General features: G+C 39.4%; 1 protein-coding gene and 1 long non-coding RNA gene across 3 annotated transcripts; one reads left to right on the forward strand and one right to left on the reverse strand.

The window, feature by feature from the left end:
* Positions 1–11,275: 11,275 nt before the first annotated feature.
* Positions 11,276–16,432, reverse strand: LOC132594503 (diphosphoinositol polyphosphate phosphohydrolase 3-beta). 2 transcript variants are annotated; one of them, XM_060292276.2, is made up of 2 exons: positions 15,566–16,432; positions 11,276–11,417 (listed from the first exon to the last, which is right to left on the reverse strand). In XM_060292276.2, coding segments are annotated over exons 1-2 (495 nt in total). In that variant the 5' UTR covers positions 16,060–16,432; the 3' UTR covers positions 11,276–11,416. The 2 variants fall into 2 exon arrangements, with proteins under 2 accessions (XP_060148259.1, XP_060148260.1); XM_060292277.1 differs by lacking the exon at positions 11,276–11,417 and having other exon boundaries at positions 15,565–16,432.
* Positions 16,433–16,580: 148 nt separating this feature from the next.
* On the forward strand, positions 16,581–50,621 carry LOC132594504 (uncharacterized). Its single transcript, XR_009560678.1, has 3 exons — positions 16,581–16,795; positions 17,484–17,573; positions 49,106–50,621. It is a non-coding gene; the product is annotated as an uncharacterized lncRNA (long non-coding RNA).
* Positions 50,622–72,089: the final 21,468 nt, after the last annotated feature.

Raw genomic sequence — 72,089 nt, forward strand, 5'->3', positions numbered from 1 at the left:
TGATCCTGAGGATAATATAGTAAAACACCAGTGATACTCCTGTAACATACAAAGATATTAATACAAACCCAACTTAAGCTCAGGGTCCTTAAACTTTAAAAAGCAAATATTGCCTAACCTTGATAATACAATTTTGAGGCTCTCTGATAAAAGAAAGTTATAAATAGATAGTATATGCAGAGAGAGAAGAAGAAGAAATGAAAAGTGGATATAGAAGGAAGAAAAAACAACTGAAACAAAGGTCCAGAATCTGACCCAGTTGGAAATTCAACATTTACTAAGTGAATTCATACAAGAAAAAGATAAAGGGGCACTGACTGGCTTTTGTGCTTCTACAACATAAGTACTGAATTAACTTTAACAACTGCTGAAATGCAAAATTGGCAAAACTTCATGGCCCACACTGCAAATTTTGTACTCACTGGCTTCTATAACCTTGTGAGCCAATTCCTTTAATAAATCTCCTACCATATATATATGGTACACACAGATTTTGGTAAAGAGTGGTTCTAGAAGAACAAAATCTTAAGCATGAATCTTCTGAATTAGTTCTGGGGTTTTGGAATTGGCTCTCTAATCTGATTAGACTTAAAAGCCCTAATGACTCTATTTCCAGGAGTAAAGAGAGAACTGATAATCCCTGGCATTATCTGGCAAAAGCCTGAGGAAACTATAATGGCCTCCCTGGAGGCAACTGTCATACAAGACAATGCTGATTCTCCTCAAGACTCACTCCCACTAATGCTCTTTGCTTCTAGACCTATAACTAGACACAAGTCCCAGCAGGCCCCTAAAGGTCTGGTACAAAGTGTGACCCATGAGGAGGTGTGCTACACTCCAAAAGAACTACTTGAGTTTTCTAAGTTATACAGACAGAAATCTGGGGAACATGTGTACGAATAGATACTAAAAATATCCATGGAATATGCAATAACGGTGGAAGGAACATATAGTTGTGTTAGGCTAAATTTATTGATATGGGTCCACTAAGCAGAGATTCTGCTTTTAATGTTGCATCTCAGGGAGTTAGAAAGGGCTCTAGTTCGGTTTGTTGGCTGAAACATGGACCAAAAGTGGCCCACAGTGAGTGAACTGGAAATGCTGGACCTGCTTTGGTTTAATGTAGAGGAAGGGATTCAAATGTTTAGGGAGATTGGAATGTTAGAATCATTTATGACCTACTCACCTACACTGGGGAGGGTCCTGAAGCCATACCTTTTACCAATACTGTGAGAAATAAGTTTGTGAGGACAGCCCCAGTATCCCTGAAGAACTTTGTGAATGCACTTTCTTTTTAGGCCACACATCACAGTAGGAACTGCGGTCACTGCATTGGAAAACCTAAATGCAATGGAAGTAATTGGATCCATGGGTGTCAGGGGCCAAGTGGTGCCACTCATCCACCAAAGGCAAAGTGGGTATGGTTGCTGTAATGGACAACAGAGTCAAAACAGTAATCAGAATAGTCTGACTCATGCAGACCTATGGCATTGGCTAGTTGTTCATTGTGTTCCTACCAGTGAAATAGATAGGAAGTCTACCAAATTCTTACTTGATTTGTATAAGCAGAAAAGTTCTAGGCCAAGTGAACAAAAGTCTGGTCTGAATCATAAAAACAGAGTTGTGGTCCTTCAATCAATTCCCAGTTTACAGGCCTAGAAACCCCTGAATGAAGGGGAGACTGGAACTCCTTGAGGAAGGACCCTCGTACACTACCAAAAATTTATACTGTTAATCTTTTTCTCAGCCTTCCCCAAAGAGACCTATAGTCTTTTAACTGGGTAACTGTACATTGGAGAAAATAAAGTAATCGGACCTTTCAGGAACTACTGGACACCGGCCCTGAACTGACACTGTTTCCGGGAGACTTGAAATGCCACTGTGGCCCACCAGTCAGAGTAGGAGCTTATGGAGGTCAGATGATCAATGGAATTTTAGTGCAGGTGTGTCTCACAGTGGGTTCAGTGGGCCCCCAAACCCATACTGTGGTTACTTCCCCAGTTCCAAAATGAATAATTAGAATAGATACACAGTTGATCCTTGAACAATGCAGGGGTTAGAGGTGCCAACTCACCGCACAGTTGAAAATCCATGTATAACTTTGGACTCCCCCAGAACTTAACTACTAATAGCCTACTGTTGACCAAAAGCCTTACCAATAAAATAAACAGTCGATTAACACAATTTTGTATGTTATGTGTATTATATACTGTATTCTTACAATAAAGTAGGCTAGAGAAAAGAAAATGTTGTTAAGAAAATCATAAGGAAGAGAAAATACGTTTACGGTACTGCACTGTATTTGTCAATACTTAAGTTTATGTCGTCTGTTTACAAGATGAATCATCTGTCTGTCAGTACCTACGTTAATATTGTCTTATATGATAAAAAACACTGTAACACTGTAGATGTTATATGTATTACTAACACTAGACATCAAAAATGAAACATAATGTGAAAAAGGAATTCATATTTATTTACAGGTATAATGATTCATGCATTGATAATGAAGAAGCAGCAATATGATTGCTTTATGGTAGCCTAGCCTATACACTAATGAATGGTTATAAAATTTTGATGGCATTCAGTATTTCAGTTATGTTCATAGTACAGTATTGGAAACATAGTCATATTAAAAAAAAAAAACAACAACCCCGGACTTTCCTGGTGGTGCAGAGGTTGGGAATCCACCTGCCAATGCTGGGGACACGGGTTCGAGCCCTGGTCCGGAAAGATCCCACATGCCACAGAGCAACTAAGCCCGTGCACCACAACTACTGAGCCTGCACTTTAGAGCCCGCGATCCACAGCTACTGAAGCCCACGGACCTAGAGCCCATGCTCCGCAACAAGAGAAGCCATCGCAATGAGAGGCCCGCACACCGCATCGAAGAGTAGCCCCCCGTTTGCCGCAACTAGAGAAAGACCCTGCGCAGCAACGAAGACCCAATGCAGCCAAAAATAAAAATAAAATAAAATATAAATAAATTTAAAAAAACCACTTGTGATAATAGGCTGATTCACAGTTTCTCCAATCACGAGAGGGAGAGGAATATCATACAATAATGAAATTCTTTGAAAGCAAAGTTATAAAACAGCAAGAAAACTAACACTTTATTCATTTTATATTAAATAGCACTCACCTTATGCATACGTAAGGATAAGCTATCCACTTCAATACTTCAAGCCTTGCACACAATGTTCTACATGTATATTTTCGTATATTTAATTTAAAAATCCATGTGTAAGTGGACCTTACAGTTCAAACCTGTGTTGTTCAAGAATCAACTGTACTCAGCAGTTGGCAGAATCCCCACATTGGTTCCCTGACCGGTGGTGTGAGGGCTAATATGGTGAGAACAGCCAAGTGGAAGCCACTAGAACTGCCTCTACCTTGGAATATAGTAAACTAAATGCGGTACTGCATTCCTGAGGGATTGCAGAGATTAGTGCCACCATCAGTGACTTGAAGGATGCAGGGGTGGTGGTTCCCATCACAACCCTATTCGCCTTGCCTATTTGGCCTGTGCAGAAGATGTATGGATCTTGGAGAATGACAGTCAATTGTCATAAGCTTAACCAGGTGGTGACTCCAATAGTAGCTATTGTACCAGATGTGGTTTCATTGTTTGAGCAAATTAACACATTCCTTGGTACCTGGTACACAGCTATTGATCTGGCAAATGCCTTTTTCTCCATGCCTGTCAATAAGTTTCACCAGAAGCAGTTTGCTTTCAGCTGGAAAGGCCAGCAATACACCTTCACTGTCCTACCTTCACAGGTACACCTTCACAGGCCTATATCAGCTCTTCAGCTGTATGTCATAATTTACTCAGCTATGACCTTGTTTGCCTTTCTCTTCCACAAGATATCACATTGATCCATTATGTTGATGACATTGTACTGATTAGGTCTAGTGAGCAAGAAGTAGCAACTACTCTAGGCTTATTAATAAGACATTTACGTGCCATGAAGTAGGAAATAAATCTGACAAAAATTAAAGGTCATTTTACATCAGTGAAATTTCTAGGGGTCCAGTGGGGTGGGGCATGTTGAGATATCCCTTCTAAGGTGATATCTAAGGTGCCCTCCTACAACCAAAAAGAGGCACAATGCCTCTTGGGCCTCTTGGGCCTCTTGGGATTTTGGAGGTAACATATTCCTCATTTGGGTGTATTACTCTGGGCCATTTTCTGAATGACACATAAAAGGTACTAGTTTTGAGTGGGGCCCAGAACCAAGAGAAGGCTCTGCAACAGGTCCAGGCTGCTCTGCCATTTAAGCCATATCATCCAGCAGATTCAATAGTGCTTGAAGTGTCAGTGACAGATCGGGATGCTGTTTGGAGCTTTGGGCAGGCTCATGTAGGTGAATTACAGCACAGGCTCTTAGGATTTTGGAGTAAAGCCCTGCCATCATCCACAGATAACTACTCTCTTTTTGAGAAACAGTTGTTGGCTTGCTGTCAGGCCTTAAGAGAGACTGAATGCTTCACTATGGCCACGAAGTCACCTTCACGGTGGAAATGACCCACCAAGCCAAGTTGGGCATACACAGCAACACTCCATCATCAAATGGAATTAGTACATATAATACGTGATCGGGCCCGGGCAGGCCCTGAAGGCACAAATGTCCACAGTCCCCAGTCCTCCTACACTGCCTTCTCTCCCCGAGACTGCACCTATGGCCTCATGGGGAGTTCCCTACGATCAGTTGACAGAGGAAGAAAAGTCTCGGCCCTGGTTTATAGATGGTTCTGCACAACATGCAGACACCACCCTAAAGAGGACAGTTACAACACTACAACCCCTCTCTGGGACATTCCTGAAGGACAGTGGTGAAGGAGATTCCTCCCAGTGGGCAGAACTTTGGGCAGTACTCCTGGTTGTTCACTTTGCTTGGAAGAAGAAATGGCCACACATGTGATTACATATCGATTCATGGGCTGTGGCCAATGGTTTGGCTGCATGGTCAGGCACTTAGAAAGAACATGATTGGAAAATTGGTGACAAGGAAATTTGGGGAAGAGGTATGTGGATAGACCTCTCTGAATGGGCAAAAACCATGAAGATATTTGTATCCCATGTGAATGCTCCCTAAAGCGTGACCTTAACAGAGGAGGATTTTAATAATCAAGTGGATAGGATGACCCATTCTGTGGACACCAGTCAGCCTGTTTCCCCAGCCACCCGTCTCATAGCCCAATGGGCTCATGAACAAAGTGGCCATGGTGGCAGCAATGGGGGTTGTGCACAGGCTCCGCAACATGAACTTCCATTCATTAAAGCTGACCTGGCTACGGCCACCACCGAATAACCCATCTGCCAGCAGCAGAGACCAACACTGAGCCCCCTCTACGGCACCATTCCCCGGGGTGATCAGCCTGGTGGCAGGTTGGTTACATTGGACCACTCCCATCACGGAAGGGGAAGCATTTTGTCCTTACTGGAATAGACACTTACTCTGGATGAGGGTTTGCCTTCCCTGCACTTAGTGCTTCTGCTAAAACCACTATCCATGGACTTACAGAATGCCTTTCCACCATCATGGTATTCTATATAGCATTGCTTCTGATCAAGGAACTCACTCCATTGCAAATGAAGTGCAGCAGTGGGCCCACACTCATGGAATTCACTGGTTTACCATGGTCTCCACCATCTTAAAGCAGCTGGCTGCTTTGGAATGACCAGCTTTGGAATATGGAATGGCCCTTAGAGGACTCAGTTACATTGAGTAATACCTTGCAGGTGATAATACCTTGTAGGGCTGGGCAAGCTTCTCCAGGAGGCTGCATGTGCTCTCAGTCAACATCTAACATATGGTGCTGTTTTTCCCATAGCCAGGATTCATGGATCCAGGAATCAAGGGGTGGAAATGGTACCTCTAGTGACCCATTAGCAAAATTTTTGCTTCCTGTTCTCATATTATGCTCTGCTGGCCTAGAGGTCTTAGTTCCTCCAGCAGACACAACAATGATTCCATTGAACTAGAAGTTAAGCCTGCAACCTGTCCATTTTGGGCTCCTTACGCCTCTGAATCAGTAGGCAATGAAGAGAGTTACTGCGCTGGCCGGGGTAATTGATCTTGACTACCAAGGGGAAATTGGGCTGCTATTCTATAACAGAGGTAAGGAAGAGCATGTCTGCAATACAGGAGATGCCCTAGAGTATCTCTTGGTATTATATGTCCCAAGATTCAAGTAAATAGAAAGCTACAACAACCCAATCCAGGCAGGATTAGTAATGACCCAGACCCTTCGAGAATGAAGGTTTGGGTCACCCCTCCAGGTAAAGAACGATAACCACTTGTGGTGCTTGTTGAAGGCAAAGGGATTATGGAACAGAGGAAGAAGGTATTTATGAACACCAGCTGTTACCACATGACCTGTTACAAAAATGAGGACTGTAACTGTCCTGAGTATTTCCTCCTTTTTTGTTATATGTCTGTGTATGTATAATACCTTTCTTTCCTTCCCTCTGTTAACCCCTTATCATGTAACATAAGATGTATTCACTTTATATCATAGTATTTAAGTATTGTTATTAACTTTGCATCATAGTATTTTAGTTACGGGATAATCAAGAAGAGTAAACTTGACTCAAGGACTTTACCTTCTCTTCTGGGGAAGGACTTAGTGCATTTTTGGTGTACGCAGGATCCTTGTATCATGTTAGGTGGAAAGATGACCTTGTTACTGTCTTCATTTGGAGAGTAAGCATGACTTTAGGAGTTGTGTACAAGTGCCGAGTTGACCGGGCTGGGGGTAGATTTGTGATGGTTAATTTTATGTGTCAACTTGGAGGGTGTTTTGGATGAGATTAACACTTAACTCAGTGAACTCTGTGTAAATAGGTTGCCCTCCATGAGGTACGTGGGCCTCATCTACTCAGTTGAAGCCTGAATAGAACAAGAACAACCTCCCCCAAGCAAGAGGGAATTCTCCAGCAGGCGACCTTCAGACTTCATAATGTACCATCAGCTCTTCTGGGTCTCCAGATTGCCAGCCTTTGGACAGAAACTGTACCACTGGCTCTCCTTCATTTCTCAGCTGCTAGCCCACACTGCAGATTTTGGACTCACTAGTCTCCAGAAATGTGTGTGGCTGTGCATTGCAATGCTCACTTCATCCCCACCCTGTAACTGCAATAAAAATCCAAGTCAGTCTCCTTTCCTGTTCTCTCAAGACATTTTCAAACCAGCTTTGGAAGCCTGTCCTGCTCTCTCCATAAAACCTTTTTTTGTGAGTAATAAATCTTTGAATATCCTCGTGGTGTGTTAGTAGTATCATCAGTCTTGACATCTGAACCAAATTTTGGATGGAGGTCCATTGTGTCTTTATAGAGTGCCCACGACTGGTGGCCTCTGTTTACAGAAAGACTTCCTAGCTGGACATGTGAAGGGAAAGTGGAGTTGTAGGGGAATGGCTCCTCCATGGTGGCCTGACACCCTTGCATGTCTCCACATAGGCTTGAACTGCAGTTAATCTGAGGCTTGGTTAAACGCCTCATGACCTCCCAGAACATGAGGAGATGGAATGCTGTAAGGAGCCGCTACAAGGCCATCTCCCACACACCTCCTTATCTCCTCTAGGAGTCTGTCATGAGGCAGTTTCTCATCACATACCAGTTTCTGATGAGGTATGGGGCACTCTGTCCTGTGCCCCTTAGAACAGACCTGGAGAACATAAAATCACTCAGCTGCAGTCTAGATGTGGCTGTTCAGTAATGGAGTATCCCAAAACTTGCATTACCATCACACAGCCCCCTTTGTTTCTTTGTTGTCTTTTAGGGAATGTGGGGCAAGCACCTGGGGAGCTGGCACCTTTGGCTCATTTTTCTTTGCACTGTATATTTAAGTAATAAACTGTCTATATCTAAAAGTAGCTCATTGTATCTTTACCAGTCCAATCAGTCAGGTCTTGGCCTTGGCTTGTCTTGTATGTGTGAATTTGTTACCATATAATCCTGATTGTTAGTTATATCTTTTACCCATAAAATAAAATAATTAGCATACTTGTATTCATTCAACAGTTCTTAAACTTAATAAATACTGAGGGCTTACTATTTCTTTCAATCATTTGTATTTGGGAAGCCTTCAGTAAATTATCAAATGCAGCTGTGGGGCCAGTTCACCACCTGAGCGAATATCCCATAGTACTTTATGAAGCTAAGACGTTACAAATAATTGGTACTGGAAGATTCTGAAAAATGGAACCATCCTTTATAGACAAAATATTCTTCCCAATAAAGAGAAATTGGAGTACAAACCACAGTCGTCTTATGGTGTCTCATTTTTCACATTTCCAGTAAACAAATACCTGGTAAAATAACAGCAATATATTTTTGACATGTAGGACGTATGACAATCATTTATATAATAAAAATGTTATGGGCACCTGTGGGGCACCATGTTCCAGGCTCTGTGCCAGACTCTGGGGACACAGAGACAACCTAGTCTGGGTCACAGAGCCAGGGGACCTCAGAATTTAGAAGGTAGAGACATGCTAGCTAATAAGTATAATTTTGATAAGAACTATCAAATAACAAAGCAATGGGGTACCTGGGAACATCAGAGTATACCTCACCCCAGGAGATCAAAAATGGTTTTTCAGAAGCAGTGCTGTTTACAAAGGCAGGGGCTATGATTGCCCCCATTTTTCAGATGAGGAAACTGAAGATTAGGCAGGTAAAGTAACTTGGCAGAGGCCACACAGCTAGCAGATAGTCAGGCCAACTTTGAACCATGGCCTGTTGGACTCTAAAACCACTATTTGTTGTAATTACAACCATCACCTACCATTCTATTCCCCTAGCTCTGTTTGCCTCCAAATTAAAAAAAATCTGCTAAAATCAGAGTAAACTCAAGTTAGGAAGAAACTTCCAGGGAAAGATGAATGAAAAACTTTTTGTAATTTTTCTGTTCCTTCTAACAGGGGAACCTTTAAAGTGAAAGCTCTGCCCAGCTGTGAGCAGTAAAGCGCTCTGAGGTAAACCTTTCATCTCCTCTCTTCCAGGAAACAGTTGTTTCTGGGGGAACTGCTTGCTCATGTGATTGGAACACAACCTAGAGGACAGTAAGGAGTAGAATGGGCAGCTTCATCTTCACAGCCCTTCACACTTATGAATTTATTTATTTTAGGCTGCATAGGGTCTTTGTTGCTGCGTGAAGGCTTTCTCTGGTTGCAGTGAGCGGGGGCTACACTTCATTGCGGTGCCCGGGCTTCTCATTGCAGTGGCTTCTCTTGTCGCGGAGCATGGGCTCTAGGTGCACAGGCTTCAGTAGCTGTGGCTCACGGGCTCTAGAGCACATGCTCAGTAATTGCGCCGCACAGGCTTAGTTGCTCCACAACATGTGGGATCTTCCCGGACCAGGGCTTGAACCCATGTCCTCTGCATTGGCAGGCGGATTCTTAACCACCGCGCCACCAGGGAAGTCCCTTCACACTTACGAAGGTGTTTATCTTCCCTGGAAGGGACCTCCAATGCTGTTCTCACTTTCTGCCTGCTGCTCCTTGACCCACAAAATAAGTCAGGACAGACCCTATGTTTGTTGATTTCAGTACAGCTTCATTAACTCTGACCTAGAAGGTTTTAGCCTTTACAGAATTCTAAGCACAGTTCAAAACTGAAGGAATATCTGCAGTCTGTGAAACACAAAATGGTTCACTGCAGTCAAGAATGTTAACTACTTACTTTCTTGTGTCACCTACCTTCAAGCATAACTTTAAAATTAATGAATGTGTAACTAACACATTCTACAGCCATTATTCTTCTAAAAAACTATTCAAAAAAATCATTTTGTGGATTTTTATAATTCCATAAATTTGCTCTCTGGAGACTTCACCCCTTTGATTTTCACATTGATATGAACTGGACTTAAGTGTTGTCAAACATCTTGCTCAAGAGAACATGAGGATCCATTCCCATTTTCCAAGAGACATAAATAAAAATTTAACTCTTCTTATTTCCATGGGCCAAATTGAGAAAAAAACTCCTAACAATGGTCTGTAGCAAGGGAAACACTAACTATCCCAGGGTATGCTGCCCCTCTCTTTTTGGGCATTTGACCTCTTGGGCCAGAAATGGCACCCCAGAGCCCACATTTACTAAACAATCTAAAATTTTTCTTCTTCTCAATGCCTCATATATTAGCTTTAATAAGAATTCTGATAACTTTTTGTTAACTTTTTATTATGGAAAATGTCAAATATACAAACGTGGAGAGAAACATATATAATGAACCATCATTTAACCATCACCCAGCTTCAACAATTATCAAGTCAAGGCCAGTCTTGTTTCATCAATATCTCCAACACAATTAACATCCAGACTTATTATTCTGAAGCAAATTCCAGACATCATTTCAACTGTAAATAGTTGAGAATGTATCGCTTAAAGATAAGGACTCTTATTTTCAACATAACCACAATACTATTATTCCAACTAATATCAAATATCAAGTCAATTTTCAAATTATCCAGATTGTATCAAAATATATTTATTTTACAGTTTAGTCAAATCAGGATCTGAAAAAGATCCATATATTACAACTGGAAAAAGATCCATATATTACAACTGGTTAAGTCTCTTAAATCTCTTTTAATCTATAGGTTCATCCTCCATTTCTTTCATTCTGGCAATCATTTACTGAAGGTACTAGGTCATCTGTCCTGTAGTTTCCTGCAGTCTGGATTCTGCTCATATCATCTCTGTGATGTAGAGTAATGTTTCTCTGTTCCCTGTATTTTCTACAGATCAGGAGTTATGTCTAGAGGCACAGTCAGATTTAGGTTAAAAAATATGAAATATATTTTTTCATAGGTAGTGTAGTGTACTGCCATTAGCAGACACATAATGTCTGGGATGACATAGACATATGAGTAAGAATTTTTGCTTTCTAATATCTCACAAATGCCTTTAAACACTTGTGTGACACCTGATGTACAAAAGCCACATATAAGCTAAACAGACAGCATTTGCTGTACTAACAGCAGATTAGAAGGTAAATGCTTTACCACTCAGTGTCATTACAAAATATTAATTTTATAGACAAACCTTCAGTGATATCTACCATATTTCTAGTGATGTCTTATATGCTAGATATATAAAAAAGACGAAGGAAATAAGTAAGGTCTTTGCACTCAAGGTCACATAACCTGGTGGGAAATACTGACATATAATCATAAAAGCACAAAAAAGGCCATAGGTGCAAAATTAGAAGTCTGTACAGATATAGTAGTAGTGCAACAACCTGGAGAGTAGTCATTGTAATAAACAGGGAGGAAGTGTCCAAAAGGATAGGACGAGCTGTGTCCTTGGGAGTGTGAAAGAGCTCACCTGTCTTCACAATTCCATTCATCATAGGGTTCACATACTTGATTCTTTCAAAGTAAATCTGAACAACATCTATGCCATTCACCTAAAAAAAAATATCTCATTAATAGTTTTATTGGTTCATCAATTCCTCTAGTCAACAAATATTTACTGAATTATGGTTCATCAACCACTTTGTATTGGAAAAGCCTTCAGTGAATTATCTAATGCAGTTCCACTATAAGGCCACATGAGAGCCTGAGGAATAACAGATTGTCCTAGTTAAAATATAAAGCTAAGAAATCAATACACTAGTATTACAGTGTTATAGAAAACACTAGTAGTAGACATTTATAATCTGTGGATCAATGACAGATGTCTCCAAATTTTAGCCACTGTTCTAGGCTCTGAGGATATGGGCAGGCTGAGTCCTAGTCCTCAAAGAGTTCATAGTCTAACAGGCCAAACAGTCATTCAGAAAGATGATTACAATACTAGAACAATGCTGAAAATATTTCCTGTTTTGCTTGGTGCTTCCACAAAAGGAACCCTGAAAAAGAGAACTCTGGCCAGTTGTTAGTAGTATAGGTTGAAAGCAGCATTTTCACCTTCCTTTTCCCAGTTAACAACTATTGATGGAGGAATTGCTCTTTCTTCCACCTAAAGGGAAGTGGGAGGAGCAGCTCCAGCTTCAGAACCCCTTACCCATCTGTCCCAGAAGGGCCCTCTAATGTTGCTAGTACTTTAGAAGCTGCCTATTCCTGTTGCTTACACGTGTGTGAGCCCGTGTGCAAGCACACATACACCAATATTTATTTGATGTTTCTAAACACAAAAATGTTGAAATATTTACAGTTCTTTTAAAATTAAACCATACAACAGAATTCAAAATATTTATAGCCACCCCCATCCCTTTCAGAGTTACTTCTTTCAACAGTGATCTGATCAGCAAAACAGGTTTCTTAGAAAATATAATATATTGGGCATCCAGGGAAACGATATATCAAACATATCAATATTACCTTTACTCCAACATGTCTTCTTAAAACTTTTGTTAAGGCACTTGCCCAGTTTGGGGGAAAAAACCTAGTCTTTAAAAAATATGCTGGAAACAAATTTCTACCTCATGTCTGAAAGTCTTAATTATCTTTGATCAATGCACTATTTCCTTTCTGGAGAGAATGAATTGAAAGATTCATCTGTACATTTTTAGTGTAATAATCTTATAAATAATGCATGGGTGCTATGTAATGACTGTAGGAAGAAAATTCCAACTGTTGATGGATCAAGTTCTTGGAGGATGGAGGTTAACTAGATACCATTTGGTTTGTTACCTCTGTGTCAACTGTTTTAAGCTGAATTCTTTGGATTTCTCTTTTAAAATGAAAGACTTTTTAGGTTCTTTCATTTAACTTTTTCTTGACTGAACTCCAAAAGCATAACAAGACCTGCCCATGTGAATTTGAAAGCTTAAAGTGTGATAACTGTAAAATGTTCTTTTGCAATTTAGAAATGAAAGGAGTCTTACAGATTACATAAATTGAAGATAACTGGGAACTGAAGATAATCCTAGCAAGTGATAGAACTCAGTACAAATCTTTCAGAATTAAATACGGCAAATATCTGCAGGCTAACAAGAGTTGATTAACATCAACACTGTACTTTTCACATTTGTCAAATACGAGTTGAAAAGTCAAAACAAGATGGTGCATTATTATCTCTAAGGATGCCATGTACAAGTTAAACCTCCCAGGTGCTTGTAGCAACATTTTAGATGGAGGCAGTATTATATATGAAATGGTCATAAAACAATAATCCAATTTCACTGCTGTTACTGTATACTTTGAAAAATTTCAGGTTACTGAGAATATCATTCATTGATTTGGATTGTTAGAATAGGAAACGTCAACTTGTGGGATTTAGAAAGTTTGTTTAAAAAATAAAATATCTTTCTGTACAAAAACATATTTTTGAAACACATATTTGATAATTCTACATAATTTTGAATATGAAATAATAATTGGTTTTTAAAATCTGTTCATTCTCTACTCATTCCTTTGGCAACATTAGTTTTGTCAATTACAATACGTACTTTATTTAGACATATTTCTATATAGCAAAGACCTTATTTTAAAAATTGGCACCGAAGTTGAAAAAGAAAACGTAGTGATATTCAATTCTACCAGTGATTGTGTTCTTTATAAAAGGTTAATTTATAGAATAAAAATGTGTTTAAATTACAGTTATTATCCACTTATATTATTATTGATCTGTAGAATATTTTTAAGATGTTAAGTGTTATATATAGAAAGACATCCCCCACCCATACTCTTTTCACAAAGTAGGCATTTCCTCAACCTTCTTGAGAAAAGATCAAGAGTTCCAAGTTTCTAAACTTTCAAAATTTCTTAATACAGAGTGCATTAACAGTGACCCCCCCAAAAGTTAGTTGACTGACACAAAATATCTATCAATAATGATTAAGAAATATGACACATTCTAGGTTGCCCTAGAAATTAAAAATGATCTTTCTAAGTGCCAATATCCACTTCATGAGGTAGGCTTTACTCTACCTACTTACTATGGCTAGGGGAATAAAGGTAGTCCAAAAGAAACCTAAGCACTTTAGATAGGATCCCTAATTTCAAGCAAGTACTGAAGCAAACATAAGCGCTTTTAACTTGGCACCCAAAAAAGTCTGTCATGTGACACAAAACCTTTATCCTAAATCTTTAGGAGAGATCGGCCAGGCGTCCTAACATTTTGAGAAGTCTGTAGCAGCTGAATATCAAGAAAGCTAACTCACTCAACTGGGATGTAATTACCATATACTATTCTAGTCCTTTGGCTACTGGTATTCAGACAAGTTTAAGTGGACTATCACAAATTCAAATATGCGGACTTTCATTCAAAGACTAATTTGTATTGAGAGAATGTTGTTCTAGGGCACTGAGACAGGAGCAATGGGAGTTGGAACTCAAGCATGCTAAATCACACTCGGAATACAGTTTTCATAATATGTACATATTAGGATATGTACATAACAATACCTTCCTGAGAGGGCGATTACTCTATAAAATAATATTTTGCTAAGCTACATTTGGGCTAAATGGGAAATGGCTATTTCAAGTAAGAAGTAAAAAACTACCAGTTGTGAAAATGTTCTGAAAATCGAATTATCCACATATGAATTAAGCAGTTTCTGAAAAGGGCAAATTAGATCACATATCTGAAGATAAAATTATTGTTCAGTGTGGAAAGAGCACATGATGTAAAATTTCCCTGGTGGTGCAGTGGTTAAGAATCCGCCTGCCAATGCAGGGGACACAGGTTTGATCCCTGGTCCAGAAAGATCCCACATGCCACGGAGCAACTAAGCCCATGCGACATAACTACTGAGCCTGTGCTCTAGAGCCCACGAGCCACAACTGCTGAGCCTGCGTACCACAACTACTGAAGCCTGCACGCCTAGAGCCCATGCTCCATAACAAGAGAAGCCACCGCAATGAGAAGCCCGTGCACCACAACGAAGAGTAGCCCCCGCTCGCTGCAACCAGAGAAAGCCAGCACGCAGCAACGAAGACCCAACGCAGCCAAAAAAAAAAAAAAAATTCTTAAATACTTCTTTGAAATTCAACACTGGTCCTTCAAACCAATCCCCATCACAGAAGGGCTTGCTGACAAGAGCTAATGCTGTGAATGAGAAAACAACTTAAGAGAAAAAATTAATGAAGTTGCCATACAACCAAGGTGATCAGATTTTAAAGGCCTTCACTACAAAAAACCCACAAGACTGGTACCAAAAGTGCACATACGCACACAGACACACGCAGACACATACGGACACACACACACGTGTGAACTGTAAAGAAAAAACAACCACAACACGTATACACGTGTACACACACACACACACACACCCGCCCCCAAAAGACTGGGTCAGCAGTTAAGGCACCTTTATAAAAAACAAACAAACAAACAAACAAACCAAAACATCCCATGTGGCTTTGGCTTTCCGAAATGTGTTACAGTGCTACCAAGAAGCGATTCTGAAAGCATCTGAAAACGTGCAAAATGTCTGAAAACAGTGCCTGGCAACTGAGACAGTTTGCAAGCGTGATTCAGAGGTCTGCCAAGGAAACAAAAGAAGCCTCCCTCCTCCCGGTGAGACCTCACACGGCACCAGGGGCGCTCCGGGCACTATTTACTGTCAGGTAGGTGGAAAGCAAGAGTCTGTGCAGGAGCGGTACATACTAGGGATCGCTCTCTGGCGGGGACGGGGCCATGGAGTTTCCACTGGTTGGGGAACCGCCCAGCTTTAGTTTTTGCAGATATTCGGCATGCACGGGCTTGTGGCACTGGAGAACCTTGATCGCATCTTCGACTTTGAACCACTCTCGCTTCCTCCCAATGCTAACCGAATCTTCCCAATCCTCCAGAATCTCAGTGACAGTCAGTACATACACGTACGTTCTGTGCTTGCGATCTTGGTTCTGCTCGAAAATGCCCAGGAGCCGGCCCAACTTCCCCTTGACTCCCGCCTCTTCGTACACCTCGCGGACTGCAGCACCGCCCGGCTCCTCCTCGGGCTCCATGCCCCCGCCCGGCACGATCCAGCGGTCCGGGTACCGACTGCTACTCACTAACAGCACCTCGTCTTCGCGCTCGCTCCGGAAGCACAGGCACGCCGCCCGCTTCTTGAACCCCTCCGGGTCGTAGGTCCGCGTCTGGTTCGGCTTGCACTTCATCCTCGAGGCCGCTCGCCGCTGCTCGGGTCCCCGCTGCCGCCGCCACCGGGACGAGGGACTCCGAGGTGCTGCCGAGAGAAAGGGCCGCGGCGAGGGGCGGCGAGAGGCGGCGAGAGAGAGAAGCGCCTCAGCCCGTGAGCCCCGGGCGCTCGGGGAAGATGAGGCGGGGGCGGGGACGGAGGCGGGGGCGCGCGAGGTACGTCAGTCGGTCCGTCCCCCCGCGCGGCCGGGGGGTCCCGGGCGCAGACGCCTGAGTGGAGGAGGCGCCACCGCCCCCGCCCCCATCCCCGCCTCCGCCCCGGAGCCCGCCACTCTGCGCGGAGCCCACCCGCGTCTCCGGTGCGCGTCCGCGTCCCTCCCTCCTCAGCCGACGGGGCCGGGGTTGAGAGAGGTGAGGCGCATTCGCGGGCGCGTCCGCGTCCCCGGGCACGTGCGCGTTCCCGTCGGAGGGCGGGGGGCGGGGGTCTCGTGGCTCCCGCAGCGCGCGGCGCCTGGGGCGCACTGCGCAGGCGCCCCGCACCTCCGGGCTGGGAATCTGCAGCCCCCGGGGTGAAATGCACCGCCTTGTGACCTGGGCCAAGCTTGCTTCCACGTGTGCCTTCGAGCCAGACGTGGCTGTGGCGCGGCCGGACGTTTCTCCTCACCCTCCCCACCAGGTTGCAGGAAACACACACGCAATCGTTTTACACACAGGACGGACGGTCAAGTGCGTGTGGTCCTCGTCATCACCCATAAGGTAGAGTGCCGGCTTACTTACAGGAAGGCCCCGGTTTTGTCAAGACGATCCTCGGTATTCTTGACAAAACAGTACCTAATCTTTGCTGAGTCATATCATGCAGTTTTGTTTCTTCAGCAGGTTCTTCACCTTGCCAGGCATCTTGGCACAGCCCATAAGTGAACACCTTTCTTGAACCCCTATTGACATCTTACCCAACCTCTGGTCCTCGGTTTGCTCAGCAGTAAACTCCTCACCTACTTGGTTCAGACCTTTGCACTTTGGGTCATGTTCACCCAACAGCTGGAGAACCACCCAAAGCAGTGTTTTATTAAATCCCAGGAATCTCTCCCCTCCACACACTCCACCCTTGTCTCTCTTTCTCATTGAGAAGTACTGGTTGAGGCTTTGGGAAACATGCCTCTGGCAATCCCTTCATATTTTGCATGTTGATTTTTAGAAGCCTCCTGGCCAGGGACTCCAGCAAGGCCACTTGGTGCTCTCTCCCCTCTGTCTGGTCATCCTGTCCCCTTGGCCAAGAAGTGGCCCTCCCACAGCCCCAGATGTAACAGCCTAAAGCCTTCCCCCTCCTTCGTATTTTTTCTTATTGTTTCCCTGCTCTCACAGTAACCTGTGGAGAAGACCTCTGATATCCCCTCCCTTTTGCCTTATTGCAACTTAGGCATCTTTGTCTCTCTCTTACCCACAGACCGTCTGCTGGCATCAGGCAAGCAGGATCACAACACCTCACTTTTCCAGTGAAATAATCCATTCATCAAGGAGAAATTGAATCGGAAAGGTATGTGGAAAATGGTTACGAAACATACAGTCCGGTTTTTAAATAACAAGTTAGTTCAGCTTGCCAGTTCAGCTTGTTCCACGCCGTGTGTATCCAAATAGCTCATAAAATTGATTCTGTTCCTGGTGGCAAGACTACCCTCAATATCTAGAAGTATAATAAGACAAAAATATATGGGCATAATATAATAAAACTGTATGAAGAAAATGGTAAAATGGAGAAATGAAGAGAATGACCTCAACCAATAGCGATACTAGTGCTAATGACCATATTTTACCGATATATGGATGATCAAGGAACATTTGGAGGAAGGCAACATACCGTGATTAAAAACAAACTAGGAGGACTTCCCTGGTGGCCCAGTGGTTAAGACTCTGCGCTTCAATGCAGGGGGCACGGGTTGGATCCCTGGCTGGGGAACTGCCTCACGCCGCGAGGTGTGGACAAAACAAACAAACAAACAAAACACAACAAAAAAACCCCCAAAACACTAGGAAAATAGATTTCAGCACAGGCTGTATACCTCAGTGTGCCCATACTCACAAATAAATGATGTTAAACAACTAGAAACACAATCCATTATAGTCAGGATCTAGGCAAATATACCAATTATCACCCATATTATTACATATCATTTTAGATTTTCTTTCCCGTGCAATGAGATTGTAAAGAGAAAAAAGCCTACCATTTTGATAAATAAGACAAAATTGTCATTCTTAGCAGATGGTAGGAATATATTCTTGGGAAACACCTAAGAAACGATGTAAAAATAAATTTCTTTAGGGCTTCCCTGGTGGCGCAGTGGTTGGGAATCCGCCTGCCGATGCAGGGGACACGGGTTCGTGACCCGGTCCGGGAGGATCCCACATGCCGCGGAGCGGCTGGGCCCGTGGGCCATGGCCGCTGAGACTGCGCGTCCGGAGCCTGTGCTCCGCAGCGGGAGGGGCCACAATGGTGAGAGGCCCGTGTACGGCAAAAATAAATAAATAAAAATAAATAAAAAATAAATTTCTTTAAATGGTAGACGTTAATAAACATTAACATTTAAAATCCCAAGAGCTTTCATGTATGCCAGCAATAACCCTGTAGAAAATATAATGTGGAAACGATGACATCACAGTAGCAATATCAACCACTACAAAGTAAACAAAATACCGAGGGATCCTGAAAAAAAACATTGTAGTAGAAAATGATAAAACTTGTACTCAACTCTAAAAGATATTTGAATTAATCAAGAGGAACTTTAGCAAAGCTGGGAGATTGGACTGGTGTCTGCAGGGAGGTGTGGACCAAACAGGCCCCAGCCACATCACCAGTCTGCTTCACAGTTACCAGGTAGTATGTCCTTGTCTCACCAGAGGTGCCGTTTTATAGTCTGCTGCATCACTCCCACATCAGATTATGCCTATGCAATATGTCTGTGCTGGGGGTGGGGCATATTTATTGGAAGGGGGAGGAGAAGCAACATTATAATATGGAAGGAGGTAGAGACTGAATTCCTACTGGCAAAGTCATAACATGTTCCTGGATAAAGAGATCCACAGGTTGTAGGTTTAGTGCAATGCCAAGGAAGTTTCCAAATTAGTTTTTTTCCAAATTTCATAAAATAATTTTATTTTCCACCTGTTAAAACAATAGGGCAAGACAGTTTTAACTTTTTCTAAAGAAGAGTAGAAATCTTTTTTGGGAGACTAGCACTCTGCTGTCTGGTTTATCTATAGTTCATTGTTTCTCCACTGATGAACAGGGTTGTTTCATGAGCCACTGTGGTAGCAGACTGTTACAGCAACAGCTGTGATACGTGCATGCCTCCCACATTGTCCTTGGCCTTGGCACGGAGCTTGCTTTGTGCCATGGGACCATAGCAAGTGTGAAGCAAGCAGAGAATTGAAAAGTGCCTGTGCACTGGGGTTTGCCCTCTCTTGCTGCTCTTGAAACAAGATGACAACAATGTGAAGAAGCCTGGGCTAGGTGAATGATGAGAGATCCACAGTCCATGCATCGCCTTCACCCCACCTTACAGTGGATCCTTTGCCAGAAATGTAGGTGAGACCATCCTAGACCATACAGCCCGCAGCAGAGCCAGTTAGCCGATAGAGCACTGACCACGGATGCGTAAGTAAGCCCTCTGAGAAGAGCAGAAGGACCAGTCACCCGAGCCCAGCTGAAGTCGTTGGGCTGCAGAATTATGAGCAAAAGAATCAGTTGTTGTTTAAAGCCACTAAAATTTGGGGTGGTTTCTTATACATCAAGAGCTAGCTGACACCACCATTAACTGCCATCCATCAAAATCCAACCAAAAATAAAGAAAGTATGTTTCCCAGTAGAAATTCCACCTCTTCTTGAAGAGGTTGCCATTGAACTTTCCCTGGAGTCAGAAGGAGAGGGATGAAGTTAAGACATGTAATATTTGTACGTGTCAGTCTTTGTGCCAGACCCTGTGTTGAGCCCTGTATCCTGTTTAACTGACAGCCCATTAAATCCTAAGGAGACAGTTATTATTTCCGTTTCATAGAAGAGAAGGCTTAGAGTGGAGTTAGTATTTGAATTCAAGTCTTCATGTCTCTATAGCTGTGCTCTCACAAAGTCACCATGTCTTGTCAAAAGGATTCTTTTTATCAAGAGCTACGGTTTGTTGTGGCATTTAAAAAAATTTATTTTATTGAAGTGTAGTTGATTTACAACGTTGTATTCATTTCTACTGTATAGCAAAGTGATTCAGTTATACATATGTATACATTCTTTTTCATGTTCTTTTCCATTATGGTTTATCACAGGATATTGAGTATAGATCCCTGCGCTGTACAGTAGAACCTTGCTGTTTATCCATTCTATATATAATACTTTGCATCTGCTAATCCCAAACTCCCAATCCATCCCTCTCCCAGCCTCCTCCCCCTTGGCAACCACGAGGCTGCTCTCTATGTCTGTGAGTCCTTTTCTGTTTCGTAGATAAGTTCATTCGCGTCATATTTTAGATTTCACATATAAGTGATATCACATGGTATTTGCCTTTCTCTGTCTGACTTCCTTCACTTAGTATGATAATCTCTAGGCCCATCCATGTTGCGGCAAGTGGCATTATTTCATTCTCTTTTGTGGCTGAGTAGTGTTCCATTGTATATAGGAACCACATCATCTTTATCCATTCCTCTGTCGATGGACATTTAGGTTGTTTCCATGTCTTGGCTGTTGTGAAGAGTGCTGCAGTGAACACTGGGGTGCATGTATCTTTTCAAGTTATGTTTTTCTCCAGATATATGCCTGGGAGTGGGATTGCAGGATCATATGGCAACTCTGTTTTTAGTTTTTTTGAGGAACCTCCATACCGTTTTCCACAGTGGCTCCACCAGTTTACATTCTGTTGTGGCATTTTTGGATGACGTTCAGAGTTGACTTCTTAGGTAAGGTGTTCATTTGCTAAGGGTCACTGAGTTCAAAGGAAGCTATTTCCGCTCTGGATGTTCTTCTCCTGAGAAATATAGTGAAAAGCCCACCTGAGGGCCCATCTCACTCCCACCAATGAAGGATGTCACCTTGACACGTTACTTAACAACTTGAAGTTCAATTTCCCCTGCAAGCATAAAATGGAATTAGTGTTACAGAGAAGAAGACGTTCTATTTTGTCATCATCCTGGGCATTGATTTTGATTTGTCGAGGGTCCACTTTATGCATGTAATATTTATTTACCAGCAAAATTGAAAAATGAGTATCAAAATCTCCTTTCAACAGATTAAGAGACAGGCTGAGATGGGTTTAAGGAGGTGAGGCAGCAAGTGATGGAGCTGAGTCACACGCTGGTCTGCCTGACACCAAAGGTAATCTTCCCTTCACTATGACAGATTTCGCACGTGTTGAGAGTTGCTGAGATACACACACAGTGCACGTCATTCCTTGTGGCGCAGACTTCCTCCGCTCTCATTTTTTTCTGCCTGGGAGATCTGGGCAGCCAGGAGAACACAGCTTCTATGTAATGTTCTAAAACTGAGAGGATCTGCTCTGAGCGCAACTAGTCTGGGATACATATTTCCACATGTTTTCTGATTTAGGAAAGAGCAGGCAGATTGGAAAGTGACAGCAACATTAGAAGCATGGTCCTGGGAAGTTGGGTGCCTTTCTTGGTGAGATGGGCATGGAACCTAGAGCTGCCTCTTTTGTGATTAATTTTAAGTGGAATGCAATTCTAAGAGGGAGGAGCTCTCCAGAACAGCTGTCACCGCAGATGGAGAACGTTACAGACCTTCTGAGAGCCTTGTGGTCTTCACAGCTGCACCCAGCTTTCAGGAGAGTGACCACACATACCTGAGAGGATTTCTAGACGTACTAAAGGGAAGCAGAGTCGGGAAATGTGATTTTAGTAGTAGTCAGTGAGTGGGAAAAAAATTGGTGTTTTGTAAACCAAATGCCCTAGAACTTAAGTCTGGCTCTCTCAGTAGCTGTGCAGCCTTAAGCAAGTGAATATCTTGGACCTTGATAGTTCTCATCTGTAAAATGGGGATAGTAAAAGTACCTAACTCATTAACTTCAACCCTCCCCCAAAGGCTTTCCTGACCATGTGTACTCACCCACCCCTTACACTGCGATTAAATGACCCTCCTCCATTTTACCGGGCTCCCTTGACTTTAATTCTGTCATGGCTCTAATCAAGGATCGAGCGCTGTGATGATCTGTCTGTATGTTTGTAAGAAATTGAAAGGCTAGGGTCCAGCCTGATACATACCTGTTCCCCCTGAGTCAGCACAGTGACCTGAGCTCGGCATCCAGCAGGGATTCAAAATACATTGATTGACTGAAAGAGTGTGACAGAGCCTACATGGATCATAAAGGATGGTTCTCATTGTACCTAATAATTGTTTATTACAAATATAAAATGAAAGACGAGTGAAGAGAGGCAACTCCACACATAGCTTTTCACGTGTGTGAAAAGGGAGGCTTCATCATGTTCCTTGGATAATCTGTTTTTCCTTGAAACACAGCAAGGGCTTCAGAGTGGGGCTACAGTAGGTAGTTCAGTAGAAACTTCTCAAATACAAAGGGATTGGAACAAAAAAATACCTCCCCATTTTTTTTTCTTTGCTTAATGGATGAACCATGGGGATGAATACAGGACTTGTAAGTTTGTGATTTTGTGAGTAACGGCACACGTGTGCACAGTCACGGGCGTGAGCCCAACGGTCAATGGAGGTCAAGTCCAGGTGAGTGTTTCCACTCTCTCGCAAAGAGGCAGCACTCCTTGATTTCTCCTGCTTCTTTGATCACTCCCTCTGGTCCCCTGACTGCTGTATCCCTGCTCTTCACTGATACTGTCCTCTGTACAGACCTCTAATTCAGCAACTAAACCCTTCCTAGCGCTGTTCCGTTCATGGCTCAGAGTCAAATGCGAAACCCTCAGAAAGGTGTACGAGGCCCTACAAGATCTGGCCCCATTTCCTCTCTGACTTTACCACACCAGCCTCCCTTCAGTCACTCAGGTCCAGGACTCTGCAGTTTCTGGATCTTGTCAGCCAGGCTCCCTCCTCAGGGTCTTTGCTCTAGCTCTTCCCTTTGCCCGGATGCTCCTCACCCACATCTGCCTGGCTGACTTCCTCATTTCCCTGGAGGCCTTGCTCAGTTCTCGCCTTCTCAGTGAGGGCTAACCAGGCCACAGAACAGCATATTGCCAAGTGCACCCGTCTTTCCCACCCTCCACCCTATCCCTGATCCCCTTTGCCTTGGCCTAAATTGTCCTTTTGTTATAACACTTATCAACTAACAGACTCTGTTATTTACTTCTTTGTTATGTTTGTTGCTTATCTCTGTCCTCCCCCAGAGCTCCCAGCTGTGAGGTCCTTGGTCTTAGGGATCTTTGTCTCTTGCTCACTGGTCAATCTCCAGCAGCCCAGAACTTTGCTGAGCACACATTGTAGTCATGCAGAGGATATCTGTTGATGTAATGAGTGTGTCTGCCTCCCTTGGTACATTGTGATACCCTTGAGGGCAAGGGCCATGTTTCATTGGTCTTTGTCAGTCCATGATCCAGGACACTTTCTGATACAACTGGGAAGGCACTACGGAATATTCATTGAATTAATCAATCCGTTAATTAATTAATTTGTGAAAGCGATACTAACAGGGAAAACATTCTGTTTACAAACTGCAGTTATTCCAGTAGGTGCCATCTGTGTGAGCACCATGTCTGTATCAGCTGCCATGCAAACTCTGCTGGTCGGCGCGGCCAGATGTCTGACTCATTTTCCGTGGATCCCTCCTAGGCCAGCCCTGTGCTTACTACACAGCATGACTTAGGGTGGCGTTTCCAGACCTCAGGCCTTCGTCACCTAAATAGACTTTGCTTTATCTGCGCAGAACATGTACTAATTTACATAATATATTTTCTTCAAATAAAAGTGTATCTTTGAGAATAAAAGGTAATCATACAGTTAAACGTGGTGAACGCAAAAGAATGTAATGAGCTAGTTGAAATGAAAGTTGAGATTAATGTGAAGTAATAGTACATGCAGCGATGGGTACCAAGCTAGGCTCTTCATTGATCTTCTGTAGTTGAATCCTAGGACTACAGGATTTGTAGTTGAATTCCTTCAGAGGAAATATTGTCATTCCCACTTCGTAAGGGAGACTGTTGAGATGACGGACATTCTGTAAGTTGCCCACGATCTGGCAGTAGATAGCCCAAATGAGAGGGAAACTCGGGGCTCACCGATGATAACACCCCAGAAAGAGTGCAGCATAGGCAGACCCCCGCTTAATTTGCTCCCAGCAGTCCTGTCCGGTTCCCTTCCTTTTTTCACTGATCCAGCTCTCCAAAGCTTTCATCCCATCTCCTAACACTTGCAGAAGCTCTTCATCCCAGAGATCTCGCCCCAGCTGCTTTGGCCAAATGTTGGTATATTCAACACTGATTCCTGCTGCGGCAGATGGAAGGTGACTATTCTGAGTCCTTGTGAAGGAACAAAGTAATTGTTGTTCACACTCCTTCATGACTTTTGATGATTGTGGATCCTGGGGAGGGTCCTTTGTTGCAGAGCTAGTTTCCTTGTGTGAGAATCCTGTTCTTGGCAGGATGCCCTTTTCTTCCACAAAGACATCCAACTGGCCCAGGAGGGAAGATCAGGAGTTTACTGATCAATGCTGCTGTGCACCCACAGGCCCAGGCACCGTGAGACCAGTTCCCTCAGAAGCAATACTACAGATTTCTCAGGGTTACCAAGCTGTTCTGCACATTTCGCAGGCTCCTTTGATGAAGACCACAAGCGAGGTATAGAATCAAAATTGGGATCAGGAAAACGGCCACATTCTCCCGGTACCCCCAGTAAAATCCACCTGTTCTGGGAAGGTGCACCATTAGTGAGCAGCATGGTAGGGTGGCTCTGACCAGGGGTTCTGAGCCGGGCATCATCCTCTGGAATTCGAGATTAGTAGGAAAACGGCTTTTCCTTTACTCTTTTCCCCCCATCTTCTCCTCGGGTGTTTATTATTTCCTTTACTCTTTTCCCCCCATCTTCTCCTCGGGTGCACATTGGAAAATCGGTGGTTTTCTTAGCACTTTTCCCCAAATACGAGATCTCCTAGGAGAGGACACCAATTAGACTCTTAGTTTCTGAGCTTCGCTTTAACTTTGATCAGATAGCTTTTAGTACCAGCCTACGTCTCAAAGGAGGTATCCTTGATTTGTTGCTTCGGATGAACTTTCTGCTGTGTGTAATTCCCAAAATTCTTGTAAAGGAATCCTGTTTTTCTGTTGTTGCTTTTTCCTAACTACATATCAGAAGAGATGATAAAATCTCTTTGAGGGCCTACCATGTGTCAGGTATTTACATATCTCACTGACAGTTTTCATAAAATCCCTGTGGCATAAGTACCATTATTCCAGTTTTACAAATGAGGAAACCAAGGCCCAGGAGGGTAGATACCTTGCTCATCACAGAGCTAGGAAGTGGCAGAGCTGGGATTTAGGAGAACTGCTGTCACAATCCATTGTCTGCATATCTCCACATTTTTTAAAAGTTTTTGAAAAAAATTCCTGTGTTCTTGAGAGTCACCAATGTAAATTTTAAAATTCCACACCGTTGCTATGTCATCATTCTATTTATTTTTCGAGTTTTTCTCATGACAAATAGTACCTTCCTTTACAGAAAACATTAAGCTTATAACATTAGAGTTGGGGGTGGCAGACATGGAAAGGCTTACACATGGCTAAGTTCTGGGAATTGTCGCTTTTAGCCATATTGTGGGCTAAAGACCGTGCCACGTGCTGTGTAGAGGCACATGGACAAATGAACCAGATCTCGTCCTCCAACACCTCCTAGGTTCTAGAAGAGTTTGCATGATACTCAAAGACCACACACATGCTACCTATATAGAATGCATCTACTGTCCTACTCCCAGATTGCAAGTGGATGCTTTTGCTGTCAGAGTTTCAGTATGAAAGAAATGCCTTCAGCAAACCTTCAGCAATGCCTACCATGTTTCATGCAGTGTATGTCGTACAGGATAAGCAAAGAGCAAAGAAAATATGGTACCAGCCCTTAAGGATCTCACAGGAAAACAAACATAAAAAAGAATGTAATTTCTGAATTAGAAGTATCCACGGAGTACATTTACAGTGCAAGAGAGGAAAAGAGGAAGAGGAGACACAGACTTGGGTGATAAAAAAAAAATAGAGGCAGTAGGATCAGGAGTCAGATCAGGGGAACTGAGACCTTGTGACTGTGAACATGAAGGCCTCTATCTGAAAATTCGACTGTTTGGGGGCTCATGGATGTGATTCCTTAATCCCGAATATTTGTGATTTTCAGCAAAACAAATAATCAAATTACCAGTCTTATATTCACTAATTAATTTCTGCAGTTAAATTTCTTTAAATGATTTTTATGCTTCAGTCACTTTTCACTTGCAAAGCCTAGGGGCTTTAAAAAGGCTCCCACCGTGAGGACATTTCAGAAACTGAGAGATTGTTAGAAAGGCCAACACTAATCACGAAGCCAGGAAGTCAGCAGTGCACTGGTACTAGAAGCTGCTGAATACAGGGAGCTGGTGTAAAAGTCAGAAAATGCGTATGTTCCACGTGCCGTGGTAGGCTCTGGGGTTAGAGGGATCAGGCAAGCTGATCCAGCTGTCTTCGTACAGAAAATCACGCAGGCAGATCTTAAACCCAGTGGTCTGTAAAGATTTGTCAGGATTATCGAGGAGGCGTCTCACCTGCGCACACACGCGCGCACACACATACACACACTCACACACAGTTAATAACTTAGAATTCTGAAACACAGCTAGGATCACAGAGTGTTGGAGCCAGTCTGTCTACCTCTAAAGCCTCAAAGAATGTCTATGGCACCAAACCCTTTTTCGTAAAACTTTATTTCCATTTAATTCAGAGCCACTACCTGCAGTTCCCCTGACTGTGCTTGCCTGCTGTTGCCCTGTAGGGAGCCTGGGAACTGAGTGTTCTGCTTTATCTGAAGTGCAGGGACTGAGTGGGCAGCTCCAGTGTCCAAGCCCTTCACACTGAGTATGGCCCTGTCTTACCAGGACGTGCCCTCATGTTGCTGTCACACTGCAGGCTGTCTGTTCTTGCCTCTGTATTGCAGTTAATCTTCCACTACACTAGCGTTAGAATTCTCTGCCCTGCGACTTTGGTGGCGCTTATTTTAATTTGCACCTTAGAGGTTCATGTGGTTATGGCTGGGCCAGAAATGATTCCTCACCCTCCCCAGTAGGTTGGATACTACAGAGAATTACCTTACGCACAACAGATTCAATATGCTAATGACCTGAATACCGGTGTGTCAGCTTTCTAGTGCTGCGTAACAAATTGCCGCAAATTTGGCAGCTTAAACCAGCACGTGTTTATTATTTCACGGTTTCCACAGGTAACACGTGTGGCATGCATCAAGTGAGTTCTCTGGTTAGGGTCTCACAAGGCTGAAATCAAGGTGTCAGTGGGCCTGGGACCTTACCTGGAGGCTCCGGGGAAAAAGCAGCTGCCAAGCTCATTCATCCAGGTGAGTGGCAGAATCCAGCTCCTGTGGTGGCAGGACTGAACTATGTCCTTGCAGGATGTCGTCGGGGCTGCTCTCAGATCCTAGAGGCTGCCTGTGTGTGGTTCCCTCCATCTTTAAGCAAACAGTGGTGTGTCAGATCCTCCTTGGGCTTCAGATCTCTGTTGCTTCCCTCTGCTGCAAGCCAGAGAGAACGGTCTGCTTTTAAAGGGCTCCTGTGGTTAGATTAGGCCCTTTTGGATAATCCAGGATAATCTCCTTATTTTAAGGTCAGGGGTTTAATAACCTCAATTACAACTGCAAAATCCTGTTAGCCATGCAGCATAGTGCAAATGTGCACGTGATTCCTCCTCTAATTCGCAATACCTGGGATTATGGTGGGATATGTTGGGAGACCAGTTTTAGAATTCTGCCTACCACAGCCTTTACTAACCATCAGATGATTATTTGTTAAAACCCTGTTTTGCAACCCTGATGGGGTATCTGTAATTCCTGTGATCATACTGCCCACTCTTTACTGAGTTCCATCATGTCATCATGTAGTTTTACTTGCACCAGGTGCTTGTGCCTTCCCAAGTGTATTGGTCAGGGTTCCAGAGGAACAGGACCAATAGGATATTTAGAGAGAGAGAGAGAGAGAGAGAGATTTTTTTTTATTAGGAATTGGCTCCCATGTTTGTGGAGGCTGACAAGACCCAAGACCTGCACTTGGCAAGGTGGAGACCCAGGAGAGCTGATGGTGTAGTTCCAGTCCGAGTCCAAAGGCCTGAGAACCAGGAGAGCCAGTGGTGTAAGTTCCAGTCCCGAAGTTGCTGGCATCGTCTCAAGAAGATGCGCTTTTTCAGTTCAAGTCCGCAGGCAGGGAAAGACCAGTGTCCCCCCTCAAGCAGTCAGGCTTGAGTCCCTCCTGCTTGAGGGAAGGTCAGCTTTTTTTGTCCTATTCAGGCTTTCGAGTGATTGCCATGGGACACTCCCACTAGAGGGCCACCTGCTTTACTCAGTCTACCTATCCAAATGGTGATCTCATCTAAAACTCCCTCACAGACACACTCACAATAATGGTCGACCTAATATCTGGGCATCCTCCGTGGGCCAGTCACGTCGACACATAATATCACACATCACTCCAGGCACCTTGACACAGTCCATAATTTAACATTTATTTAAAAATTCCTATTCTATCTCAATTAACTGTTCGGTTTCCCAGCTTCGTCGCCTATAAGACGGAGTTGTGAATAATTTCACTTTGTTCGTTGCATTTAAACTAATTACCTTTAAGGTTATATGTGTGAAAGGGAAAAACGGATCAGGAAGCAGCTTACATTCTTTACCGTATAGGAGAATTCTGCATCATGTGGCATGCAGATTTAATAATACCTAATATTTATGAAATATTTACCATATTTAGCAAGTCCTTTTGTAAGCTCTTTAAATGCTTTACCTCATTTGTTCAGCAAAACACCATGAGATACATGCCATTGTTAGTCCCCTTTCCGTATGAAGAAACTGAAGCACAGAAGTTAAGTAATTTGTCCAAGATGACAGCTGGTAAGTGGCAGGCCCAGGATTGGAATCTATGGCTTCAGAACCAATGTCCCTAACTAATTAGTGTGACCATATAATTTGTCATCCACACCAGCATGAGAGCACTATTAAAAATTATACCTCAGTGGGCATAAAACAGGAAAGACTTACACGTATGAAGACACTGCTCACTCTGTTAGTGAACATTCTTTGGGTTGCAAGTAGCAGAAAATTCTTTCCTAGATTGGCTCAATTCAAAAGGAAGTTCATGATCTCAGAGTATTTGCAACATCAGCATCACTTTTCCTCCCTCTGCTCGATTATTCCTGTCAGCATACAAACTGGTGTTGTTATTTTTATTATTATTATTATTAAAAAACAAACACAAAACGACGTTCTTTTTGCCTCACTCCCTCTTACCTCCTATGGGGCCTTTTCTCCTCCCCTTGGTAGCAGACCTCCCATAAGGAGCGTCTACACTCGCTGTCTCCAGTTCCCCTCCTCCCATTCTGTCTTAATCTCACTCTGATCGAACAAGTACACCTTCACCTAAACTGCAACTGTTGCGGTCAACGTAAGAATGACATTGATATTTCTAAGTCAATGGCCGTGTCACAGTCCCCTCCTTAAGTGACCCGTCCATAATTTTGGACCCAGTTGATCCCTCCCTCCACCTGGAACTACTTTCTCCTCTGATGTATTATTCAGCATTCTCTAGAGACGTGGAAACAATAGGATATGTATACGGGAAGTGATTTATTAAAAGGAATTGTCTCACGCAGTTGTGGAGGCTGAGAAGTCTCCCAGTCTGGTGCCTGCAAGCTGGAGACCCAGAAGAGCTGGTGGCCTAATTCAGTTTGACAGTGGCCCGAGGACCAAGAGAACCAACGATGTAGATTCCAGTCGGGGTCTGAAGACCTGAGAAACTGTAGTGCCGAGGACAGAAGAAGATCAATGTCCCAGTTCATTCAGTCAGGCAGGAAAGACTCAGTTTTTCCTTCCTCCACGTTTTGGTTCTGTTCAGGCCTCGAGGGATTGTTTGATGTCCACGCGTGCTGGGAAGGGCACACTGCTTTCCTGAGTCCACAGATTCAAATGTTAGTTTCACCTGGAAAGAGCCTTACGGACATACCCAGAGATGACGTTTAGCCAAATATTTGGACACCCCGTTATCCAGTCAAGTTGACACATACACACCTGCGTTCCAGGACAGTACTTTCCTGGTTGTTCTCTGATGTCATGCAGCTGTAGCTCCTCAGTCTTCTTGGCTGTTTCTCCTCCTGTTCCTGTGAGCTCTTGATACCGACAAACCTCAGAACTGAATTCTTGTCCTCTTCTCCTCTCTGCCTACACTCATTCCTTTCGTGATCTCATCCAGTACTGTGGCTTTCTATGCCATCTGGACCCTCTTCTTTCCCCAGTTTAGATATCCAACTTAGACTCCAGCGTCTGTTGCCACTGTCCACTTGGAAGTCCACGTGGATGTCTAATAGACATTAGATTTTAGCCCTGTAAAAACTGAACTTATTTCAAACAGTCGACTTCTGTTCTTTGTCATCTCAGTTAACATTATCCTTCTAACGACAGCCTCTTCAATAAGTGGTGCTGGGAAAACTGGACAGCTACATGGAAAAGAATGAAATGAGAACACTCCCTAAGACCATACACAAAAATAAACTCAAAATGGATTGAAGACCTAAATGTAAGGCCAGACACTATAAAACTCTTAGAGGAAAGCCTAGGCAGAACACTCTATGACATCAATCACAGCAGGATCCTTTTTGACCCACCTCCTAGAGGAATGGAAATAAAAACAAAAATAAACACATGGGACCTAACGAAACTTAAAAGCTTTTGCACGGCAAAGGAAACCATAAACAAGACGAAAAGACAACCCTCAGAATAGGAGAAAATATTTGCAAACGAAGCAACGGACAAAGGATTAATCTCTAAAACATACAAGCAGCTCATGCAGCTCAATATCAAAAAAAACAAACAACCCAATCCAAAAAATGGGAGGAAGACCTAAATAGACATTTCTCCAAAGAAGACATACAGATTGCCAACAAACACATGAAAGGATGCTCACCATCACTAATCGTTAGAGAAATGTGAGTGAAAACTACAATGAGGTATCACCTCACACCAGTCAGAATGGCCATCATCAAAATATCTACAAACGGGCTTCCCTGATGGCGCAGTGGTTGAGAGTCCGCCTGCCAATGCTGGGGACACGGGTTCGTGCCCCGGTCCGGGAAGATCCCACATGCCACGGAGCGGCTGGGCCCGTGAGCCATGGCCGCTGAGCCTGTGCGTCCGGAGCCTGTGCTCCGCAACGGGAGAGGCCACAAAAGTGACAGCCCGTGTACCGCAAAAAAAAAAAAAAAAAAAAAAAATTTACAAAAAATAAATGCTGGAAAGGGTGTGGAGAAAAGGGAACCCTCTTGCACTGTTGGTGGGAATGTAAACTGATACAGCCACTATGGAGAACAGTATGGAGGATCCTTAAAAAACTAAAAATAGAACTACCATACGACCTAGCAATCCCACTCCTGGGCGTATACCCTGAGAAAACCATAATTCAAAAAGAGTCATGGCCCACAATGTTCATTGCAGCTCTATTTACAATAGCCAGGACATGGAAGCAGCCTAAGTGTCCATCGACAGATGAATGGATAAAGAAGATGTGGCACATATATACAATGGAATATTAGCCATAAAAAGAAGCGAAACTGAGTTATTTGTAGTGAGGTGCATGGACCTAGAGACTGTCATACAGAGTGAAGTAAGTCAGAAAGAGAAAAAAAAAAATACCGTAGGCTAACACATATATATGGAATCTCCAAAAAAAAAAAAAGAAGTGGTTCTGAAGAACCTATGGGCCAGAAAGGAATAAAGACACAGACGTAGAGCATGGACTTGAGGACACAGGGAAGGGGAAGCTGGGACCAAGTGAGAGAGTAGCACTGACATATGCACACTACCACATGTAAAATAGATAGCTAGTGGGAAGCAGCCGCATAGCGCAGGGAGATCAGCTCGGTGTTTTGTGACCACCTAGAGGGGGTGGATAGGGAGGATGGGAGGGAGACGGAAGAGGGAGGAGATATGGGGATAGATGTATTATGTATAGCCGATTCACTTTGTTATACAGCAGAAACTAACACACCATCGTAAAGCAATTATACTCCTATAAAGATGTTGAGAACAAGCAACAGCAGCAAAACAAGGAAACAGAAAAACACGTTATCCTTCTAGATGCTCACTTAGAAAGATTGGGGTCAGTCTTGCCATTATATCCATCCAGAAATCCTGTTGCTTCCATGGTCTAATGCCTCCTCCCGTGCTACCGCTTGATTCTAAGCCACTACACTTTATTGCCTTAGAACAACAACAACTTGCAACACCTTTGAAGTATTTACATGGTCTACCATTTTCTACAAGATTTGCTCTTGTGTTACTTCTCTGAAATCCAACTACACTACCACTAGATCCCTCCACACCTACCTTAACCCTAGTAGTTACACTTTAACTGAAGCCTCTTGCACTGGCTGTTCTCTGTGTTGCAAAGGTTCTTCCTCCACATATGTAACAGCTCGCCCCGTCAACTCCTTCAAGACTTTACTCAAATATCACTTTCTGAGGAAGGCCTATCCTGACCGCTTCACAAAATTTCCAGTTTCTCAGCATTCCAGACCTAGTTTGCTTTTCATAACAGTGTAATCTTCCTACGTACAGTATAATTTAATCATTTATTTTATTTATTGTTTATACAGTTACCCCAAAATATGAGTTCTATGAGGGCAGAGACAGATGTCTGTTTTGTTGACTACAGTATCTTCAGGGTCAACAGGAGTGCCTGGCAGTTAGCTGGCAGTCACTACCGTTTGGTCCATTTCCCAAATAGACTGGAAGTGCAAAGTAGGGTGGGTTCTAGACATGGCGAAGTCTAGCTCAGGGATGTCATCAAGGGTTCAGATACTTTCCCTCTCTTTTTCTCAGCCACCTCAGTGTCCTCATCATTCTGGTCCCCAGATGTCTGTAGCAGTTCAGGGCTCGTATCTAGGCATGGTAATATTTAGGCAAAAAGGGAAAATATCTTCCAGTGTTCCTTTTCAAAGAGAAAGAAAACTGACATGATACTTTCCAGAAGATATCCACCCGCATCGACCCAAACATATGAGACTGAATCTGGTCACATGACCAACCTAAAATCAGAGATTGTCAAGGATATTGGATGCATCGTGACCGGCTTAGATGAACATGAGATGATGAGGAGTTTATCACAGTGTTCCCTGAAACACATCTGTGCACTGGTGTGATAAGATGAGAGCGAGGTTGGGGGCGGGGCGGGGAGAGAGAGAGAGGAGAGAGAGAGAGAGAGGTTGTGTGTGTGTACTTGATAGGGGGCGGAATTCTGGTACTCAGTGGTTTCAGATTGTAAAGAAACAAATTATGGTAATTCAGGAGGCAGAAGATGGGGGAAAGTTGATGTCTTGCATACAAACTCCTGGTCTGTTAATGGCATGAGGCTAACATCATCTGATATGTCCATCTCATACTAGGTAATGCTTTGACAGAGGCACCAGAAATGCTCACAGTCAAGTTGGTAGAGACACTTTTACCCACACAGTGTTTAGATAGGCATTAAAAGTGTTTTATTTCATGGATGAGTAACCAACCCCTTCTGACTGATAACATCTTCACGTAGCCATGTTAATACCTTTATTCAAATCTCAAGGCTTCCCTGTCTTGGGACCTTCCTATTCTCTTTTGTTGGGTTCAGTTTTGAAATAATATATACGTGCATACAAGAGAAGCGTAAAACATATATACAGAGATTTATAATGAGCAATTATAACGTGAAAACCTATGTGACCACCACCCAGGACAATGAGTCAGATAGTATTAAAACCCCAGAGCCCCTGAGGCTTCCCTCCCTGACCACAACCGTGTATCTCCTCAGTAGAGAAATCTGCCATCCTAATCGTTGTTCAGTATCTCTTTTCTTTTAATTAATTAATTAATTCATTCATTTTGGGCTGCGTTGGGTCTTTGTTGCTGCGTGCGCGCTTTCTCTAGTTGCGGCGAGCGGGGGCCACTCTTCGTTGCGGTGCGCGGGCCTCTCATTGCGGTGGCTTCTCTTGTTGCGGAGCACGGGCTCTGGGCCCACGGGCTTCAGTAATTGTGGCACGCGGGCTCAGTAGTTGTGGCTCACGGGCTCTAGAGCGGAGGCTCCGTAGTTGTGGCATGCGGGCTTAGTTGCTCCGCGGCGTGTGAGATCTTCCCGGAACAGGGCTCAAACCCGTGTCCCCTGCCTTGACAGGCAGATTCTTAACCACTGCACCACCAGGGAAGTCCCCAGTATCTCTTCTTGTTGCTCATTGTAGCTTCACCTACCACCTATGTAAACTACACTAAACTATCTAGTTTCATTAAAGAACAAAAACAAAAAGCCCTTATGGCATCAGGCATCCCATGTCTGCTTTGAGTTTTTAGTGTACACTCAGAAAACCACCTCATGTAACTTGTGTCTAGAGGCTCCTTGAAATGTATAAAGAAATCCCTCTTCCCAGGTTAAAGGGACAAACCCTCTTCCCAAATATGTGCTTGGGGGTGAATTCAATGCCAGGGTATACATGAGAGCTAAACGGTGTTCTCTACCTCCAGTGAGTCTATAGTCTAGGTAGGAAGATGGTGCTTACCGACGCTGTGCACTGGCAGAGCTGAAGACAGCTCAGGTTAGCAGCAAGGCCATGGGTGAGATATTCTCTGTGCCGCCTCTCCCTAGTTTGTGATTTGGGGCGAGGCTCTCTACCTCTCTGAGCCTGTGTACTTACTTCTTAAAGAGAGATTTAAAACCTGCTCCCCAGGGTTGCCATGTGTGGAAGTTTGTAGCTCTCTGCTGTAACCCACTGCACTGCTCCGAAGGAAGGGTGAACAATATTTCGGTTCTCCCTGAACAGTCTACATGGCATACATACGAGCCTAGTGACTTTAGTACCTACTAGGTGTTAATGTGAGGATTTCTGTGGCCCCAGGAACACACCAAGGCAGCTAAGTGGAGTGGTAGGAGGCTGGACATTAAGATCAGAAATATCGGGCTTAATGATGATATTCATGGTGAAAGCTAACTTGTATTGTGCACTGTAAGCCCCCACAGGCACAGGGAGTGTGCCTCGTAGCGGGCACCTCAGTGACACAGTAAGATCTGAGTACTGAGACTAGAAGCGTCTAGGTTAATGATGTACTTTACTTTTTAAAGAATCAAAAACGTTAGAGAGGCTTAAGTTCTGTTGAGTATTCCCTGCATCCAATCTATTGCTCAAAACATATTATATGCACCATCTCATTTAATCCTTACCATGGCCTGAGGAGGTAGGTATGCTCAGTGATTACCCCTATTTACCAGTCAAAAACCTTGAATTCAGAGATTAAGTAACTTTTCTGTGATCACACAGTTAATAATGAAGGACACAGGAAATGATCCCAGTCGGTATCTAGAACCCACATTACTTTTTGTGAGGGAGATACTTTTGGGGGGAAATAATTTCAAACTTAGAGAAAAGTTTCAAAAATAGTGCAAGGAACTCCCATTTCTACTTCACCCAAATTCCACAATAGGTAATAGTTCCCATATTTGTTCTCTCTCTCCTCCACCTTTCTCTTTCTGTCTGTCTCACTGTCTTGTTTTCCTGTCGATACACACACCACACACAGGCGCACATACGTACAAACTTTTTCTAAATCGTTTGAGAGTAAGCTGCAGACATGTCCTTTGACCCCTAAATACTGCAGTGTTACTTCCTGAGAACTAGGGCATCTTTTGGGGTAAGCACTGTACAATTATCAAAGTCAGGAAGCTAACATTGATACAGTACTATTATGTATCTCATCACAGACCTTATTCAAATGTGGCAATTATCTCAACAATGTCATTTATAGAAAGTTTTATAATTTTCTCTTCTCCTCTCCAGTCTAGAATGACGCTTGTATGTATTTGTTGTTTCACTTTAGTCTTCTTCAGTCTGGGACAAGTCCTCAGACTTGCTGTCTTGAACGACCATAAAAGTTTTGAAAGTATGAACCATGCCCCTCAATTTGGGTTTGCCTGATTTTCGATTCTCATGACTAGATTCAGCTTGTGTATCTTTGCCAGGGAAACGACAAAAGTGATAGTATATCCTTCTCAGTGCATTATATCAGTCGGCACATGCTATTTATTTATTCTGTACTGGTGAGGTTAAAGTTGATCACTTGGTTAAGGTTGTATTCACCAGGTTACCCCAAACTAAAGTGATTATTTTCCCTTTGTCCACTTAAATATATTGTGGGGGGATACTTGGAGACTATGGAAATATCCTGTTCTACCATCATTGATGATTCTTCCCTAAACCCACTAATGAATGGTGGTTGAAAAATCATGCATTTCCAACTCCATCATTTCCCCCCCATTTACTAGTTGGGATTCTTCTGCAATGAAGAGCTTTTCTCTGACCCTCATTTGTGAATTATTCATGTCTTCATTGATATCCTATGAGCTCATGGACATATATTTTATTCACTGGCTATATAAACCCATTACCATCGCGATTCAGTTTGATGCTCCAATTTGCCCAGATTTGGTCAGTGGAACAATGGAAGCCCCGTAAATCTTGTTCCTGTATCCTTTTAGGTGTACCCCTATTTTTCTTTGAAAATTTCTTTTGGTACAGCAAGGTATTCCTGGCTCTTCTTGTACTTTCCCTGTTCCGGCCCTGGAATCAGGCATTTCCCAAGGAGCTCTGGTTTCTTTTGTGTAGAATGGTATTTAGAATCAAGTCTGTGCTTTTAACTATTGTTCTCTTACTGGCAGTATGAATTTACACCCCCCTACATTTCCCTTAACTTCATTACCCAATATGTGGAATTGGCATAAAAATAGGATTTTTTTTTTTTTTTGGCCGTGTTGCGCAGCTTGTGGGATCTCAGTTCCCTGACCAGGGGTCAAACCCAGGCCCCAGCAGTGAAAGCACTGAGTCCTAACCAATGGACCGCCGGGGAATTCCTAAAAACAGGGGTTTTGTTATTGGTATGTTGTAAGGTTTAGATACAGTAATGAAGCATGTAGTACAGTGCCTGGCACACAGGTAGTTTTTAAAAAATAGCATAATTTCGGCATCAGAAAGAATAACAACAATAATAATAATAATGGTTTATCACCCAGTGAATAAAATAAGAATCTATAAGTCCATTTGAAAATAAGTGGTAGCTATTTTCATCATCATTTTTGTTACTACCAAGTACTTCTGACTGTCAATAAGAGATACCTCTGGGAAAACCCTCAGGTTTACAATAGTAGCCTTGTCAAGTCAAGACCAACTCAACAGCATCACAGAGCTTGCAAAAACAGAAACATGAAGAATGATCGCAGAAGCAGGCCTCAGGCCTTGGTGACTGACACCACTTCAGTATTAGAAAGAAAGGACATGAAGTGAAGAGCACCAGCTAGTCCTACAGCCTGCTTCTGGCACCCAGGACCTCCCTTATCATGGCCCTAAGAGCACTGTGCTGTGAACAGTTGTTTGTCTGCTTCATTCATTAGACTGTGAGCTGATGGATGTAACTTGTTTATGACTTATTCTCGGCACCTAAAACAGTACCTGTCCGATAGGAGACATTCGACAAATGTTTGCCGACTGAATGAATGGAAGTGTTGAGCAGTTTCAAATATCTCATTAGGATAACTAAGGAAAGGAGGAAACTAAGGCTCAAAAAGGTAGAGAAGCATCCCCAAGGTCATACAACTAGTAAGAGATAGAGGTGGAATTCCATCCTGGTCTGACTCTAGAAGCCTGAAGTCTTAAGTTGTATTGGCCTCTTTGGACAGTGGGCCTTCCCAGAAAGATTAACTTGTCCAGTTTCCATGTTTCCCAGAGTCAGGTGGGAGACCCATAGGCACCAGATTGCATATCCGAGACTGCTTCAAGGATCAGGCATTTAATTCAACAAATATTTATGGATCACTTACTATAGGCCTTTCCATCTCGGGGGACAGAGCTCTGAGCACAATAGTCAGATCCCCTGTGTTCATCAATATTTCATTGTAGTGTGAAAAGACAGACAGTGAAGAAAGGGATAGATAAGATTTAATATGGTGGAAAAGTTATAGCTTGATTATCAAATAGGTAATCATCCATCATGTGTGTGTGCAGAAGAGAGAGTGGATGTGGAGGTGAGAGAGAGCTTGCTGGGTTCAGGGAAGTAGGAGTAGTTTGTAATGGCTGGAGGTAGAATGAGATGTAGACTGGGGACTGAGGTGGGAAATTGGAAAGCAGAATCCACAAGAAGGTGAGTCACTTAACTTCCCTGAGATGAAGTGTTCTTTTCAAGAAAATGGGGATTTGAATATCTGAGAAAATGCATGGAAATGTCTAAGGCTGAAATCTAAAAACAGTAATGTTATTAAATTATTAACCAATAAAGATAGTAATACTAGGTGGTGAGTTGGAATCCATGGTATGTAGCTTTTTCAGTTTCACTTATTTTATGAAGTAATATTCATTTGAAGGTCCTCCATGTCTTTCCATAGCTTGATAGTTCATTTCCTTTTGGCAATAAATATTTCGTTGTTTGAATGTACCACAGCTTATTTATCTGTTCACCTACTGAAGGCCATTTATTTCTTCCAAGTTATGGCAATTGTGAATTAAGTTGGTATAAACATTTGCATGCAGATGTTTGTATGGATATAAGTTTTCAATTCAGTTGGGTAAATACCAAGGAGCATGATTTTTGCATCATATGGTAAGAATATGTTTAGTTTTGTAAGAACTGCCAAACTGTTTTCCAAACTGCACCAGTTTGCATTCCCATCAGTAATGAATGAGAGTTCCTATTGTTTGACATCCTTGCCAGCATATGATGTTTGTCAGCATTTTGGATTTGGCCATCCTAATAGGTGTGTAATACTTATTTGCCTTCTATACATCTTTTTTGGTGAGGTGTCTCTTCCGATCTTTTTTTGTTTTAAATTGGGCTGTTTCCAAGCTTTATTGAGGTATAATTGATATACAAAAATTGCACATATTTAATGTATATATTTTGATGAGTTTGGACACATGCATACACCTGTTATATCATCACTGCAACCAATGTATTAAATATATCCATCACATCCAAAAATTTCCTTGTGCTCTTTTCTGTTTTGTTTTTTGATGTGTGTGGGGTAAGAACACTTAACATGCGATGTATCCTCTTAACATATTTTAAAGCACACAGTATTATACTGTTAACTATAGGTACTATGTTGTACAACAGATCTCTTGTTGAGTTTTAAGAATGCTTTGTATATTTTGGATAACAATTTTTTATCAGATGTGTCTTTTGCAAATATTTTCTCCTAGTCTGTGTCTTACCTTCTCATTCTCCTGACATCATCTTTTGAATAGCCGAAGTTTTTTATTTTAATGAAATCTAGCTTATCAATTATTTCTTTCAATTGTTCATCAATTATTTATTTCTTTTGTTTTCCAGCTAAAAAGTCATCATCATATCCAAAGTCCTCTAGATTTTCTCCTATATTATCTTCTAAGAGTTTTATAGTTTTGCATTTTACTTTTAGGTCTATGATCCATTTTGAGTTAATTTTTGTAAAGTGTGTAAATTCTGTGTCTAGATTTATTTATTTTTATGTGTGTGTTCAATTGTTCCAGCACCATTTGTTGAAAAGGCTATTCTTCCTCTATTGAGTTGTCTTTGCTGCCTTGAAGATCACTTCTATTTATTTGTGAAAATCTATTTCTGGGCTTTCTATTCTGTTTAATTGATCTATTTGTCTGTTCTTTCACCAGTACCACATTCTGTTGATTGCTGTAGCTTTATAGTAAGTCTTAAATTAGAATAATGTCAATACTCTGATTTTTTCCTTCTCTTTCAATAGTAAGTTAGCTATGTTGGATCTTTTCCCTCTCCATATAAACTGGATCAGTAGTCAATAACCATAAAATAACTTGCTGGGATTTTCATTGGTATTGTATTGAATCTTTAAGCCAAATTGAGAAGAACTGACATCCTGACAATATTGAGTCTTCTTATCCATGAACATGGAACATCTTTTCATTTATTTAATTCTTCATTGATGTCTTTCATCAGAGCTTTGTAGATTTTCTTAGATAGGAATTGTACATATTTTGTTAGATTTATATGTAAATATTTCATTTTTGTGTGCTAATATAAATAGTATTGTGTTAATTTCACTTACACTTGCTCATTACTTGCATATAGGAATTATTGACTTTGGCATATTAACCCATATCTTGCAAACTTGCTATAATCACTTGTTAGTCCCAGGAGATTTTTGTTGATTCTTTCAGGTTTTTTGTTGATTCAGGTTTTTTGTTGTTTCTTTCTACATAGATGATTATGTCTTCTGACAACACAGATAGTTTTATTTCTTCCTTCCCAGTTTATATACATTTTGTTCCCTTTTCTTGTCTTATTGCATTAGCTAGGACTTCTAGTACAATGTTGAAAAGTAGTGGTGAGAGGGGACTTCCTTGCCTTGTTCCTAATCTTAGCAGGAAAACTTGTAGTTTCTCACCATTAAGTATGATGTTAGCTGTAGGGTTTTTGTACATGTTCTTTATCAAGTTGAGGAAGTGCCCCTTTATTCCTAGTTTCTGAGACTTTTTAGCATGAATGAGTGTTGGTCTTTGACAGATGCTTTTTCTGCACCTATTGATATAATCATACGGTTTTTCATTATTTGCCTATTAATGTGAAGATTTACCTTAATTCATTATTGAATGTTGAACCAGTCTTGCATGCCTAGGATAAATTCCACATGATTGTGGTGTATAATTCTTTTTATACATTGTTGGATTTGATTTGCTAATATTTTTCTGAGGATTTTTATATTCCTGAGAGATATTGGCCTGTAGTTTTCTTTTCTCCTCTAATGTCTGTGTAGTTTTTATATTAGCATAATGCTGGCCTCATAGATGGGTTAGGAAGTATTCCCTTAGTTTCTATCTTCTGGAATAGATTATAGAGAATTGATATAATTTCATCCTTAAATGTTTGGTAGAATTCACTAATAACCTATCTGGGCCTGTCACTTTCTATTTTGGAAGGTTATTAATTATTCATTCAATTTTTTATTGATAGAGGCCTATTCAGATTGTCTATTTCTTCTTGTGTGAGTTTTGGCAGATTATGTCTTTCAAGGAACTGGACCATTTTATCTAGGTTATCAAATTTGTGGACTTAAAGTTGTTCTTAATATTACTTTCAATTTTATTTTCAATGTCCATGGGATTTATAGTGAAATAAAAATTGCGACTATACAATGGAGAAACCTGGCAAACTCTACCTGAGCCAAGTGATCAAGGTTAACTTTATCAGTTACAAGTCAAGTTTATAGAATATACCCCGGATATGTTGTATTGAGAATGTCACTTCATGTCTGTGGTCTTCCTCCCCAAAATCCATAAGCTCAGTCTAACCATGAGAAAAACATCAAACAAACACAATTGAGGTGCATTCTAAAAATTACTTGAACAGTATTACTCTACCCTGTCAAGGTTATCAAAAACAAGGAAAGTCTGAGAAACTGTCACAGCAATGGAATACTATTCAGCCTTTAAAAAGAAGGAAATACTGCCATTTGTGACAACATGGATGAATATGAGGGCATTATGATAAGTGAAATAAGCCAGACACAAATACAGCATGATCTCACTTGTATGTGGAATCTAAAAAAAGTCAAACTCATAAAAGCAGAGAGTAGAATGGTGATTGTCAGGGACTGGGCAGTGGGAGAAATGGGGAGATGTTAGTCAAAGGGTATAAAAGTTCAGTTATGCAGGATGAATAATTTCTGGAGACCTAATGAACAGCATGGTGACTGTAGTTAATAATACTGTATTAGATACTTGAAACTTGCTAAGATAGTTGATCTTAAGTGTTCTTACCACACACATACAAAATTGGAACTATGTGATATGATGGATATGTTAATTAGCTTGATTGTGATAATCATTTCACAATGTATACATGTATCAAAATATCATTTTGTAAGCCTTAAATATATACAATTCTTATTTGTCAAGTATATCTCAGCAAGGCTGGAAAAAAGAAAATTAATAACTGTTACCCCCCCCTCAATAAAGAAGAGCCTAGGGAGACATGATGACTAAATGTAATGTAGTGTCTTAGATGAAGTCTTGGAACAGAAAAAGAACATTCGATAAAAATTGAACAAATATGAATAAAGTATGGACTTTAGTTAATGTGTCAGTGTTGCTTCATAATTTCTGACAAATGTACCATAGTAATGGAAGATGTTAACAACTGGGGAAACTGATTTCTGTAAATCTGAAATTGTTTTAAAATAAAATTTCATTAAAAAAAGACTAACCACACTGTTAGTCAGGATGTGGAAGAGCTGGCATTCTTATACGCTGCTGTGGGAATATATAATGGTACAACACTTGGAAAACAGTTTAGAAATTTCTTTTAAAACAACCCTGGGCCTATGTCTACCATTTGATCCAGCCATTCTAGTCCTAAGCATTTAGCCAAGAGAGAAGAAAGCATATGTCCAAAGGGATCAAGTATACTTCAATAAATTTTTTTTAAAAAGCTAAGGATAATTTCACTTTGCGATTATTAAAATTACTTGATTCTGAAAAAGAGAGAAAGCATATGTCCATATGAGGAATTGGGAATCATTGGGAGGCAGGGAGCATAGAAGGCTTCCTGGAGAATATATGTATCAACTGAGTGTTGATATGAAATAAAATCCCTAAATGACTGAGATGTTAAAAATGTCGCCTTGGTTTATGTTGGTGCCAAGAACTATGCTAACTGCTATATCAGAAGCTGTATGAGTTTGTTAGGGCTGCCATTATGAAGTTATGACTTAAACAACAGAAATTTATTGTTTCACAATTCTGGAAGCTAGAAATCTGAAACTCGAAATAAATGTGTCAGCCTGGTTGATTACTGCTGAGGACTATATGGGAAAGACTGGTTCCAGGCCTCTCTCCTTGGCTTGTAAATTCATCACCTGGATCTCTGGCTTCATTCTCCCTTTGTGTTTGTCTATTTCTTTACATGGTGTTCTTTTATAAGGACACCAGTTGTATTAGATTAGGAACTAAGTACCTCTGCAATGACCCAGTTTCCAAATAAGATCATATTCTGAGGCAGTGGATGTTAGGATTTCAACATATGAATTTTGAGGGGACAAAATTAAACCCATAACAGATGACAGAAATGGAGCAGAGTTCTGGATCTCCGAAACCTCAGATTTCTTGTACAAATTAAATGGCATCTAATACACAGAAGCTGTTCGTATGGTGTCTTGGAAAGATAGCATCTACTATACCAATACCAGTTTGGAACATGAATTTTCTCCTTACAGTATATTTACAAAATATTTGTTAAATCAGAACCTCTTCAGGGGGTCCTACCATATTTCAGGCAGTTTCAGGTGCTAGACATGAAAGCATAATGAAACATGGTTCCTATCTTGAAGGATCTCACAGTCTAATGAGGAAGTCAGAAATATACTTTTAAAAGTAAAACCAAAGGTTGTAGTTGTTGAATTCAATATCTGTATTTGTACAGTAGCAGGACTAAGACCATGGGAAGTAAAATAGAAAAGCAGTGTCGAAATGTATAGGAAGAAAATAAAAGCAGTTGTGTCCTCTAGATTGTAAGAGAGCTCACCTGGATGTGACGATTCCATTGTGTATTCATTTCACACTTTTGAGTCTTACTATGTGAGCTTGAAGGAAAACAATGCTTTTCACCTAAAAAATCCAATTAACATATTTGTATTTGTTCAACAGTTCATCCATATAGACATAATTTATTAAGGGCCTCATATGTGTGCTTAATAGCATTGTATTTGGGAAACCTTCAGTGAACGTTCAATTTAATTTGAAGATAAGGCCAGCTCTGAGACAGAATGTAATGGGGAGGCTGGAGTCTTTCACAAATCTACAATGTCAGTATACCAGAAGTCCCATTCTAGAAGTTTTAGAAGTTTAGAGATACAATGGAGAGTGAAAATGAAACTGAATTCTAGCATATCAGCTATTCACTAATTTTTCATGTACATTCTCAAGTGATGAAATATTAAATACAGTAATAGTGATCTGTCATTCCCTGACCACTTGTGAGAATCTAGACTGGGACTCTGCCATGCTCTGGGGAATACACATGGCAGGTCTTATCCCTTAGAAACCGTACCATCTGTAACACAGACAAGCAGACAGATAATTGCAGGATTACTACTGGAAGAGCATGACTGAACCCTAGGACCACACAAGAGGATATCTTATCAAAAGTTGTCAGGAAAGACTTCTTAGATACTGTGGTATTTAATAATGAAACAGATCTGATTATCCCCATTTTACAGATGAGGAATCTGAGGATAAGAAAAGTTGTTGGCCAAGTTCACACACCTGGTAAATCTGTGGAGCCAGTTTTCACTCTTGGTCTGTTTAACTCTAAACCACTATGTGCTTTAAATGGTAGCCACCAAGTAGAAGTCCTATGAATTTTTTGTCTTAGAAATTACTAAAACTGCTAAGTCTAGAGTAGTTTTGGATCAGGAGGCATCTTCCAGGGAGAGATTACTGTAAATGTCTCTATTTTCCTGGTGTCTCACCACAGGGTAATTGGCTTGAACAAGCTGTGAGTATTGCAGGACTCTGAAGCAGGCCTTTCACTTTGCCTTTTCTAGTTAACAGCTGTTTCTGTGGAACTGCTCCCTCTTAGGATTAGACATGACTTCTTTTTTAAAATTGAAGTATTGTTGATTTACAGTATTAGTTTCAGGTATACAGCATAGTGATTCAGTATTTTTACAGATTATACTTCATTAAAAGTTATTACAAGATGATGGCTATAATTCCCTGTGCTGTACAATATATCCTTTTTGCTCATTTATTTTGTGCATAGTAGTTTGTATCTCTTAATCCCTACCCCTATCTTGCCCCCTCCCCTTCCCTCTCCCCACTGGTAACCAGTAGTTTGTTTTCTATATCTGTGAGTCTGTTTCTGTTCTGCTGTATAATTCGTTTATTTTATTTTTTTTATTCCACATATAAGTGATATCATGTAGTATTTGTCTTTCTGCCTTATTTTACTAAGCATAATATTCTCTAGGTCCATCCACGTTGCTTCAAATGGCAGAATTTCATTATTTTTATGGCTGAGTAATATTCCATTGTATATGTGATATATATATCACATATTCTTTATTCATTTGTCTGTTGATGGGCACTTGGGTTGCTTCCATATCTTGGCTATTGTAAATAATGCTGGTATGAACATTGGGGTGCATGTATTTTTTCGAATTAGTGTTTTTGTTTTTTTTGAATATATACCCAGGAGTGGAATTGCTGGATCATATGGTGGTTCTTATTTTAGTTTTTTGAGGAGCTTCCATACTTTTTTCCAGAGTCCTTGACACAATAGAACAGTTGGACTTATCTACAGATATCTACAGGACAGTACATCCAAAAACAGTAGAATATACAGTCTTTTCAAGTGCATGGAACATTCTCCAGGATAGATTACATACTAGGCCACAAAACAAGTCTCAACAAATTTAAGTGGGCACTACTTTAAGTGACAAGGACAGAAGTTGTATATCCAGTTTCCAAGCCCTTTCACTGGATAAGACACCTGTCTTCCCCAGAAGGAAACTTTAATGTTGCTGTTTTCTTCCAAGATGCCTACTTCTTCCTGATCTCACAAAAAATGTGAGGAAAAAAAAAAGCAGATCTGTGGTTTCCATACAAATTTGATAGGGTGTCTTAATGCAATATATAATATGCAAATATCTTTTAAACTTTCTATTTTGAAATAACTGCTGACTCACAGGAAGTTCAGAAATGGTACATAGATTCCTATGTGCCCTTCAACCAACTTCCCACAATGGAGACATCTTATATTTAGAGTACAGTATCACAACTAGGAAATTGACATCGGCAGAATATCATTAACTAGACTTTTACAAAACACTCAATTTCACTATTTTTTGCAGGCATTAAAAATTGTGTATGTATAGCTTTATACAGTTTTATCCCATGTTTAGATTCATGAAATCATCACCACAGTCATGATACAGAATTATTTCATCATTGCAAAGGAAGTTCCTCATATTGCCTCTCATTTAGCAACAACTCTCCCCCATCTCCGTTCCCTGGCAACCACTAATCTGTTCTCCATCTTTATAGCTTTGTCATTTTGAGAATGTTATATAAATAGAATCATACAGTACGTAACCTTTAGAGTATTTTTTTCATTGAATGTAATGTCTATGACATACAGGACGTTGCATTTATCGATAATTCAATTATTTCTTTTTGCTAAATAGTATTCAGTTGTAGGGACGCACTAGAATTTGTTTAACTACTGAAAGATATTTAGGTTGTTTCCAGTATTTTTGTTGTTATGAATAAAGCTGCTATGAACATTCACATGAAGATTTTTGTGTAAAGATAAGTTTTCATTTCTCTGGAATAAATACTCAAGAGTGTGATTGCTGGGTTATATGGTAAGTACAGGTATAGTTCTATAAGAAAATGCCAAATTACTTTCCAGAGTAGTTGTACCATTTTACATTACCACTAACAATGTATGAAAGATCTAGTTTCCTAATTCTCACTAGCATTTGGTATTGTCACTATATTTTATTTTAGCCAGTCTGCTATCTGTGTAGTGATATTACATTGTGGCATTAATTGGCAATTCCCTGATGGCTAAAAATGTTGAACATCTTTTCATGTGCTTACTTTCTATCCATATGACTGACTTCGGTAAAATGTCAGTTCATGTCTTTTACTTCTTTTCTAACTGAATATTGTTTTACTGTTAAGTTTTGTGACTTCATTATATATTGTAAATATAAGATCATGTTTGATATGTAATTTGCATAATGTTTTCTCCCAGTCTGTAGCTTGTCTTTTCATCATCTTAACAGTGTTTAGCAGCACAAATGTTTTTGATTTTAATTTTGATAAAATCCAATTTATGTTTTTTTTAATGGATCATGTTATTGTGTCATGTCTAAGGACTTTTCATCTATCCCCAGGTCATCAAGATTTTTCTCCTGTTTTTTTTCCTTAAATTTTTAAAAGTTTACTCTTGACATTTAAATCCACTATCCATCATGCATTTGACTTTTGTACATGATGTGAGTTTTAGGTTCTTTTTTTTTTCCTATAGATGTCTAATTGTACCAGTACAATTTTTTAAAGAGGTATCATTCTTCCACTGAATTGCTTTTGCCCTTTGTCCAAAATCAGTTTGGCATATTTGTGTGAATCTATTTCTGTGTTCTCTATTCTGCTCAGTTTACATGTGTGCCTATTTCTCTGCAATACCACATTGTCTTCATTATTGTAGCTATATAGTGAGTCTTAACATTAGCAGAGTGATTTCTCCCACTTTATTTTTCTTTCTCAGAATCGTTTTAGTTATTCGAGTTTATTTGTCTTTCCATAGTAAGTCCCCTACATATGAATGAGCTCTGTTCCAAGAACGTGTTTGTAAGTCCAACAAAGTTAGCCTGGGTACCCAACTAACACAATTGGCTATATAGTACTGTACTGTAATAGGTTTAAAATACTTTTCATACAAATAATACATAAAAAACAAACACAAAGGGGCTTCCCTGGTAGTGTAGTGGTTAAGAATCCACCTGCCAATGCGGAGACACAGGTTCGATCCCTGGTCCGGGAAGATCCCACGTGCCACGGAGCTACTAAGCCCGTGCATCACAACTACTGAGCCTATGCTCTGGAGCCCATGAGCCACAGCTACTGAGCCCGCGAGCCACAACTACGGAAGCCCATGTGCCAAGAGCCTGTGCTCTGCAACAAGAGAAGCCACCACAGTGAGAAGCCCGTGCACTACAACGAAGAGCAGCCCCCACTCGCCACAACCAGAGAAAAGCCCACGTGCAGCAACGAAGACCCAATGCAGCCAAAAAAAAAAAAACACCCACAAAAATTAAAGAAAACGTTTTTAATCTTACAGTACAGCACCTTGAAAAGTACAGTAGTACAGTACAACAGCTGGCATACAGGGACTGGCATCGAGTGAACAGGAAAGAAGAGTTACTGACTGGAGGAGGGAGAGGAGGTGGGAGATGGTAAAGCTGAAGGATCGTTAGCAGTAGGAGATGGAAGGCAAGCTGCAATTTCACTCATGCCTGACGGTGATGGCACAGATTCTGGTTCCTTGCTGGATTCAATTCTATCTTCAATTCTATCTTGAATACCCTCTTGAAAAAAGGATCCAGTGATGTCTGGGTAGTAGCTCTTTTTTCTCATCATAGATGACACAGTAGCAATGGGTTGCATTCTGAATGGCTGCTGCAACCATCATGTACCGTTCTATGTTCAGGTCCTGTGCCTCAAAAACTAACAGTGCGTCCTCAAATAAAGAGAATCCCCTTGCCATTTCCTGTGTCATGAATATCTTCGGTTCTTCAGTTACTTCTTCCTCATATCTCTCTTCATCCTTTCTCTGGGTGTCCAACTCCATCAAGTCTTCATTAGTAAGCTCCTCGTGTTGCACAGCAACGGTATTGTACAGTAAAGTACACAAAAGCACAACCACTTGTAGAGGATGCATGCACATGACAGTGTATACCAGACATGTGAACTAACTTACATGATTCAACATGTGAAGGTATGTTCACATCTTTGAAAGTTTTCAGTTTGAAGGTTTGTATGTAGGGGACTTACTGTATAAATTTTAGTACTAACTTGTCTGTATCTATAAATAATCTTGCTGGAATTTTTGATGAGAATTGTGTTAAACCTATAGATCAATGTGAGAAAATTGACATATTTTCTGTTTTCATTCTTCCAGTCCATGGAAATGTTATGTATCTTCATTTATTTAGTCCTTGTTTTATTTATTTAATCAGCATTTTAATTGGCTGCAGTCATAGATGGTGAAATTGCCCCTGACAGTGTTTCATCCATTGATCTTCACAGACATCTTACCAGCTATGTGGTTTGGAATAGATCAAGGGAGACATGGAAGGGATCTCCATTGACATCAGAAGCTGTGGTATCAGGACCTCTTGCTCATCTTCATGTAAGAGATCAACGTACAGATGCTTTACAAGTCTTACTATTAAAATTACACCTAGTATTTCTTTTTTAGGAGTGATTGTAAATGGTATTTAGTTTTTGTTTCCATATATTCTTTGCTAATATAGAGAAATAAGGTTGGTTTTTGGCTGATGATCTTGTAGCCTGTAACGTTGCTGAATTCTCTTATTAGTTCTAGAAGTTTTCTGTGTTTTTTTTTTTTGTAGACTCCTTGGGGCTTTGTACATAGACAACAATGTTATCTGCCATTAAGGATAATTTAATTTTTCCTTTCCAATCTATATCCCTTTTATTTCCTTTTCTGGCCTTATTGTGTCAGTACTTGCTAAGACATCCAGTAATATGTTGAATAAGAGTGGTGGGACTGGACATACATTCCATGTTTCTAATCTTAAAGAAAAAGCATTCACTCTTTACCACTAAGTATGATCTTAGCTCTAGGGTGTTTATAGATGTTCTTTTTCAAGTTAAGGAAGTCCCCCTCTCTTCCTAATTTGCTGAGAGTCTTTTTTTTTTAATCCTGCTTGGGTGTTGAATTTTTTCAAATGCTTTTTCTTTATCAATTGATATGATTTTTCTTCTTTAACCTATTGTTACAGTTTTTATTTTAAAATATTGAACCAGCCTTGTATTCTTGGAATAAACCCCACTTGGTCATTGTATATAATTATTTTGATATATTACTAAATAAATTTTGCTAGTATTTTTTAGGGTTTTTGCTTTTATGCTCATGAGAGATATTGGGTTTTAGTTTTCTTTTGTTGTACTGTCTTTATCTGTTTTTGGAATAACACAGGTCTCATAAAAGTAGTTGGGAATTGTACTCCTATATTGTAGAAGAGATTTGCAGAATTGGTGTTAATTCTTCTTTAAAATTTTGGTAGAATTCTCTAGTGAAAACCTTCTGGGTCTAGATGATTTTTTGAAGCTTTTAAATTACAGATTCAATTTATCTTACAGATATAGGACTCAATGTTATCTGTTTCATATGGGGTGAGTTATGGTAATATGTGGTTTTTAAAGGAATTGTTCCAGACTTGTGGTTGCCAAAGGGGAGTGGAGGGGGGAGGGAAGGACTGGGAGTTTGGGATTAGCAAATGAGAACTATAATATACATGATGGATAAACAAGGTCCTACTGTATAGCACAGGGAACCGTATTTGATATCCTGTGACAAACCATAAGGGGAAAGAATATTTAAAAAAAGAATGTCTATATATAACTGAGTCACTTTGCTGTACAGCAGAGATTGGCACAACATTGTAAATCAACTATACTTCACTAAAAAAATAAATTAAAAAAGGAATTGTTCTATTTTATTTACATTGTCAAATTTGTGTTTGTACAACTGTTTATAATCATCCCTAGGTATCCTTTTAAAGGATCTATAATTATATTCCCCAGTTCAAACTTGATATTAGTAATTTTTGTTTTCTTTCATGTTATTTTTTGTCAAACTCATTAAAGGTTTGTCAATTTTATTGCTATTTTCAAAGAAAGAGCTTTTGGCTTTATTGATAATAGGTTTTCAATTTTATTGATGCCTAGTTTTATCTTAATTATTTCCTTTCTTCTGATTGCTTGGGATTCATTTTACACTGCTATGTTTTACCTCATTCAACTAGTTGGGGTAGGGTAGTTAAGCTCCCCTCTTGGCCTTCCTGACATCAGTCGAGATAATTTTACCATTGGTGCTGGCGTGGAGTAGGGCAGGTATTGTCAAAAGTTTTCTGTTTTGCTAGGTTGCCCTATTCCAATACCTTTGGCTAAAGGGTTTATTTAAACATCTTCTTGTTTGTATGTTTTTATTTTTTAAATTTTTTTACATCTTTATTGGAGTATAATTGCTTTCCAATGTTGTGTTAGTTTCTGCTATATAACAAAGTGAATCAGCTATATGTATACATATATCCCCATACCCTCTCCCTCTTGAGCCTCCCTGTCACCTTCCCTATCCCACCTCTCTAGGTGGTCAGAAAGCACCAAGCTGATCTCCCTGCGCTATGCAGCTGCTTCGCACTAGCTATCTATTTTGGTAGTTTGGTAGTTTGGTAGTATATATATGTCAATGCTACTCTCTCTCTTCATCCCAGCTTACCCTTCCCCCTCCCCGTGTCCTCAAGTCTATTCTCCATGTCTGCGTCTTTATTCCTGTCCTGCCCCTAGGTTCATCAGAACCATTTTTTTTGGTTCCATATATATGTGTTAGCATACGGTATTTGTTTTTCTCTTTCTGACTTACTTCACTGTGTATGACAGACTCTGGGTCCATCCACCTCACTACAAATAACTCAATTTTGTTTCTTTTTATGGCTGAGTAATATTCCATTGTATATATGTGCCACATCTTTTTTATCCATTCATCTGTCAGTGGACACTTAGGTTGCTTCCATGTCCTGGCTATTGTAAATAGTGCTGCAATGAACATTGTGGTACATGTCTCTTTTTGAATTATGGTTTTCTCAGGGTATACGCCCAGTAGTGGGATTACTGGGTCATATGGTAGTTCTATTTTTAGTTTTTTGAGGAACCTCTATACTGTTCTGCAAAGTGGCTGTATCAATGTACATTCCCACCAACAGGCCAGGAGGGTTCCCTTTTCCCCATACCCTCTCCAGCATTTATTTTTTTGTAGATTTTTAATGATGGCCATTCTGACCAGTGTGAGGTGATACCACATTGTAGTTTTGATTTGCATTTCTCTAATGATTAGTGATGTTGGGTTTCATGTGTTTGTTGGCAATCTGTATGTCTTCTTTGGAGAAATGTCTGTTTAGGTCTTCCTCCCATTTTTGGATTGGGTTGTTTGTTTTTTTGATATTGAGCTGCATGACTTGCTTATATATTTTGGAGATTAATCCTTTGTCAGTTGCTTCATTTGCAAATATTTTCTCCCATTCTGAGGGTTGTCTTTTCGTCTTGTTTATGGTTTCCTTTGCTGTGCAAGAGCTTTTAAGTTTCATTAGGTCCCATTTGTTTATTTTTGTTTTTATTTCCATTTCTCTAGGAGGTGGGTCAAAAAGGATCTTGCTGTGATTTATGTCAAAGAGTGTTCTGCCTATGTTTTCCTATATTTAGGTCTTTAATCCATTTTGAGTTTATTTTTGTGTATGGTGTTAGGAAGTGTTCTAATTTCATTCTTTTACATGTAGCTGTCCAGTTTTCCCAGCACCACTTATTGAAGAGGCTGTCTTTTCTCCATTGTATATTCTTGCCTCCTTTGTCAAAGATAAGGTGACCATATGTGCGTGGATTTATCTCTGGATTTATCTCTGGGCTTTCTATCCTGTTCCATTGATCTATATTTCCATTTTTGTGCCAGTACCATACTGTCTTGATTGTAATGTAGTCTGAAGTTAGGGAGCCTGATTCCTCCAGCTCTGTTTTTCTTTCTCAAGTGTACCTTGGCTATTCGGGATCTTTTGTGTTTCCATACAAATTGTAAAATTGTTTGTTCTAGTTCTGTGAAAAATACCATTGGTAGTTTGATAGGGATTGCATTGAATTTGTAGATTGCTTTAGGTATAGTCATTTTCACAATGTTCATTCTTCCAATCCAAGAACATGGTATATCTCTCCATCTATTTGTATCATCTTTAATTTCTTTCATCAGTGTCTTATAGTTTTCTACATACAGGTCTTTTGTCTCTTTAGGTAGGTTTATTCCTATGTATTTTATTCTTTTTGTTGCAATGGTAAATTTTATCGAACATTTAGAGAAGACCTAACACCTATATTTAAATATAGCCATTAATAACTATATAAATTTTAAAAATACAAGTATTTAAATTTATCATGTACTTGTTTTTAAATATGTAAAACAATGTCCATGGCAAAGACTCAATGCATGTTCTATGTGTATCTTAGCAGATATTGATAGTTGAATGAAGAGTTGCCACTTGGATAGATAAGTAAGTTGTCCCCAGTGGTAGCAAAATACATACTTAGTGGACAGCCTGAGGAGGGGAGGTTTTGGAAGATGTTGGTTTCTGTTAACATGAACTTTTCAGTACTTGTCATGGAGTCAGATGAGGGCAGACTAATATTTCTTGTCTGTCCAGGCTCTCAGACTGTGACCTTAGGCAAGTTATTTGAATTTCTTGTAGCTGGATGTTGTTACCTATAAAATGTAGCCAATAATAGTACCTACCATATAAGGATTATTCTGAGTAGTTAAAGTGCTTAAAATAGTGCATGAACATGATGTATTATCATATTTATATATAAGAATGCTTGCATCTGTATTCATGAAATATTTGGTCTGTAGTTTTTTTTCTTGAAACATCATTTCTTGGTTTTGGTACCATTGTATTGCTGGCCTCAGAGAATGAGTAGGGAAGTATTACCTCCTCTTCAAGTTTCTAGAAAAGCTTGTAAAAAATTGGTATTATTTCTTCTTTAAATATTTGGTAGAATTCCCCAGTAAAGTGATCTGAGCTGAAAGAGTTCTTTCTTGGAAGGTTTTTTTAAAAAATGTTACTTATCATAATCAACCTTTAAATAATACTGTACTGCTTCATGTATGAAATAAAAACCATGCAGTATTCTACTTTCATTTCTTTTGCCTCCAACTTTATGCTAATATTGCTATGTTCTACTTCTACATGTGACATAAAACCTAAACTATGTTATTATGATCTTTGTTTTACATAGTTGATTACTATTTTTTATAGGTAAGGATTTTTCCAAGGGGGGGGAAAGAGACTATTGCATAGGGAAAATTCTCTGACCATGAGATCTGCAAGCATCTCAAAAGTTAGGGAGAAAGAGCTTTTCTTTTTTTTTTTGACTTTTGTATTTTGGGACAATGTGACTTATTTTTAAAAATTGTGGTAACATAAGGTAAAATTAACCATTCTAACTAGTTGTAAATGTACAGTTGCAGCAGCATTAAGTTCATTAACATTGTTGTGCAAACATCACCACCATCCATCTCCAGAAATTTTTCATCTTCCCAAACTGAAATTCTGTATTCGTTAAACAATTATGCATTCCCCTCTTCCTCAGCCCCTGAAAACCACCATTCTACTTTCTGTTTCTATGAATCTGACTACACTAGTAAATCATATAAGTGTAAACATACAAAATGTCATTTTCTGACTAGTTCTTTCACTTAGCATAATGTCTTCAAGATTTATCCATGTTGTAGCATGTGTCAGAATTTTCTATCTTTTTAAGGTTGAATAATATTCCATTGTCTGTATATACCACCTTTTATTTATCCATTCATATGTTGATAGACAACACTGAGGGTTCCATCAACCTTTTGGCCATTGTGAATAATGCTGCTGTGTTCATGAGTGTACAAAAATCTGTTCAAGCCCTTCCTTTCAGTTCTTTTTGGTAAATACTCAGAAGTAGAATTAATGGATCATACACTAATTCTATTTTTAATTTTTTGAGGAACAGCCAAACTGTTTTCTGCAGCAGCTGCACCATTTTATGGTCCTACAAGCAATGCACAAGGGTTGCACTTTCTCCACATCCTTACCAAATTTGTTTTCTCCATTAAAATTTTTAAATTAAATAACTAAAATAATTTTAATAATTAAAATAATTTTCATTGAGGTAACATTGGTTTTAACATTATATGTTTCATGTGTATACCATTATATTTTGACTTCTGTATATATTTTGACTTCTGTATATACTACAGTATGCTAACCACCAAAAGTTTAGTTTCTATCCATCACCAAACAATGACCCCTTTTACCCATTTTGCCCTCCCCCTACACCCCCTCCCCTCTGGTAAACACTACTTTGTTCTCTGTATCTATGTTTTAGTTTTAGTTTTGTTTGATTTGTTCATTTATTTGTATTTGTTCATTTAAAAATTTTTATGTTCCGCATATGAGTGAAATCATATGGCATTTGTCTTTCTCTGTCTGACTTATTTCACTTAGTGTAATACCCTCAAGGTCCATCCATGTCATTGTAGATGGCAAGATTTAATCATTTTTTATGGTTGACTAGTATTCCATTGTGTGTATATATGTGTGTATAAATCCTGTCTTCTTTATTCATTCATCATCAGTGGGTACTTAGGTGGTTTCCATATCTTAGGTATTGTAAATAATGCTATGATAAACATAAGGGTATTTTTCAAATTAGTGATTTTGTTTTCTTGGGATAAACACCCAGAAGTAGAATTGCTGTATCATGTGCTAGTCATTATTTTTAATTGTTTGAGGAATATCCATACTGTTTTCCATAGTGGCTGCACCAATTTACATTCCCACCAACAGTGCACAAAGTTTCCCTTTTCCACACATCCTTGCCAACAAATGTCATTTATAACCTTTTGGTAATAGCCATCCTAACAGGTATGAGGTGATATCTCACTGTGGTTTTCATTTGCATTGCCCTAATAATTGGTGACGCTGAATGTCTTTTCATGTGCCTGTTGTCCTTCTGTATGTCTCCTTTGGAAAAATGTCTATTCACCTCCTATGCCCATTTTTAAAATTAGGTTGTTTGTTTTTTTGTTATTGTTGAGCTGTATGAGTTCTTTATATATTTTAGATATTAACCCCTTATTAGACATATAATTTGCAAATATCTTCCCCCATTTGGTAGGTTGTCTTTTTATTTTGGTGATGGTTTCCTTTGCTGTGCACATGATTTTTAGTTTGGTATATTTCCATTTGTTTACTTTTTTGCTTTTGTTTCCCTTGCCTGACGAGACATCCAGAAAGATATTGCTAAGACTAATGTAAACGAGCATGCTGCCTATGTTTTCTCCTAGGAGTTTTATGGTTTCAGGTCTTACATTCAAGTCTTTAATACATTTTGAGTTGACTTTTGTGTATGGTGTAAGATAGTGGTCTAGTTTCATTCTTTTGCATGTGGCTGTACAGTTTTCCCGGCACCATTTATTAAAGAGACTATCCTTTCTTCATTGTATGTTCTTTGCTCCTTTGTTATAAATTAATTGACCATATATGTGTGGGTTTATCTGGGGTCTCAATTCTGTTCCATTGATCTGTGTGTTTATTTTTCTGCCAATGCCATGCTGTTTTGATTACTATAGCTTTGTTGTATGATTTGAAACCAGGGTGTGATACCTCCAGCTTTGTTCTTTTTTATCAGGATTGCTTTGGCATTGGTTATTGCATAAATTTTAGGATTTTTTGTTTTATTTCTGTGAAAAATGTCATTGTGATTTTGATAGGCATTGCATTGAATCTGTAGATTGTTTTAGATAATATGGACATTTTAACAATGTTAATTTTTCTAATCCATGAGCACAGATATTTCCAGTTCTTAGTGTCTTCTGCCATTTCGTTCAATGATGTCTTATATTTATTAGTGTACAGGTCTTTTGCCTCCTTGTTTAAATTTATTCCTAGGTATTTTATTCTTTTTGTTGCAATTGTATCAATAAATGGGTTTGTTTTCTTAATTTCTCTTTCTGCTAGTTTGTTGTTAGTGTATAGAAACACAACAGGTTTTTGTATATTGATTTTGTACCCTGCAACTTTACTATATTCATTTATTATTTCAAATTGTTTTTTTTGGTGGAGTCTTTAGGGTTTTCTATATATAAAATCATGAAATTCACAAATAGTGACAGTTTTACTTCTTCCCTTCCAATTTGGATACCTTTTACTTCTTTTTCTTGCCTAATTGCTCTGGCTAGGACTTCCAATACTATGTTGAATTGGAACAGAGTGGGCATCTATGTCTTGTTCCTGATTTTAGAGGGATAGCTTTCAGTTTTTCACCATTGAGTATGAAGTTACTCAATGTGGGTTTGTCATAGTTGTCCTTTATTGAGGTATGTTCCTTTTATACCCATTGTATTGAGAGTGTTCATCATAAATGGGTGTTGAATCTTATCAGTTGCTCTTTTGCATCTATCGAGATACTCATATGATTTTTTATCTTTCATTTTTGTTAATGTGATGTATCACATTGATTGAATTGTGGATTTTAAATCATCCTTGCATCCCTGAAATGAATCTCATTTGATCATGGCATATTATCCTTATAATGGATTTTATTCAGTTTGCTAATATTTTGTTGAGAATTTTTGCATCTGTGTTCATCAGAGATATTGACCTATAATTTTCTCTTTTTTTGTGGTGTCTTTGTCTGGTTTTGGTATCGGGGTAATGTTGGCTACATAAAATGAATTGGGAAATGTCCCCTCTTCAATTTTTAGAAGAGTTTGAGAAGGATAGGTATTAAATCTTCTTTGAATGTTTGCTAGAATTCTCCTATGAAGCCATCTGTTCCCAGACTTTTGTTTTGGGGGAGGTTTTTGATTATTGTTTCAATCTCCTTACTAGTGATCAGTCTATTCAGAATGTCTGTTTCTTCATGATTCAGTCTTGTATGGTTGAATGTTTCTATGAAATAATCCATTTCTTCTAGATTGTCCAGTTTGTCGGCATATAGCTGTTTATAGTATTCTTTTATAATAATTTGTATTTCTGTGTTATATGTTGTAATTTCTGTTTCATGTCTGATTTTATTTATATGAGCCTTCTCTCTTTTTTTCCTTAGTGAATCTAGATAAAGGTTTGTCAATTTTGTTTATCCTTTCAACGAACTATCTCTTAGATTCATGGATCTTTTCTATTGTCTTTTTAGTCTCTATTTCATTTATTTCCACTCTAATTCTTATTGTTTTCTTCCTTCTACTAACTTTGGGCTTTACTTGTTCTTTTTCTAGCTCCTTTAGTTGTAAGGTTAGATTGTTTAAGATTTTTCTTGTTTCTTGAGATAGGCCTTTAAAATTCCATCTTAGTAGCACTGCTATAAATTCCCTCTTAGTAGCACTTTTGCAGCATCCCATAGATTTTGGTATGCCATATTTTCATTTTCATTCTTCAGTTTTTTTTTTAATTTCTCCTTTGATTTCTTCATTGTACCCAATAGTTGTTCAGTAGTATGGTGTTTAGTCTCAACATATTTGTGATTTTTTCAACTTTCTTCTTGTAGTTGATTTCTAATTTCATACCATTGTGGTTGGAAGGGATGCTTGACATGATTTCAATATTCTTAAATTTATTGAGACTTGTTTTATGTCCCAATATTTGGTCTATCCTTGAGAATGTTCCATGTGTACTTGACAAGAATGTGTGTTCTGCTGCATTTGGATGGAGTGTTCTCTACAAATCTATGAAGTCCATCTGGCCTATTGTTTCACTTAAAGGTACTATTTCCAGACTTCCCTGGGGCACAGCAGTTAAGAATCTTCCTGCCAATGCAGGGGACACAGGTTTGGTCCCTGGTCTGGGAAGATTCCACATGCCATGGAGCAACTAAGCCTGTGAGCCACAACTACTGAACCTGCACTCCAGAGCCCACAAGGCACAACTACTGAGCCTATGCGCCACAACTACTGAAGCCTGTGTGCTTTAGAGCCCACAGGCCACAACTACTGAGCCCACACGCCACAACTACTGAAGCCCGCGTGCCTAGAGCCCATGCTTCGCAGCAAGAGAAGCCACTGCAATGAGAAGCCTGCACACCACAATGAAGAGTAGTCCCCGCTCGCCGCAAGTAGAGAAAGCCAGCGCGCAGCAACAAAGACCCAACACAGCCATACATAAATAAAATTTTAAAAAATAAATAAAGGTACTATTTCCTTCTTGACTTTTTGTCTGGATAATCTTTCCATTGGGTGTTAAAGCCCCCTACAGTTATTGTGTTGCTGTCGTTTTCTCACTTTAGGGGTCTGTTAATAATCGCTGTTTATATTTTGGTGCTCTGATGTTGGCTGCACATATATTAATAATTTTTATGTCCTCTTAATGAATTGTCCCATTTATCATTATATAGTGTCCATCTTTGTGTCTTGTTGCCATTTTTGGCTTGAAGTCTATTTATTCTGATATGAATATGGCTATGCTTGCTTTCTCTTGGCAGTCATTTGTTTAGAGTATCATTTTCCATCTCTTCCCATTGAACCTGTGTTTGACTTTAGAGCTGAGTCTCCTGGAGGCAGCATATAGTTGGGTCTTGTTTTTTAATCCATCCAGCCACTCTGTGTCTTTTGACTGGTGAATTAAATCCATTTACATTTAGGGTGATTATTGATACATGAGGGCTTAATACTGCCATTTTATCTTTTGTTTTCTGGTTATTCTATATCTCCATTGTTTTATTTTTCCTTGTGTTTCTGTCTTCCATTTTAGTTTAGTGGTTTTCTGCAATGTTTTTCTCAGTTTATTTTTTTTATGTCTTGTGTCTTTGCTCTAGATTTATGTTTCATGGTTGCCATGAGGTTTGTATAAAACATATCATAGGTAAAATAGTTATTTTTCTGCTGATAGCATCTTATTTTCACTTGTCTATGTGGCTTCCTTCATTTTCCTCTTTCCCTTTTATATTTCTGTTGCCTCAAATTATCTCTTTTTATGTTGTGAGTTAGTTGCCAAATTGAATTAGGTATAGTTATTTTTATTGCTTTTTCTCCTTTAAACTTTATGCTATAATTGTTTAAGAACATACTTTTTATATAGAGTTGCAACTTTCTGATTCTATTTATCATTTTACTCAAAATTTTGTGTACTCTTGCCCTTTATTTCAGGTAGAAGAACTCCTTTCAACAATTCTTGTAAAACAGGTCTAGTGGTTATGAACTCCCTCCATTTTGGTTGTCTGGGAAAGGCTTTATTTCTCTTTCATATCTGGAGGATAACTTTGCTGGATAGAGTATTCTTGGATGACAACTCTTATCCTTCTGTATTTTGAGTATGTCATTCCACTCTCTCCTATAGAGTTTCTGAGAAACCTGCTGGTAGCCTAATGGCCTTTCCTTTGTAGATTACCTTTCTTTTTTTGCTGACTGTCTTTAAAATTCTTTCTTTGTCATTGACTTTTGACAGTTTTAAAATAATGTGTCTTGGAGAAGGTCTGTTTGTGTTGTGGTAATTAGGTATTCTATTAGCTTCATGGACTCGAATACCCGATTCCTTCCCCAGGTTTGGAAAGTTCTCAGCTATTATTTCTTTAAATAATGTCTTCGTTCCCTTCTCCCTCTCTCCTCCTTCTGGGATACCAATTATCCTTATGTTGACCTTTCTAATGAAGTCAGATAGTCTCATAGAATTTCTTTCTTTCTTTCTTTCTTTCTTTCTTTCTTTCTTTCTTTCTTTCTTTCTTTCTTTCTTTCTTTCTTTCTTCTTTTTTTTTTAGTTCTTAGTTCTTTCTCCTTTTATACCTGTATCATTTCTAGATTTCTGTCTTCAAGCTCACTAATTCTCTCTTCCATATTGTTGGCATTATTTCCAATGATTTCTAGTGCAGTCTTCATTTCATTTATTGAGTTCTTCAGCTCCAGAATTTCTATTTGGTTCTTTTTAGTTTCAATCTCTTTGGTAAGGTATTTATTATGTTTGTTCATTTTACTCCTTAGCTCATTGAACTGCCTTTCTGAGTTTTTGTTGTAGCTCACTGAGTTTCTTCATGACAGCTATTTTGAATTCTCTCTCAGTTAGATTGCAATATTCCATGATATTAAGTTTGGTTTCTGGAGTTTTGTCTTTTTTGTGTGATACCATGTTACTGTGGTTTTTCATGGTGTTTGATGAGTGGTTCCTCTACTGGTACATTTAAAATAACAAACACCTATCTTCTTTACATAAAGTTTGTTGTTTTTTTTTTTACTTGATTCTAACAATTCAAGGGATAGTGATTAGAGGCCTTTCTTTTGTTTTTCAGTAGGTGGCGCTACAGCACAAGTTTTTGGTTTCTGTTACCTGAGCTGCCTCTGGGTATATTTGAGAATCTACACTTTCTACACTCTACTACCTCTGATAGAGGTGTCATCTGATGCCCTCTTTGTCACTGCTTGTGCCTCTGGGGTTGCTGGTGCCTTGTTGCTGCCAGTGTCACTGCTGTTGATGGCATTGACGCCTGGGGCACTGGGTTGGTGGGTGCTTCTGCTGTGTCTGGGTTGCAGGCTCCACTGCCTCAGGGAGAGGGGGAGGTTCAGGGGCATGCCTCTGCCACATCTGGAGTTAAGTTTGAAGGTGCAGCCACTGTGGGCTGAGGGGCTGGAGAGGCAGGTGCCTCTGTGGCTGGAAGGATGGAGTTGCAGGCTCTGCTGCCACTGCTGTTTGGTTCCTGTGGTAGAGAGCGCTGCTGTCCCTGGGAGGCTGGAGTCATGTGTGCTGTTCCCGCTGCTGCTACCAGGTTCTCTGGGGCTGGGGGACCCATCACTGTACCTGAGGGGCTGGGATTGCAGGCACAGCCTCCACTGTTCACCCTGGTTCCGCCTCCTCTATGTATTCTAGGCCACCCACCTTTAGATCTACAGATGTGTAGAACTTTCTGGCTTCTGGTGTGTTGGGCAGAGGAACCTTTGTTGAATTATGGATGATTTACTGGTTGTAGATTGAAGGGGAGAGACAAAGGAAGTGTTTCATTCTCCATTTTTTTTTGGTAATAGCCATCCTAATGAATGTTAACTGCTATCTCATTGTGGAATTCATTTGCATTTCCTTAATGATTAGTGATGCTGAGCATCTTTTCATGTGCTTATTGGCCATTAATCCATCTTCTCAGGATAAGTGTCTATTCAAGTTCTTTGCCTATTTTTAGTTGTTTTTGTTTTTGCTGTTGAGTTGTAGGAGACCTTTACATATTCTATTAATCCCTTATTAGATACATTTGTAAGTATTTTCTTCCATTCTGTGGGTTCCCTTTTCATTCTGTAGATAGCGTCCTTTGATGCACAAGAGGTTTTAATTTTCATGAAGTCCAGTTTATCTGGTTTTTGTTCTTTTGTTGCCTGTGTGTTTGGTGTCATATCCAAAAAATAATTACCAAATCCAATGACATGAAGCTGTCCCCTTATATTTGCTTCTAAGAGTTTTACAGTTGCAGCTCTTATGTTTAGGTCTGTGATCCATTTTGATGGATATAGTGTAAAGTAAGGGTCCAAAGTAAGGGTTCATTCTTTTGCTTGTGGATATCCAGTTTTCCCAACACCAATGTTAGAAAAGGCTGTTCTTTCTCTCTGCATTGAATGGTCTTGGCACACTTGTCAAAAATAATTTGATGATATACAGAAAACATAATGCTATTAAACCAAAATATTCTACAACAAAAATCTGTTAGGACTAATAAATTCAGCAAAGTTACAGGATACAAATTCAACACACAAATATCAGTTGTATTTCTATATACTAAGAATAAACAATCCTAAAAGTAAATTAAGAAGACAATTCCATTTACAATAGAATCAAAAACAACAAAATACTTAGGAATAAACTTAACCAAGCAGGTGAAAGCTTGCTCACTGAAAACTATAAAACATCACTGAAAGAAATTAAAGGCACAAATAAATGGAAGGACATCCTGTGTTCATGGATTAGAAGACTTAATATTGTTAGAAATCAATACTACCAAGTGTGATTGACAGATTCAATTCAGTTCCTATCAAATCCCAATATTTTTTGTAGAAATAGAAAAATAAATCTAAAAATTCATGTGGAATCTCAAGGGACTTCAAATTGCCAAAACAGTCTTGAAAAACAAGGACAAAGTTGGAGGTCTCACATTTGCCAATTTCAAAACTTACAACAAGCCTACAGAAATTAAAACAGTATAGTACTGGCATAAAGACAGACATGTAGACCAATGGAATAGTATGCAGAGCCTAGAAATAAATACTTGTGTTTATCAAAGTGATATCAAAGTCTTGTGATGAGGACTTTTAACATCTAATCTCTTAGGAACATTCAAATACACAGTACAATATTGCTAACTATAGTCACCATGCTGTAATTTCAGCCCCAGGACTTATTTATCTTATAACTAGAAGTTTGTACATTTTGACCACCTTCACTCACTTCCCCCACTCCTCACTCCCCACCTCTGGCAACCACCAATCTGTTCTCTCTTTCCATGAGTTCAGTTGTGTCTGTTTTTGTTGTTAGATCCCACATATGAATGAGGTCATTCATTATTGGTCTTTCTCTGTCTAACTTATTTTACGTAGCATAACGAACTCAAGTTCCATCTATGTTGTTGCAAATGGCAGGATTACCTTCTGTTTTATGGCTGTATAGTATTCCATTGTAAATATATACCACAATTTTTTACCCACGCAATCATCAGTGGACATGTAGGTTGTTTTTATGTCTTGGTTATGGTAATTAAGGCTGCAATGAACACAGAATGCAGATATCTCTTCAAGATAGTGATTTCATGTTCTCAGGTATATAACCATAAGTGGGATGGCTGGAACATATGGTAGTTCTATTTTTAATTTTTTGAGGAACCTTTCCAATGGCTTCCAGTTTTCCCAGCACCATTTTTTTTCTTTTTTTTAAAACATCTTTATTGGAGTATAATTGCTTTACAATGGTGTGTTAGTTTCTGCTTTATAACACAGTGAATCCGTTATACATATACATATGTTCCCATATCTCTTCCCTCTTGCATCTCCCTCCCTCCCACCCTCCCTATCCCACCCCTCTAGGTGGTCACAAAGCACCAAACTGATCTCCCTGTGCTATGCGGCTGCTTCCCACTATCTATTTTACGTTTGGTAGTGTAAATATGTCCATGCCACTCTCTCACTTTGTCACAGCTTACCCTTCCCCCTCCCCATATCCTCAAGTCCATTCTCTAGTAGGTCTGTGTCTTTATTCCCGTCTTGCCCCTAGGTTCTTCATGACCTTTTTTTTTCTTACATTCCATATATATGTGTTAGCATATGGTATTTGTTTTTATCGTTCTGACTTACTTCACTCTGTATGACAGACGCTAGGTCCATCCACCTCACTACAAATAACTCAATTTCGTTTCTTTTTATGGCTGAGTAATATTCCATTATATATGTGCCACATCTTCTTTATCCATTCATCTGTTGATGGGCACTTAGGTTGCTTCCATGTCCTGGCTATTATAAATAGAGCTGCAATGAACATTTTGGTACCTGACTCTTTTAGAATTATGGTTTTCTCAGGGTATATGCCCAGTAGTGGGATTGCTGGGTCGTATGGTAGTTCTATTTTTAGTTTTTTAAGGAACCTCGATACTGTTCTCCATAGTGGCTATATCAATTTACATTCCCACCAACAGTGCAAAAGTGTTCCCTTTTCTCCACACCCTCTCCAGCATTTATTGTTTCTAGCTTTTTTGATGATGGCCATTCTGACTGGTGTGAGATGATATCTCATTGTAATTTTGATTTGAAATTTTCTAATGATTAATGATGTTGAGTATTCTTTCATGTGTTTGTTGGCAATCTGTATATCTTCTTTGGAGAAATGTCTATTTAGGTCTTCTGCCCATTTTTGGATTGGGTTGTTGGTTTTCTTGATATTGAGCTGCATGAGCTGCTTGTAAATTTTGGAGATTAATCCATTGTCAGTTGCTTCATTTGCAAATATTTTCTCCCATTCTGAGGGTTGTCTTTTGTTCTTGTTTATGGCTTCCTTTGCTGTGCAAAAGCTTTGAAGTTTCATTATGTCCCATTTGTCTATTTTTTTTTTTATTTCCATTTCTCTAGGAGGTTGGTCAAAAAGGATCTTGCTGTGATTTATGTCATAGAGTGTTCTGCCTATGTTTTCCTCTAAGAGTTTGATAGTTTCTGTCCTTACATTTAGGTCTTTAATCCATTTTGAGTTTATTTTTGTGTATGGTGTTAGGGAGTGTTCTAATTTCATACTTTTACATCTACCTGTCCAGTTTTCCCAGCACGACTTATTGAAGAGGCTGTCTTTTCTCCACTGTATATTCTTGCCTCCTTTATCAAAGATAAGGTGACCATATGTGCATGGGTTTATCTCTGGGCTTTCTGTCCTCTTCCATTAATCTATATTTCTGTTTTTGTGCCAGTACCATACTGTCTTGATTACTGTAGCTTTGTAGTATAGTCTGAAGTCAGGGAGCCTGATTCCTCCAGCTCTCTCTTTCGTTCTCAAGATTGCTTTGGCTATTCGGGGTCTTTTGTGTTTCCATACAAATTGTGAAATTTTTTGTTCTAGTTCAGTGAAAAATGCCAGTGGTAGTTTGATAGGGATTGCATTGGATCTGTAGATGCCTTTGGGTAGTAGAGTCATTTTCACAATGTTGATTCTTCCAGTCCAAGAACATGGTATATATCTCCATCTGTTTGTATCATCTTTAATTTCTTTCATCAGTGTCTTATAGTTTTCTGCATACAGGTCTTTTGTCTCCTTAGGTAGGTTTATCCCTAGGTATTTTATTCTTTTTGTTGTGATGGTAGATGAGAGTGTCTCCTTAATTTCTCTTTCAGATTTTTCATCATTAGTGTATAGGAATGCCAGAGATTTCTGTGCATTAATTTTGTATCCTGCTACTTTACCAAATTCATTGATTAGCTCTAGTAGTTTTCTGGTAGCATCTTTAGGATTCTCTATGTATAGTATCATGTCATCTGCAAACAGTGACAGCTTTACTTCTTCTTTTCCGATTTGGATTCCTTTTATTTCTTTTTCTTCTCTGATTGCTGTGGCTAAAACTTCCAAAACTATGTTGAATAATCGTGGTGAGAGTGGGCAACCTTGTCTTGTTCCTGATCTTAGTGGAAATCGTTTCAGATTTTCACCATTAAGGATGATGTTGGCTGTGGGTTTGTCATATATGGCGTTTGTTATGTTGAGGAAAGTTCCCTCTATGCCAACTCTCTGCAGGGTTTTTTATCATAAATTGGTGTTGAATTTTGTTGAAAGCTTTCTCTGCATCGATTGAGATGATCATATGGTTTTTCCTCTTCAATTTGTTAATATGGTGTATCACATTGATTGATTTGCGTATATGGAAGAAACCTTGCATTCCTGGAATAAACCCCACTTGATCATGGTGTATGATCCTTTTAATATCCTGTTGGATTCTCTTTGCTAGTATTTTGTTGAGGATTTTTGCATCTATGTTCATCAGTGATATTGGCCGGTAGTTTTCTTTCTTTGTGACATCTTTGTCTGGTTTTGGTATCAGGGTGATGGTGGCCTCATAGAATGAGTTTGTGAGTGTTCCTCCCTCTGCTATATTTTGGAAGAGTTTGAGAAGGATAGGTGTTAGCTCTTCTCTAAATGTTTGATAGGATTCGCCTGTTAAGCCATCTGGTCCTGGGCTTTTGTTTGTTGGAAGATTTTTAATTACAGTTTCAATTTCAGTGCTTGTGATTGGTCTGTTCATATTTTCTATTTCTTCCTGATTCAGTCTTGGCAGGTTGTGCATTTCTAAGAATTTGTCCATTTCTTCCAGGTTGTCCATTTTATTGGCATAGAGTTGCTTGTAGTAATCTCTCATGATCTTTTGTATTTCTGCAGTGTCACTTGTTACTTCTTTTTCATTTCTAATTCTATTGATTTGACTCTTCTCCTTTTTTTCTTGATGAGTCTGGCTAATGGTTTATCAATTTTGTTTATCTTCTGAAAGAACCAGCTTTTAGTTTTATTGATCTTTGCTATCGTTTCCTTCATTTCTTTTTCATTTATTTCTGATCTGATCTTTATGATTTCTTCTGCTAACTTTGGGGTTTTTTGTTCTTTCTCTAATTGCTTTAGGTGCAAGGTTAGGTTGTTTATTCGAGATGTTTCCTGTTTCTTAAGATAGGATTGTATTGCTATAAAATTCCCTCTTACAACTGCTTTTTTTGTATCCCATAGGTTTTGGGTCATCGTGTCTCCATTGTCATTTGTTTCTAGGTATTTTTTGATTTCCTCTTTGATTTCTTCAGTGATCACTTTGTTATTAAGTAGTGTATTGTTTAGCCTCCACATGTTGGTATTTTTTACAGATCTTTTCCTATAATTGATATCTAGTCTCATAGCGTTGTTGTTGGAAAAGATAGTTGATGCGATTTCCCAGCAGTTTTTTTTTGTGTGTGTGGTACACGGGCCTCTCACTGCCATGGCCTCTCCCGTTGCGGAACACAGGCTCCGGATGCACAGGCCCAGCAGCCACGGCTCACGGGCCCAGCAGCTCCTTGGCATGTGGGATCCTCCCAGACCGGGGCACGAACCCGCCTCCCCTGCATCGGCAGGTGGACTCTCAAGCACTGCGCCACCAGGGAAGCCCCCAGCACTGTTTTTTAAAGAAACTATGCTTTCCTTGCTTCATTACATATTCCAGGTTCCTTTGTTGTAGATTAATTGACCATGTGTACATGGGTTTATTTCTGAGCTTTCTATTCTGTTCCATTGATCTATATGTCTGTTTTTAAGATGATACCATACTGTTTTGAATACTATACTTTTTTAATATAGTTTCAAATGAGCAAGTGTGATGCCTCCAGCTTTGTTGTTCTTTCTCAAGATTGCTTTGGCTATTTGGGATCTTTTGTGATTCCATACAAATTTTAGGATTTTTTTTTCTATTTTTGTGAAAAATACCGTTGGAAGTTTAATAGAGATCACATTGAATCTGTAGATTGCTTTGTGTGGTATGGATATTAATTCTTCTGTCCATGAGCATGGAATATATTTCAATTTATTTGTGTCTTCAGTTTTTTTCATTAAAGTCTTATAGTATTCAATGTAAAAATTTATTCCCAAGTATTTTATTTAAATTTCTTCCCAAGTATTTTAGTCCCTTTGATGCCATTGTAAATGGGATTGTTTTCTTAATTTCTCTTTCTGATAGTTTGCTACTAGTGTATAGAAACGCAAGTGATGCTTGTATATTGATTTTGTATCCTGTAGCTTCACTGAAATAATTTGTTAGTTCTATCAGTTTTTTGTAGAGTCTTTAGGGCTTTCTATATATAATATCATGTCATCTGCAAATAGTGACAGTTTTACCTCTTCCTTTCCAATCTGGATGGCTTTTCTTTCTTTTTGTTGCCTAATTTCTCTGACTAGGACTTCTGCTACTCTGTTTAGTAAAAGTGGCAGGATTGTCTTTTTCCTGATCTTAGAGGAAAGCTTTCAGCTTTTCATCATTGAATATGATGTATCTGTGGGCTTGTCATATGTGGCCTTTATTATGTTATAATTATTTTTATTTCTGTAAAATTGGTAGTAATAGCTCCACTTTCATTTCAGGTTTATTTATTTCAGTCTTTTCTCTTTTTTCTTAGTATAGCTAAAACTTCATCAATTTTGTTGATACTTGGACAGATCAACTATTGGTTTCATTAATTTTCTCTATTGTTCTTCTATTTCTATCTTATTTATCAATGCTCTAGTCTTTGTTATTTCCATCCTGTGCTAGCTTTGGATTTAGTGTGTTCTTTTTAAATTCCTTATGGTGTAAAGTTAGGTTGTTGATTAGAGATCTCTCTTCTTTTTAATGTAAGCATTTACAGTTATAAACTTCCCTGTTAGCACTGCTTTCACTACATGCTATAAGTTTGGGGGTTGTGTTTTTATTTTCATTTGTCTCAAAATATTTTTTAATTTCACTTGTGTTTTCCTCTTCAACCCATGGTTGTTTAAGAGTGTGGTGTTTAATTTCCTCATATATGTGAATTTTCCAGTTTTCCTTCTGCTTCTGATTTTACTTTCATTCTGTTGTGATCAGAAAAGGTACTTTGTACGATTTTAATCTTTTCAATTTATTAAGATTTGTTTTGTGTCCTAACATGTATCTATTATGGAGAGTATTCCATATACACTTGATAAAAATGTTTATTATGCTGTTGTTGGGTGATGTAGCCTTCATATGTCTGTGGGTTCAATTAATTTACAGTGTTGCTCAAGTCTTCTATTTCCTTGTTGATTTTCTGTCTGGGTGTTCTATCCATTATTGAAAGTGGGGTATTAACGTCTTCTACTACTTTTGCAGAGCTCTCTATTTCTCTCTTTAATTCTGTCTATGTTTACTTTGCCTATTTTGGGACTCTGATGTTTGGTGCATATATGTTTATAATTGTTACATCTGGCAAAATTGACCCTTTTATCTATGCATAATGTCCCTCTTTGACTGTTGTAACAGTTTAAAATTTTTAACTTAGAGTCTGTCTTGTCTGATATTAGTATAAACTCTCTGCTCTCTTTTGTTTACTCTTTGTATGTAATATCTTTTTTCATCCTTTAATTTTCAACCGATAGGTGTCCTTATAGCTAAAGTGTCTTTGTGTGTATTGATCTAAGATATAAAAATGAGAACTCCTTTTGTCCCTCATTTCTTCCATTACTGTCTTCTTTTTTGTTTAGTTAATTTTTAGTAGTGACATATTTGATCCCTTCTCATTTATTTTTGTGTATTTCTATAGATATTTTCTTTGAGGTTCCCATGGGATTTCATATAACATCCCATCCTAAAATTATAAGTCTTTTAAAAATTAATATTAACTCCTCTTCAATCACATACAAAAACACTACTTTACAGCTCCACCTCCCCCACTTTATGTTATTGATGTCACAAATTACATCATTATTTAGTGTGTAACCATTAACATCAATTTATAATTATTTTATGCATTTCTCTTCTATATCCTATAGGATATAAAAACTACATAAAAAACAAATTACAATACTACTGTCTTTCATATTTGCTCATGTATTTACCTTTAATGAAGAACTTTATTTCTTCATAAATGGCTTTGAGTTACTATCTAGCGTCCTTTCATTTCAATTTGATAGACCCCCTTTTACATTTCTTGTAGGGCAGGTCTACACATAACGAACTCCTTCAGCACTTGTGTATCAGGGAGTGTCATAATTTCTCCTTCATGTTTGAAATATAGTTTTGCTGGATGTAGAATTTTTGTCAGTTTTTTTCATTTAGCATTTTAAGTGTCATCCCATTGCCTTCTGTCCTCCATGGCTTCTGATGAGAAATCATAAATTTATCTTATTGAGAATATCCTTTATGTGAAGAGTCATATCTCTCTTGCTACGCTCACAATTCTTTGTTCATATTTGTCTTTTGACAGTTTGCTTAAAATGTATTTCAGTGTGGATCTTTTTGAGTATATCCTACTGGGAGTTTTTTGAGCTTTTTAATACGTAGATACATGTATTCCATTAAACGTCTTAAGTTTTTGGCTAGTATTTTTCCAAATATTCTTTCTGTCCTTTTCTCTCTCTCTTCCTCCTTGGATTCCTATAATGTGTATGTTGCTCTGCTTGATAATACCCCACAGGTTCCTTAGGCTTTCTTCACTGTTCTTCATTATTTTTCACTCTTCTTTTAGACTGGATAATTTGAATTGTTCTGTCTTCAAATTTGCTGATTCTTTATTCTGGCTGCTCAGATCTACTGTTGAATTGTTCTAGTGAATATTTTCATGAATCCACTGCTGTACCTTTCAGCTCCTGAATTTCTATTTGTTTCCTTTTTACAATTTCTATCTCTTCATAGATTTTCTCATTTTGTTCATATATTGTTTTCCTGATTTCCTTTAGTTCATTGTTTATGGTTTCCTTTAACTCTTTGATCATATTTAATTCAGTTGATATGAAGTATTTTTTTTTAGTAATTCAAAAGTGTGGAATTTCTCAGGGATTGTTTCTTTCAATTTAGTTTTTTTTTTTTTCCTGTGAATGGGCCATAGTTTTCTGGGTTCTTTCTTTGTTTGTTTGTTTTTTTATACCTTGTGGGTTTTTGTTGAAAACTTAACATTTGAATAATATGATGTAGTAAGTGTTGAAGTCAGATTCTCCTCTTTCCCCAAGGTTTTCTATTTATGATTGTTGAAGGCTGAAATCATTCGTTTAGTGACTTTCCAAACATAATTTTTTTTTTTTGCAGTACGTGGGCCTCTCACTGCCGTGGCCTCTCCCGCTGCGGAGCAAGCACAGGCTCCAGACGCGCAGGCTCAGCGGCCATGGCTCACGGGCCCAGCCGCTCTGCGGCATGCGGGATCCTCCCGGACCGGGGCACGAACCTGCGTCCCCCGCACCGGCAGGCCGACTCTCAACCACTGTGCCACCAGGGAAGCCCCAAACGTAATTTTTAAACATCTTTATTGGAGTATAATTGCTTTACAATGGTGTGTTAGTTTCTGCTTTATAACAAAGTGAATCAGCTGTATGTATACATATATTCCCATATCTCCTCCCTCTTGCGTCTCCCTCCCACCCTCCCTATCCCACCCCTCTAGGTGGTCACAAAGCACCAAGCTGATCTTGTGCTATGCAGCTGCTTCCCACTAACTATCTATTTTACATTTGGTAGTGTATATAAGTCCATGCCACTCTCTAACTTCATCCCAGCTTACCCTTCCCCCTCCCTGTGTCCTCAAGTCCATTCTCTATGTCTGCGTCTTTATTAATATGCTTGGATTTAGGTCTAAATTTAAACCTTTTCTCTATCTTCCCCCAATCTATATTCCTCTGTTTCCTCATATTACCTTCTTTTGTTTAAACATTTATTAGTATTCCATTTTAATTTGCCTGTTATGTTTTTTACTTTATATCTTTGTATAAATATTTCAGTGATTGTTCTAGGGATTTCCGTATAGATACTTAACTTTTTACAATCTACTTATGATCCATATTTTTCATTTCAAGTGGAGTATAGAGTCTTTAACACCTTATGAATCCATTTATTTCTCCCTTTGTTATATTTGTCTTATATATTACACATGCATACACGGAAAATCCCTTTGAACAACATTATAATTTTTTCTTTCAACCATCAAACATATTTTAAAGAATAGTAGATGAGAAGATTAGTTCATTTTATTTACCCAAATATTTATCATTTCTCTTGTTCTTTCTTTATTTTCAATATTCCAAGTTTCCTTTTGGTTTTATTTCTCTTCAGTCTAAACTTCCTTTAATATTTCTTTCAGAGAATGTCTATTGGCAGTGAATCCTCTTAGTTTTCCTTCCTCTTGGAATGTCTATATTTATTGCTCATTCATTAAAGGTATTTTTTCTGGATATAGAATTTGGGGTTGACAGTTCTTTAACACTTGAAAAGAGTTTTGCTTCCTTTTAGCCACTGTGGTTTCTGATGAGAAATACACAGCCTTTCAAAT

The sequence above is a fragment of the Globicephala melas genome, chromosome X (assembly GCF_963455315.2).
Source record: "Globicephala melas chromosome X, mGloMel1.2, whole genome shotgun sequence".
In the NCBI taxonomy this organism is placed as follows: Eukaryota; Metazoa; Chordata; class Mammalia; order Artiodactyla; family Delphinidae; genus Globicephala; species Globicephala melas.

Coding starts and splice junctions, on each gene's coding strand:
- LOC132594503 (XM_060292276.2), bottom strand. CDS start 16,059: ATGAAGTGCAAGCCGAACCAGACGCGGACCTACGACCCGGAGGGGTTC.